This window comes from Microtus oregoni, unplaced genomic scaffold, assembly GCF_018167655.1.
Source record: "Microtus oregoni isolate MIOR12 unplaced genomic scaffold, Mior012 000054F_ref0000373, whole genome shotgun sequence".
NCBI classification, from domain to species: Eukaryota; Metazoa; Chordata; class Mammalia; order Rodentia; family Cricetidae; genus Microtus; species Microtus oregoni.
The window spans coordinates 1,930,760-1,991,707 of record NW_024543830.1 but is presented as its reverse complement, the minus strand read 5'-3'; the positions used below and the strand labels follow the sequence as shown (position 1 = coordinate 1,991,707).

General features: G+C 47.0%; 2 protein-coding genes across 6 annotated transcripts; one reads left to right on the top strand and one right to left on the bottom strand.

The window, feature by feature from the left end:
- Window positions 1–11,682: 11,682 nt before the first annotated feature.
- Window positions 11,683–20,220, top strand: LOC121438027 (zinc finger protein 687). 2 transcript variants are annotated; one of them, XM_041638209.1, is made up of 10 exons: window positions 11,777–11,812; window positions 13,187–13,282; window positions 14,627–16,758; window positions 16,903–17,081; window positions 17,408–17,584; window positions 17,694–17,856; window positions 18,019–18,345; window positions 18,436–18,548; window positions 18,732–18,876; window positions 18,987–20,220. In XM_041638209.1, exons 3-10 carry the CDS (start codon window positions 14,644–14,646, stop codon window positions 19,479–19,481), a joined length of 3,714 nt encoding a protein of 1,237 aa, XP_041494143.1. In that variant the 5' UTR covers window positions 11,777–11,812; window positions 13,187–13,282; window positions 14,627–14,643; the 3' UTR covers window positions 19,482–20,220. The 2 variants fall into 2 exon arrangements, with proteins under 2 accessions (XP_041494144.1, XP_041494143.1); XM_041638210.1 differs by lacking the exon at window positions 13,187–13,282 and having other exon boundaries at window positions 11,683–11,812.
- Window positions 20,221–20,308: 88 nt separating this feature from the next.
- LOC121437879 (phosphatidylinositol 4-kinase beta) lies at window positions 20,309–57,021 on the bottom strand. 4 transcript variants are annotated; one of them, XM_041637996.1, is made up of 13 exons: window positions 56,883–57,021; window positions 44,450–45,386; window positions 39,993–40,037; window positions 35,791–36,018; window positions 34,795–35,022; window positions 32,056–32,165; window positions 31,294–31,398; window positions 30,997–31,120; window positions 28,577–28,842; window positions 22,625–22,757; window positions 22,191–22,311; window positions 21,543–21,605; window positions 20,309–21,189 (listed from the first exon to the last, which is right to left on the bottom strand). In XM_041637996.1, exons 2-13 carry the CDS (start codon window positions 45,356–45,358, stop codon window positions 21,008–21,010), a joined length of 2,514 nt encoding a protein of 837 aa, XP_041493930.1. In that variant the 5' UTR covers window positions 45,359–45,386; window positions 56,883–57,021; the 3' UTR covers window positions 20,309–21,007. The 4 variants fall into 4 exon arrangements, with proteins under 4 accessions (XP_041493930.1, XP_041493928.1, XP_041493929.1 ...); XM_041637994.1 differs by lacking the exon at window positions 21,543–21,605; XM_041637995.1 differs by lacking the exons at window positions 21,543–21,605; window positions 39,993–40,037.
- Window positions 57,022–60,948: the final 3,927 nt, after the last annotated feature.

Sequence of the window (60,948 nt, the reverse complement as noted above, 5' to 3'; positions counted from 1 at the left end):
TGGGTCACAGCTGTAGGCCCACATGGCGTCTCTGGACGAGGGATGGCATTTGGGAGTTGAACCTTGGATCTGCTTCCTGGGGGGTCAGCTCTAATATGGAGACACGGGGCAAACTGAAATAGAAAAAATGTGCCTTCCTAACCGGATGGGCAGACAAACATGACAGGGAGCACAGAAGATGGAAAGGACGGGGATCTCACATTTACCTGCCGAAGGGACCAAGGGGCCTTCGCACTGACACCCCATCTTATTGGGGTGCTGTCCAGCACTGCGAGTGAGGAGAGGAAGCTGACCAGAACTGTTCCAGGCAACCCCCAAAAAGTTACAGCCGCAATGAAAAAAGGACTCTAACCAGGCCAGCTCAAAACCTATGCTAGATGTCTCTGTTCCAGCTGTGCCCTAAGGTCTTCCCCAGGGGAGGGGGGAGAAGGTGTACCGCCAGCAAACACAGCCTCCGCCAGCAAACACAGCCTCCGGGAGTCTGGTGAAAGGGAGAAGGCAGACTCCGGACTAATTTATTTAACAAGGAAGTGTGGTATGGGGGAGGTATGGAGGGGGCGAGGACTTATAAACCCTTCCAGCACCCAAGCATTCCAATCCATTGACATCTCATGGTTGCCCCTCGTTGGCTAGCACAATCAGGACCTTTAGCGCCTGTCTAGGCCCTCAGGCAGCATCAAGAGGTTGCCCCTCATTGGCTAGGTACGATCAGGACCTCCGACAGTGCCTGTTGCTGGCCCTAACAATCCAACAGGTGGTGGATGAGAACATGAAACATACTTGATATTGAAAGTGTAAAGTGAATGTGAGGCTTCAGAGAGTCCATTCTGAGTGCCAATTCGAATTCACTGAGTTCTACAGATGAGCTCTGGTTAATTTTGGTACATAGTGTTTTTCTTTATTTGCAACTTTTTTAAATAATAAACTTCATAAGATTAGAAAAGATAATAAAAACAAGGCTGGAGAGATGGCTCAGCAGTTAAGAACACTGGTTGCTCTTCCTGAGGACCCGGGTTCAATTCCCAGCACTCATGTGGCAGATCACAGATGTTTGTAACTTCAGTTGTGGGACCAGACACCATCACACAGACATACATGCAGGCAACACACACACACACAAATAAATAAAAAAAACCCCATTAAATAACAAAGTAATCAATTAAAGAAAGACCACCATGAAGATGTGATCCAGTTCTCTGATGAAGCCATATTCATCCTGTGGACTGCGTGGCCCCAGCTGACTAGACCATCACAGCTCTGGAGCATGGGGACTCATGCCTATACACCAAACACCCAGAAGACTAAAGCAGGAGGATTGCAATGAGTTCAGGGGGAACATGGGGTTCATGAAGGGTTCAAGGTCAGACTTTGCTAGAGTGAAACCATGGATTTAAAAAGAAAGGAAAAGACAAACAAAAATCAGTTGTAAAAAATGTGTCACCAAAATAATCTTGAGCTATCGTAGGTCCTTAGGCCAATCGCTTCACTTTCTGTCTGATCTAACCATCTCCTGACTAATAAACTTCTCACAATGTACCCACAGCGCTAGTCAATGTCCAGCTTCCACCAAACCTAAAGCTCAGAGTGGTGTAAATCACACTGTGAAAACCAAATAGAATCTGCCAGCAAATCCCACAGCACTTCTTTCCCCAGGACTCACAGAGTCTAGTAGCAGTGTTTAAAATGGGTCTGGGGGCTCAAGAAAATGGCCGCATGTTCAGCTTGCTTTCTGCTGCTGTGCAGGACACTCTGACCAAAAGCACCTTGGAGAGGAAAAGGGCTTATTTCATCTCACACTTTAGCTAACAATCTCTCCGATGAAAGCCTGGCCAGGAGCTTGGGGCAGGAGCAGAGCTGGAGCCATGCGGGGCAGGGGTGCACTTGCTGTGAGACTTTCTCTGTCCTGCCAGCTCCCAAGTAACTACACAGAGACTTCTTGTTATTATGAAAGGTCAGTTGATAGCTTTGACTTGTTCCTAACTAGATTTTATAACTTAAATTAACCCATTTCTCTTAATTTATGTCCTGCAATGACTGGTTACCTCATTTCTTACATGTTATGTTTTCTTCATGTCTCTTTGGGATGCTACCTCTTCCCAGCATCCCCTGCGTCTGGAAATTCTGCCTAACTATTGACTGTCCAGATTTTTATTAAACCAATCAGAGTGAAACATCTTCACAATGTACAAAAAGATTATTCTACAACATTCCCCCATTTGGTTTAAATAAAAAAGAAAAGGTTTTAACTCTAACATAAAAAACTATATATAGCCGGGCGATGGTGGCGCACGCCTTTAATCCCAGCACTCGGGAGGCAGAGGCAGGCGGATCTCTGTGAGTTCGAGACCAGCCTGGTCTACAGAGCTAGTTCCAGGACAGGCTCCAAAGCCACAGAGAAACCCTGTCTCGAAAAACCAAAAAAAAAAAAAAAAAAAAAAAAACTATATATAGCCGGGCGATGGTGGCGCACGCCTTTAATCCCAGTACTCGGGAGGCAGAGGTAGGCGGATCTCTGTGAGTTCGAGACCAACCTGGTCTAGAGAGCTAGTTCCAGGACAGGCTCCAAAGCCACAGAGAAACCCTGTCTCGAAAAACCAAAAAAAAAAAAAACCAAAACAAAACAAAACAAAAAACAAAAAAAAAACAAACTATATATATATATATATATATATATATATATATATATATAATAAGAACAATTATCAGGGGGCTGGAAAGATGACTCAGTGGTTAAGAGCATTGCCCACTCTTCCAAAGGTCCTGAATTCAATTCCCAGCAACCACATGGTGGCTCACAACCATCTGTAAAGAGGTCTGGCGCCCTCTTCTGGCCTTCAGGCATACAGGTAGAATATTGTATACATAATAAATAAATAAATAAATAAATAAACGAACAATTATCAGGTAAGAATTACATTCACCATGTTAATCTCATTTGTATTTGGCATACTCAGAGAAAATACTCTTATTATCTATCTTACCTTGATGAATTTAAAGTTTTACAACTAAACCATTTTTTAATATAACTTGTATTACCATCCTAAAACTATCTTTTTTAAACCTCAAAACATTTTTTTTTTTTTTGGTTTTTCGAGACAGGGTTTCTCTGTGGTTTTGGAGCCTGTCCTGGAACTAGCTCTTGTAGACCAGGCTGGTCTCGAACTCACAGAGATCCGCCTGCCTCTGCCTCCCGAGTGCTGGGATTAAAGGCGTGCGCCACCACCGCCCGGCTCCTCAAAACATTTTTCAGGCAAACAATTTAAGCTTTTATGTCTCCCAACCTTCTAAACTTTACACCGGAAGTTGAAGGCTAATCTTTTCTGTGTATAAGACCTTGTCTGAGAGCAAACCCCAGCCAAATTACTCATAATCAGTAAGAGCAATGAAGTCTGGGGGAAAGACTTTACAAACACTTTGGAAAACAGAAGAACCAAATGGTTAACATAATAAGAGTCAGGCATAGTTAATTAATAAAAAAATAAAACAGAAAAAAAAGTTATTCACATAACATTAAAATTTTAGGTTTATAGCTGGCAGTGGTGGCACACACACACCTTTAATTCACCACTTGGGAGGCAGAGGCAGCTGGATCTCTGAGTCTGAGGCCAGCCTGGTCTACAAAGTGAGTTCCAGGACAGCCAGAACTACACAGAAAAACTGTGATTCAAAAGAAACAAGCAAAAAATTACATTTACTGGTCCACTGGTGTGTGTGCGCACGTGCGTGTGTTCTAGTGGTACATGTGATGTCAGAGGTCAACATAAGGGAGTCAGTTCTCCCTCCATTATGTAGGTTCCATGGGTCAAACTCAACTTCCAGGTTTGGCCTTAAGCTCCTTTACTTGCCGAGCCATCTCCCTGGCCTTAACATAATTTTCTAATCAAGAACTATAAATAAAGCCAAATGAGATCCCCAAAATATCTACTAGAAGATCTAAGTTCAAGAGTTCTAGTGAAAGTGCCCAGTGTTGGTGTGGCTGCTGGAATTCATATAGGACACTGGTGGAGTGTTCACGGAAGCGCTAAAGCTAGTGCCATGTACTCGCTTTGACTCAGCTACCTACCCAAAGGAAAGGAATGCCTTTTTCCATCAAAATAGATGTCTCACTTGTTGCTTACTCATAAAATTAAATATCCCACAGCAGTAATAAACACATTATTGTCAAGGAATTGTTTTTTTTTTTTTTTTTTTCCGAGACAGGGTTTCTCTGTAGCTTTGGAGCCTGCCTGTCCTGGCACTAGCTCTTGTAGTCCAGGCTGGCCTCGAACTCACAGAGATCCGTCTGCCTCTGCCTCCCGAGTGCTGGGATTAAAGGCGTGCGCCACCACCGCCTGGCTTGTCAAGGAATTGGTAGCTCTCAGAAATGGCCAAAGGGGCTAGATACAAAAAACATCATACCTTGGGCTGGAGAGATGGCTCAGAGGTTAAAAGCATTGCCTGCTCTTCCAAAGGTCCTGAGTTCAATTCCCAGCAACCACATGGTGGCTCACAACCATCTGTAATGAGGTCTGGTGCCCTCTTCTGGCCTGCAAGCATACACACATTCAGAATATTGTATACATAATAAATAAATATTTAAAAAAAATCATACCTTTTATGATTCTTCATATGAAGCTCAAATGGTAAACAGTAAAGAGAGAATAGTAGCAACTACCTGAGGGAGGAAAAGGGACACACACACATACACACCCGTGCACATGCATGCACGCACGGGAGGGGGTGTCATGCACACATGGCTATCTGTATATTCCTCTTCTTCTTCGTGATGCTGGGTTTCAAACCCTAAGCATGAACTCTACCACAAAACTATACTTCCAACACTGTGTTCTTAAACCACTGAGATAATCCAAACAAACACACAGTGGGGAGGAGGGGGTGGACCCACAGCGTCCTTACCACACAGCCTTCACTCTGCCTTCTCTCTTGTTATTATTGTACATTTGTGAACTAGACCCATCCCTCACTTCCGCCCATCCTTATAAAAACAATTTATTTATTTTTATTTTATGTACATTGGTGCTTTGCCTGCATATGTGTCTGTGAGGGTGTTGGATCCCCTGGAGGTGGAGTTAGAGCTATCTGTCCATCCAGCCCAATCCTTTTTTCTTTTTAAAGAACAAGGCACCAGGATCCTTCTTTTTGAGACAAAGTCTCACTATGTAGACCAGAGTAATTTCAAAAATCACAGAGATCCACCTGCCTCTGCCTCCTGAGTTCTGGGATTAAAGGCATATGCCAGAGCTGGAGAGATGGCTCAGTGGTTGGGAGCATTGCCTGCTCTTCCAAGGGTCCTGAGTTCAGTTCCCAGCAACCACATGGTGGCTCACAATCATCTGTGGGGAGGTTTGGCGCCCTCTTCTGGCCTTCGGGCATACACACAGAATATTGTATACATAATAAATAAATAAACATTAAAAAAAATAAAGGCATATGCCACTTTTTCAGGGTCTTTTAAAGAATCATCTTCCTGCTGTACAAGACCTTTGCCTGTAGTATGCTAATAACATATTTTATCCATTCTACCACTATTATTATGTTGGTTTTAGAGACAGAGTCTAAAGCAGCACAGACTGCCTCAAACTTCCTATGTAACTATGAGGACGCCTTTAACTTCTGCTCTCCCTGTCTCTCTCTGAAATGCTGGGTTTACATACTGAGCCATCATGCCAGGCTATAGTGTTATAGTTTATAGTGCTCTAGGGCTCAAACCCATGGCTTCATGAATGCTCGGCAAGCATTCTGCCTATTAAGTGAGCTATAATCCCAGGCTCAGTTTCGTCGTCTTAAAAGTCCCTCTCTCCCAGGTATGCTGGTGCAAGTCTGCCTGTAATTTCTGTGTTTGTGAGGCAGAAGCAGGGAGGAGGCCAACTTGAGATTCACAGGAGTGGAGAACAACCTCGACCCCACCCCTCATCCCCCAACACACCAAACTAGGGGCTGGCTCAGCAGTTACTGGCTGTTCTTCCAGAGGATCTGGGTCCTAGTCCCAGCACCTGGTGGCTCACAACCATCTGTAACTCCAGTCCCAGGGGATCTGGTGCCCTCTCCTGGTTTCCCATGGCACTGCATGCATGTGTAGCACAGACACGTAGCACGTGCAGGCGAAATATTTAGCTTATCATGGCTGGCTCCTACATAAACAAAATATTAAAACAATTAAACAAAATAAAATGAAACAAGTTATTTCTGGTGCTTGGGAGACGGCCCAGTTGGCAGTGGTTACTGCTCTTCCCCAGGACCTGTTTGATTCCCAGCATACATCTCTCAACTGCCTGTAACTCCAGCCCCGGGGAATCCAACATTCTCTTCTGGCCCGAGAGGGTACTCTTACACACAGTACACACACACACACACACCTAACTTTTTTAAAGTTATATTTTAGGCTGTGGATGTAGCTCAGTGGTAAAGTGCATGCCTAATCTGTGGAGCTGAGCTCAGTCTCCAGCACTGCCAACAGCCCCACCCTCTCCGAAAGCTGCTTCTTCCCCGTTTTCTCCTTTGGAGACCTGTTCTCCCCTTTGAAATGGTTGCCTCGTCGATGTTCTCATCGGCTTCCTCCCTCCTCCTCCCTTTAAAAGTGTGTGTGAAGCACGCATGTGCCACAGAGCACATGTGGTCACAAGAGAATTCTTGGTTCTCTTCTGCCACCTTGTGGGATCACAGGGTCCATCCGAGTCATCTTGACAGCTCTTTCTCCATTTTTTGTGTTGTTTTGAGGAAGGGTCTCATGTACATCAGACTGGCTCAGCCTCACAAATACTGGGATTAAATGGTTACACTACCATGGCCCGGCATTCTCCCTACACACACACCCCGCCCCAAACCCACAACAGGGTTTCTTTGTGTGTAGCTCCGGCTGTCATGGAACTCACTCTCACTCTGTAGACCAGGCTGGCCTTGAATTCAAAGATCCACCTGCCTGTCTCCCAAGCGCTGGGATCAAAGGCAAGTGTCACCATTGCCCGGTCCCTTCTCCATTCTTTTTTCTTCTTCTTTTTCTATTAACATTTTCCCCTTTATTTTACATACCAACCAGTTTCCCCCTCCCTCCTCTCCCATTCCCTTCCCTCAACTCCCATCTACTGCTCTCCGCATTCACTCCACTCAGAAAGGGGCAGGTCTTCTATGGACTTGTACAAAGCATGGTACATCAAGTTTAGATAGGATCGAGCACCTCCCCCGTATAAAGGCTGGGCAAGGTAATTCAGCATGGGGAACAGGTTCCCAAAAGTCACCTAAGCACTAGGGATGGATCCTGATCTCACTGCTAGGAGCCTTATAAACAGACCGAGCCACACAACTGTGGCACACATATGCTGAGGGCCTAGGTCCCTCCTCCATTCTTATGAACTCATACTATGCAAGCTTTTGTCCCTGTTAACGTGCCATGTCTGTTCTCATCAAGATCACTGAAGACCTCTAATTTGCTTTATTGCATTGGGTCAACTCTTATCCCACTAATGTGAGTGGTACCTGTCAGTTACTACTTTCCTCCCCTCTCAGAACAGTGACTTTGGTTGTAAAGTTTCAGAACTCTCTTGGTTCTCTCTTGCTCTTTTTGCTCTTCTTCCCCAGTTTCCTGGAAAGCTTGGAGCTCCTCTGATGATCCATGGACTTTACCTTCTTCCAATCTTCACATACACCCAGATCTTCGTCTTCACCTTCTGAGACAAGGTCTCACGGAGACCAGGCTGTCCTGGACCACTTCTGATCCTCCCGCAGCCTCCTTCCATGTGCTGGGAAACTAGGTTACTATATTCAGCTCCCATTTCTTCTTGTGGTGCAGAATTGAAGCTAGGGCCTTACACGTGTTGCAAGTATTTCGGATGTGTGGGTTTATGCGGGATGGTGAAATGAAGACTCAGAGACACGTGAGACTGAACTTAGCCTCTGCGGCTACAGGGGGCTCAGTCGCGGTGAACTGAAGCGCCTTCCAGCATCTTTATTTTTTTCTATTCTTTTTCTATATTTTTCTGCACTTTAGATGGTAGATTTCTATATCTCAAAGCAAACTGATGGAAGTTTCTGACAATACAATGCCAGGTGCAAATACCTGATTCATGAGGTGCCCGTTTTTCAGGGTTTCTTCTAAACCAAGTTTTGCATAGGCTTTGTATCCATGGGAAACTCTCAGTCAAGATTCACATGGGACAACAAAAGGTATTTGTAAGACAAAGGAAGGCCTAGGGGCTGTGTGAAAACTCCGGAGTCAGGCCAGGTATAGCCCAGCGGGGTTTCTCGGCTAGTGCAGGTTGCTTTCTCTCCCTCTGGTGTCAGCCTAGAGACATTTTAACACACTTCTCAGGAAAGCTCCACTCCTGGGTTACATCCCCAGGTCAATCTGCCTCTGTGTCTCTTTTTTAGAATTTATTATTTTCGAGTTATGTCTGAATGTATGTAGGTGCACTGTGTGTGTGTCTGATGCATGAGGACAGAAGAGGGGGTTGGATCCATCGGAGCTGGAGTTACACAGTTGTGAGCTACTATGTGGGTGCTGGGAACCAAACCTGGGTCTTCTACAAAAGCAGCAAGTGCTCTTAACCACTGAGCCATCTCTCCAGCTTTGTTTTTAAACTTAGAGACAGGGTCTTACTGGATAGCCCAGGCTAGAATAAACTTGTGATCTGCCTTAGCCTTTCCAGTGGGATTACAGATGTAATTTTTTAAAATATACTTTAGACATATTTATATAGAAAATTTGGCAAAAAAAATAGATAGTGCCATATATTTGTCTCTTTCTTCTTTCCTTCCTTCCCTTTTTTTCCCCCCTAAGTTTTTCCAGACAGGGTTTCCCTGTGTAGCCCTGGCCATCCTGAAACTCTCCTTGTGGATCAGATTGGTCTCAAACTCACAGAGATTCCCCCCCTCCCCCCGCAAGCAGGAAAGGTCCTTTAAGCAGTCTTCAGATCACTCCATTCCCCCTAAGAACCTTTTACACCTCCCTCCTGGACGGCTCTTCTGGGACTACCAGAAAAGTCTTCGCTCATCCACCCTATCTAAAACCACAATCTTCACACACTTCCTGGCTTCCTTCCATGCTTTGAAATCTTGTTTGTGAATTTAAAAATATTCCTGGTTTTGAATTTTTTTAAAAAATGGTTTATTGAGAAAGGATTTCTCTGTTTAGCACTGGCCATCCAGGAACTTGCTCTGTAGACCAGGCTGGCTTCGAACTCAAGAGATTTATCTGTCTGTGCTTCTGGGATTAAAGGTGTGCGCCACCACTGCCTGGCTGAAATTTTGCTATTAAATATACTTTAGAGATGTTTATGTTTATAGAAAAATTGGGCAAAAAATAGTGCCCATATATTTCCTCTCACCAATTTCCCTTATTATCTTATATATATTTCATATATATATATCTTTCAGTTGATAAACTGATCAACCATATTGATGCATTATTATTATAACGAATTATCTATTATATTATGCACATTGGCATTTCGTCTGCATGAATGTGTGTCAAGGTGTCAGATCCCCTGGCACTGGATTTATAGACAGTTGTGAGCTGTCTTGCGGGTGCTGTGAATTGAACCTGGGTCCTCTGGAAGAGCTACTGAGTCATTTCTCCAGTCCCATATATCAATGCATTATTAACTAGAATTAACTAATTGATTTATATGATTTTTCACAAATACAGGATGTCATGTGCCTATTATTATAGTGTTTCACCTGGAAGTTTCAGTGCCATAAAGTCCCCTGTGCACTATCTACACTATCCATACTCCTACCTCCACCTTCCAAGTGCTGGATTCTAAGCATAAGCCACCATCGCAGGTTTATAAAATACAAGCACTTTGTATTTATAAAATACCAACTGAGCCACATCCTCAGCTCTCCAGTAAACTCTCAATTAGTTCTTCAGAGCAAGGAGCGTTGGGAGCTGTGGCACCTGCAGAGAAGGACGGCAGGTGAGGTGGAGGCTGCATTCATCCGCTTGCTATCATTTTATAAACAGCACTTCTGCACGCTAAGCTTTTCATTCATGCAAAACTAATCTTGGCAGGTGGATATTATGATTACCATTTTATTCATGAGACAATAGGTTCAGGGAGGTTGAACGACTTGCCTGACGCCATCATGTGGAATGTGGTGGTTCCAAGATTCCCATCTAGAGCTCGAATTCACACTTTGTCGTTGCAGCCTTAATAGTGAGTGACAAGTGGCTCCTAGACGGCGCCTGAGATTTTTGGGACCCAAGGGCAGGTAATAGTCTCTCTCCTTTTAAAAGCTTTACCAGACTCTGGTGGCGCAGCAGTGTAACTCCAGTCTCTAGGCAGGCAGGACAACCTTGGTGAAAACCCTGCCTCAGAAAGTGAAAGACAGGGTATGGATTTAGTGTTGGCGCACTTGCCTAGCATGTGAGACTCTCTAGGTTCATTTCTCGGTGTCGCTAAAACCCAAACCAAACAAAACAAAAATTCGACACGTTGTTAAGTTGGTGGGTTGCTTGCTTGGAATGGGTGAAGCCCCGGGTGCCACTCCCAACATCGCAAAGTGTGAAAATAACGCACAATCTTAAAAACAAAAACAAAGTAACCCCTTGTTCGGAACGGCTGCGTTCGCGGTGGGCGGCGGCGGCGCGCAGCCAGGCTGTAGCGTGTGCGCCAGGTGGCACACTGGGCTTGCAGATGGGTCCTGCGAAAGCGTGCAGATGGGTGAGTGTCAAGGCAATTCATCTCCCCAGCAACCCCTCCCTTGACCCCGCCTCCAGGGGGCGGGGCGTCAGAGCGCGGGAAAGCTCAACCTGAACCGAAACGCCAGCTCGTGCCGGGGGCGGGGAGAAAGAGCGCTCCGAACTGGGAAACAGGGCTGGCCTGCCTCCTCCGCTCGCAGAAGAGGCCTATCAGCAAACTACCTTGAGCTCTCTGGATGTGGCCCAGGCCACGCCAGCACTCCCGACATCACCTCCCCCACTTCCGGTCCGCAGCGCGTCTCAGGTCCCAGGTCCCGGGTTCCGGTTTCTTCTACACTGAATCCCCGCGGCCTGTCCTGCTCTCCCGCAGAGGGAGGAGCTGTGCGCTGTGCGTGGTGCGTACGTCCAGAGGCTGACCCACGCGAGGACCGCATCCCTCCGGATGGTAGAGCAGTTTAGACACTGCGAGGATCGCGAGGGAACGGTCACCCCGATGACGTAATGTTTGGGGGTGGCGCCCCGTTTTGTGACCCCTGCCCCGCATCCTTGCGACTGCGGCTTAGCCGGAGGAAACGGCACGAACACTTAAAACACGCAGATTACACGGAGCCGACGAGATTCCCTCCGGCGCGCGCCGCACGGCTCGAGTTCCTAAGTTTGCATACATGAGGCACAGCGTCCAGCTCCGAGCCACCAATAGCGAGGGGACGGCCACGCTTCGGGGCTCGACTCCCCTCGCGTCCCAGAGCGGAGACCGAGGCAGGCTTCCTGCTAAGCGACAGCGGCGCGGGCCAATGGCTATCGAGCTACGCAGATGGGGCAGGTGGACTCCGGAGCAGCCAATGAGGAGAGGCTTCTCCACAGGGTCCAGGCCCTTCGTCCAATCACGGTGAGAAGACGATGAGGGGCCAGTTCCGAGCGGGGTACGGAGGGCCAACCCCGTGCGGGGCTGGGTGGGGCTCAGGGCTGAACGACGGGGCCATTGGCCAATGGCGAGTATGAAAGCGGGCAGCCCGGACCAGGAGCGCGGAGGGAGCTGAGGGAGAGGGGAGGCCGAAGCGGAGAGAAGCAGGAAGTAGCGGCGGCCGCGGGGAGGGCGGCGGCGACGGCAGCAGCGGTTGCGGCTGGAACCGGGCGGAGGCCGCGGGGTCTCAGCCCGCACTAGGATCGGAACAAGTAAGCGTGCTCGCCACGAATACCCGCCCTTGGCTCCGCCCCCCGGGGGGGCGGGTAAATGCCCCTGCCCCTCCCCCACTTGGTCAACTACCCCCTTCTCCGCGCCGCCCCCTGGGGCGGCTGCTTGCCTGGCGGGGTCGCCGCCTCCGTGCTCGAGGACCGCTGGTGGGAACTCAAGACTGTTGAAAGCACTGCCCCTAGCCCGGTAACGTGGGAGGGGGGTCCGGGACCCCTAAGTCCTGGCTCTCCTACACCGAGAGGCAGTCGGAGTGCGGCCGGGGGACTGGAGGCTGCGGGATGTCGCGACCTAAAATGGTGTCCGTGCCGGGCGGTGGGGGCGGGGGAATTGGGCCCAGCCAGAGCGGAGCCTGCATCCCGACCGGGTGCGGGTCAGCGTCCGGGCCCCGGCAGGACTCGAGCTGGCGCCCCGAACCCGCTGCGCGCCTTGCAGTCACTCGAGTCTCGAGAGAGCCTCAGGGGATCGGAGCCGGGGCAGGCAGCGCGGGGCGCGGAGGAGAAGGGGGACCAGGTTCGAGTTGGGTCTGACCTGGCTGCAGAACCTCGAGTCACGCAGGGACCGCCCCCTCATGTGTCTCCACTCCCCTCGTGCCACTCCCCACTGCCGGGGAGTCCTGGCCCCCGATGTGCAGCGCCGCAGATCCTAAAGGGCTTGGCCTGGCCAAGGCCCTGCCTTGAGTTCTTAGCCGGTGAAAGTGAAAGAAGCACCACTCGCCTCAGTTTACCCTCCAGTTTTTTTTAATGTACTTCTCGTCCCCTACTCGAAACCCCGGGCTTGCTTCCCACTCCAGTCCCTGGCAGATGGCAGGGACTTAATGCTGCCCAGCTTGGCCGCAACCTAATCGCCCCCGGCCGGGCCCTGGCCCCTTGGCTTTGCTCTGCGCAGCAGGCCTTGGGCAAAGGGCAGTGGAGCCCCCCCACCCGACGTGGGTCTGTTCACCCTCTTCCTATTAGGCCCCTTCTTTCTGCTTTTGGGGGACAGAGGGAAAAGGGGGTAAGGAGATGGCAGCTCCAGAGGCCTGGTGGCTGAGTGGAGGATCTTCATCGGCCCTAAGCCTCTCCGCTTGGCCCACTGTCTGCTCCAGGTGGCTATCGGATGACCTCCAAGTCACTTGCACGTCAGAGGGAGGTGGTTGGGAGAGGCCACTTAGCAGGTGTTTTCTTAGTTGGCTTTGTACTCCACCGACCCTCTCTGGGAGCTTGAGTGGGAAGGTAGCCCAGGTCTCCCCACCTGAGAGAGCTGAACTGAAGAGGGACCTAGCGAGTCATCTGGGCAGAACTAAGGGCTTTGTTAAACCGTGCGCGGAATTAAGTAAGGGGGTACGGTGCAAGGAGGACTCCCCTTTCTTCCTCTAGTTGGTACCCTTGCCCCCCACCCCCACCTTGGTCCGTGCAATGCCAGCCGCCACCTGCTGGGACTATCTCCAGTTACAGTCTGAAGGCTGGAAAGAGGTGAGAGAATTGGCCCTGGGAAATGGCTTGCATCCTGGGCAGGGAACATATAAGGGGAGCGAATTATCCTTTCTCCATTTCCTACAGAAATACTTATGGTAAAGAACCGATGGAGGATAGCGCTCGGGTCTCCCATAGTCTCCGAGCTGGCCTCCTTGTTGCTTTAGTGACATAAATCTTGTGGGACCTAACCCCCCATCCCTATTGGATCTGGTTAAGGTTGGGGGAGACTTCTTAGGCTATTGTTGCCTGAGAAGATGGAGTTTCAGTTAGGAGATAGACTAGGTGAGTCGCTCAGAGTAGCAATGACAGAGGGAAGGAGGAGCTTCCCCATTGTGGCAACTGTGTGGATCAGCTCATACCCTGGAGTTTTAACCCTGAGAGTTTTAAGGTGGAGGAGGGAGGAGGAAAGACTCTCTGGGGAAGGTAGGTGAGCAAGCAGCAGGTGTTTGTGACAAGAAAGGACACGGTTGGGGCCTGTATGACTATGCCTCTCCCTTGCTTTGCCTCTTTCTGTGTCCTTTCCTCTCTTGGATCTGTTTCTCCCTGCTGACCATGCTAGAGCTCCAGGTGCCAGGAGTGGCTCCAGATATTTCACAGATGACTTTAGATGACCCTTATCTCTGACCCTAGCCCTAGGGGGCCAGGGTATACTCCTTCCAGTGCAGCCAGCTTCTCTTTGACCTCACATGTCCTTAATTTGGCCCAGCTGCAGTAATAAATTGTGTTCTGGACTCGACACTCAAGCATCCAATCTTTTGCTTCTAGAAGAACTTTGATAAGTGGGTTACTTGTCCCCTCTTTGAAACAGCAAAAGTAAGGCAATGAAGTAACTTGTTGAACCACAGTGATAAAGCTAAAGGAAGAGCAATTTCAGTCTTAACTTTAATCTCTGCTCCTTTGTGTATTGGTCTTCAGATCTCTATGGACCCCCAGTTCATATTCCATGAAGAATATGAATTGATCCCAAGCTGACACAAATAAGCCCAGAAACCTAGAACATTTTGTCTGTCGTCCTCCTTAATATTCCTGTTGGTTAATTGGTCCTGTGCCTGGCACGGATCTGGTTTCTGTGGAGGTGTCTCTGAGAACCATTAACTTCTATTACTCTTTGTATTTCTGAGACTCTCTTTCTGGTTTCCTCTGGGTTTTTATGCTGGCACTACCTGGTGTTTTCCCACTAACCTGACTTTAGTTACCTCCAACAGTTTTCCAGGATTCGCCATTCAGTGTGGTGGAAATTACCAAGTTGGAGGGGATAAATACAGAGTTACTGAGGAAGGGAGGTTCAAGGTCTCTATTTCAGACATCCCAGTTTCTCCTCAATCTTACTCTTTTTATTAGGTCTGGGACCTGTCGCTATGGGGGACATGAAGACACCTGATTTTGATGACCTCCTTGCTGCTTTTGACATCCCTGACATTGATGCAAATGAAGCCATTCACTCTGGGCCAGAAGAAAACGAGGGACCAGGAGGCCAAGGGAAGCCAGAACCTAGTGTAGGAGGTGATTCTGAAGAGAGAGCGGTGGCAGCAGCTACTGTGGATGACCCTAAGAATATAGCTGAGGCCTCTGATCATGGCCTTCCACAGCCACCAGATACCTCCACTGTCAGTGTCATTGTCAAAAACACAGTATGTCCAGAGCAGCCTGAGACCCTGCCTGGGACTTCAGGAGAGGAGACCAAGGCTGGGGATGTAACTAAGGAAGGACCTGTGGGGTCTTGTCTGATGCAGAATGGATTTGGGGATCCTGAGCCATCCCTCTCAGAAACCCCCCATTCTCCAGCTGCTACCAATGGGAATGCCTGGAAAGAAAAAGCTGTGGAAGGCAAAACACCCCTGGACCTCTTTGCTCATTTTGGGTCTGAACCAGGGGACCACCCAGATCCCCGACCTCCTGAATCTTCCCCACCTCAGGATGGTGACATGATCCCACCTCCTTTCTCCACTCCTTTTGTGCTGGCCCCAGAAAATGGCTCAGCCCTGCTGCCTCCTAGTTCTCTCCTGCCAGAAGGGGCCTTGAAACAGGAAAGCTGCAGTCCCCACCATTCCCAGGGCCAAACTACTACAAGAAGCTCAGGTTCCAGCCCTGAGGCAGCAGGCATCCCTGCCAGCGCCTCACCTCAGCAGGTGGCTGGAATGTCCTTCAAGCAGTCTCCAGGACACCAGAGCCCTCCTGCTTCCCCTGAAAAGGCGTCTAGCTGTAAACCTCTGAAGGAAGAAGATGAGGGAACAATGGAGAAGTCTCCTCCAAGAAGTCCCCAGAGCCCCTCTAGTGGAGCTGAGGCTGCAGACGAGGACAGCAATGATTCCCCTACCTCTTCCAGCTCTTCTAGACCCCTCAAGGTGCGGATCAAGACTATTAAAACATCCTGTGGGAATATCACAAGAACTGTAACCCGGGTTCCCTCAGAACCTGATCCCCCTGCCCCTTTGACTGAGGGAGCTTTCCTGGCTGAGGCTAGCTTCCTGAAACTGTCTCCTGTAACTCCAGCCCCTGAGGGTCCAAAGGTGGTGAGTGTCCAGCTGGGTGATGGCACGAGGCTGAAAGGCACAGTGCTGCCTGTGGCTACCATCCAGAATGCTAGCACTGCCATGTTAATGGCAGCTAGTGTTGCCCGCAAGGCTGTGGTTCTGCCAGGGGGGAATGCCACCAGCCCTAAGACTATGACTAAGAGTGTATTAGGGCTGGTACCCCAAACTCTGCCCAAGGCTGAGGTGCGGACAGGGTTAGGCCTTGGGGGGCAGAAGGTGAATGGTGCCTCAGTGGTGATGGTACAGCCTTCTAAGTCTGCTACGGGGCCAAGCATAGCAGGTGGCTCGGTGATCTCTCGGACCCAGTCCAGCCTGGTAGAGGCCTTCAACAAGATCCTCAACAGCAAGAATCTCCTGCCTGCTTATAGACCGAACCTGAGTCCACCAGCTGAGGCTGGGCTGGCCCTGCCTCCAACAGGCTACCGCTGCCTTGAGTGTGGGGATGCCTTCTCGCTGGAGAAGAGCCTGGCACGGCACTATGATCGCAGAAGCATGCGTATAGAGGTCACCTGTAACCACTGTGTCCGTCGCCTTGTCTTCTTCAACAAGTGTAGCCTACTCCTGCATGCCCGTGAACACAAGGACAAGGGGCTGGTCATGCAGTGCTCACATTTGGTCATGAGGCCTGTAGCCCTTGACCAGATGGTGGGCCAGCCAGACATCACACCCTTGCTGCCTGTGGCTGTCCCACCTATTCCTGGACCTCTGGCCTTGCCTGTTTTGGGCAAGGGGGAGGGGGCTGTCACCTCCTCAACCATTACTACAGTTGCCATTGAAGCCCCTGTGCTCCCACTCCCGACAGAACCACCTGCTCCCCCAGCTGCCTCTGTTTACACGTGCTTTCGCTGTCTGGAGTGCAAGGAGCAATGCCGAGACAAGGCTGGCATGGCAGCCCACTTCCAGCAGCTGGGCCCTCCTGCACTTGGGTCTACCAGCAATGTGAGTTGTCTATCATTTCTCTTGGGGAAGGGACAGCCAGAAACTATGGAGGTAAAATCCAGGAAGGTACTAAGAGCTTGCTTAGGCAAAGTAATGGAGTACAGGGCACCCCTCATCAATTAACCTTGTTTAACCTCTTGACAGGTGTGCCCATCCTGCCCCATGATGCTCCCCAATCGTTGCAGCTACAGTGCCCACCAGCGCACACATAAGAATCGCCCCCCGCACGTCTGTCCTGAGTGTGGGGGCAACTTTCTTCAAGCCAATTTTCAGACCCATCTTCGAGAGGCCTGCCTGCATTTCTCTCGCCGTGTAGGATACAGGTGCCTCACACTCATCTCCCCATAGGACTTTAGCATCTCCTTCTTACAGCACCCTTTTAGATGGGTTCTCAAGGAGAGCCGTCGTTTTTCCTGTCTCTCAGCTCTGTTGTGTCATATTCTGCCTTCAAGTCATGCACCATGAGAGCAGTGGAGAGCAGGGCTCCTGCTGGGGCTCCAGCTCTGCCGCCTCAGGCCTCTGGGGACAGTTGACCTCCTTCCTTTCTCTGCCTTGCTTATGTCCTTCTGCAGTCCACCTCATCCTCAGCAACAAGTGAGGTGCTGGAGATGCCCCTGCCTCACTGCACTTTCTCCCCTTCCTCTCTAAGGTGCCCCAGCTGTGCAGTGGTGTTTGGGGGTGTGAACTCCATCAAGTCCCACATACAGGCATCACACTGCGAAGTTTTCCACAAGTGCCCCATCTGCCCCATGGCCTTCAAGTCTGCACCCAGCGCCCATGCCCACCTCTACTCCCAGCATCCCAGCTTCCTCACCCAGCAAGCCAAGTGAGACCTGGGGAAGGAGCTTGAAAAGGAGGGGTGGGCGGAGGGTGGGGCGCAGGGCAGGGCTGCTGCCCCATCACGATGTCTGACACTGCCTTTTCTGCTTCCGCAGGCTGATCTATAAGTGTGCCATGTGTGACACGGTCTTCACTCACAAACCGCTTCTCTCCTCCCACTTTGACCAGCACTTGTTGCCCCAGCGTGTCAGTGTCTTTAAGTGTCCATCTTGTCCTCTGCTTTTTGCCCAAAAAAGGACCATGCTGGAACATCTCAAGGTACAGGAGGAGCAAAGGGCTAGGGACTGGCTCCGTAGCTAGCTGTGCTGACCTGAACTAGAGCCGCATCACCCTCTGGAAGTGGGGGGTAGGGAGAAGCGAGGACTTTGGCAAAGCCAGGCTCTCCTCCACATAGCCACTCCTCTTGTCTTCCTCTTATAGAATACTCACCAGTCTGGATGCTTGGGGGAGGAGGCAGTTGGGAAAGGGGCTGGAGATGCCCTTCTGACCCCCAAGACTGAGCCTGAGGAGCTGGCTGTGTCTCGGGCAGAGGCAGCCCCTGCTACTGAGGAATCCTCATCTTCTGAAGAGGAACTGCCCAGCTCCCCTGAGCCTCCTCGCCCAACCAAACGACCCCGTCGGGACCTGGGAAGCAAAGGCATCAAAGGTGGGGGTGGTGGGCCTGGGGGCTGGACCTGTGGCCTTTGTCACTCCTGGTTTCCCGAGCGTGATGAGTATGTGACTCACATGAAGAAGGAACATGGCAAGGTGAGTTGGGTTTCCTCTGGGAAAGGTAGGCTGGAAGGTAACCTTGGGGTTGACCTGTGTGATTGAAATTTCCCACCCCTTGTTCTTCAGGCAGTGAAAAAGTTCCCCTGTCGCCTGTGCGAGCGCTCCTTCTGCTCTGCCCCCAGCCTGAGGCGCCATGTCAGGGTCAATCATGAGGGAATCAAGAGAGTTTACCCATGCAGGTAACCCTTACCATTCCCTTTTCCTACCTGGTAGATGACCCTTACTCCCAGAGTACCTGTTCACCTGCCTCCTGCTTGAGGGAGCCAAAGGTCGAGGCCTCTGTCTGCTCTGGCAGCCTTCCTTCTCTCAGGAGCTCTGGGTTTTTGCCTCTGGTGCTAAGCTGCCCACTGTCCCTGTGCTAGGTACTGCACAGAGGGAAAGCGCACGTTCAGTAGTCGTCTGATCCTGGAGAAGCATGTCCAAGTCCGACATGGCTTGCCCCTTGGTACCCAGTCTCCTCCTAACAGAGGAGGCACCCTGGTGCGAGGCTCTGGTGGCAGAGCTCAGGTAAGGCAAGGTCCTCCTTACGGTATGTCGTGGGAGTGAGAAACTGGTGAGGCTCTGGTCTCAGGAAGCCAGGGTGATGGTGAGGCCCAGTTTCTTCCACTTTTCTCCAGGGCCCTGGACGGAAACGCCGCCAGTCTTCTGACTCATGCAGTGAGGAACCTGACAGTACAACACCACCAGCCAAGTCCCTGCGGGGTGGCCCTGGGTCAGGAGGCCATGGGCCTCTGCGCTATAGGAGCAGTGGCTCAGCGGAACAGAGCGTTATGGTGGGGCTGAGGGTGGATGGTGGCACGCAGCAGTGCCTTGACTGTGGCTTGTGCTTTGCTTCCCCAGGCTCCTTGAGCCGCCACCGATTCATTAGCCACAAGAAGAGACGGGCGGGGGGTAAAGCCAGTGCCCTGGGGGTAGGGGATGGGGAAGAAGAGGCCCCGCCATTACGCTCTGACCCAGAGGGTGGAGATTCACCTTTGCCTGCTTCTGGAGGCCCTCTGACTTGTAAGGTCTGTGGCAAGAGCTGTGATAGCCCTCTGAATCTCAAGACCCATTTTCGCACTCATGGCATGGCATTCATCAGGGCCCGGCAGGGGGGCAGTGGGGACAACTAGGTCCCAGGCCTAGGATTGGCCTCTCCTCTTCCCTGGAACTTTGGTTTCACTGCTGCTGTCTCCTCCCTGGGCTGGGAAGTTTAACATGTATTTTGTTTGACTCTTTTCGCCCCCGAGGGAAAGGCTTTTTGAGGATTCTATCAACTTGCACCCCCCTGCTCTTGGGTTTGGTCCCTGGGTCCTACTTAAGTGGACTCCCCTTTCTTCCTTTCTGAAGCCAACACTAATGTTCTGCTGCAGACCCCCAGTGTATAACTGGGTGGGAGGACAGGACCTTGGGAAGCCTGCTAGACAGGCAGGGGAAACTGAAGGATGTACAGGGTCTAGCTTCTACCCCTCCGCTAGATTTCTTCCTCTGTGCTGGGTTCTGCCCTAGTATCCCCTCCTTTAACACTCATTGGCACTAACCCCGCCCCAATCCCTGCAGTGCCTTCCATTTGTCTTTTCCCCCAGAAATCTAGGGGTGGGGGGGTTGGTGGGGATGAGTCCTGTCAAATGGGGTCCAGGGAGAGGAGAGGACAGGCTCTCAGGAATCCTTTATTCTTGTAGTAATAATACTAACTGGGAGAAACAAGAGGGAGAGAACCAGACTATTAAAACTGCTTGTGGTTTAATCCCCATCCAGGCTTTTCTTTTTATGTGAGTTGGACAGTGTGTACTGATAGGAGGGGTGAGTCCAAACTGGGGCAGCCCTTTTCAGGGAAGAGGCGGTATTGATCAAGACAGATGGAAAAAGTAATCATCTTGTGTGTTTGGTGCTTTTTGTATGCTGGATTTAGCCCCTTCCACCAACCCCACCCCCAGAGGTCACTCAGACAAGACACAGATGGCTAACTAAGGACTTTATTTCAAACAAAAATTAAAAATAAAAAATTGAGAGCTATTTCCCTGGGTGTGAGGAAAGGATCAGGGTAAGAAATTCCCTGTGGCTAGGCCAATACCCTCAGTACATTAGAGGGATTATGACAATTCCCTTCCTTAATCCCATGATGGGGAACCTCAGCAAGTGCAGGACCCTATGGTTAGAACCCACCTGCCAGGGGGAATGTGGGCTAGGGGTCAGCCCCTGGGAGGGGATAGAGTTGGGCAGCAGCATGGTCAAACATAGGATTACATCCTAGGTACCAAGAACCCACTCCTCCTCCCATCTTGATGGGACCCAGGGAAAATAAAAGACAGTTTGTAGAAAGAACCTCCGAGACTCCGGAGAGGGGAAGAAGGCCCCCATCCTCTTCATCTTCATCACCTCTGTTCTCTGGAGGGCAGTGAGTCCTGGAATCTGTCAGGTGATAATACTGACAACAGCAGGAGGTGGGGAAGCCCCAGCAAGTCTGGACCCCGTGGTTGGCTCTCCTACCCTTTAGCAAGCTCTCATGGTTACCACATGATCCTTTGTATTTCTTGCCTTCCATTTCCCTTGGGTAGTTGGTTAGGTAGGTGGGGTTTTGTGATTTGGGGCTTCTTAGGCAAGGGTCCTCCTAGGAAGGGTGCCTTCGATCCCACTACTTCTGGGCCTGAGAAGGGTATCACATGATGCCATTGGTGAGGTACTGGAAGCCGTCGTAGAGTTTGGTGGTGATGGACCTCATGCTGCCATCCACCATCTGCTCCACCAGCAGCTGGAGCTGCTCCTCAGTCATGCTCATGTGGAATCTCTCTTTGAGATTGCGAATGGTGCTGGAGCCATGGAAGCAAGGAAGCTGTGAACCTGGTGGGAAAGCAGTGACAATTAGGAAGGCAGGCTAGTAGTTAGTAGACAGAGGGAACAGAGCTACAAGTATAATAAAGTACTCCTTCCCTCCCCGCCACAGGGATTCCTGGTGGTATAGAACAGTTCTGCTTGTGCAGAGAAAAGCAGTTGGGAGGCCCTCAGTCCATTCTCATCCCATAGGCCTTAGTTCCTCTATGTGGGCAGACCAGGGAAAGGCAAGCCCACAGTATCCCCCAATAAGCATTGGAGAGAAGTCTTAGGGCCCAGGGGGAGGCTGGGGAAAATCTCTGGGAATGGGCCGTGCACTTATCTGGTTGCAGGCCTCTGCCTATGCTAGGTCTGACACTCACAGATGACCTGGGCCACCGTCACCACGGGGCCAGACAGAGATGTTCCTGAGCAACGGCGGCAACCTGTGGGTTATGGGCAAGGATGGGGAGGAGACTGGCAGCTTAGGTGGGGTAAATATCTGAAAGGGTTTTTATGGGGGGGGGATAAGAGGGGGCCCAGAGGAATTGGGATAAGGGATCCTATGCAAATGACTGAGGGACTGGGGAAGCAGCAGAGTGAACTGTAAAAGACGAGAATCAGGAGGAACTCAGTTCAGAGCAGGATAGGTTATTAAGAAAAGGAAGGTAGCTTGAAGTGGTGGCTGAGGCCAGGGCAGTGTGAAGGGAGGACAGTGGGTAGAAGCACCAGATTTAGCAGAGAAGGAGACAGAGAAATACAGTTGAATGAGGAAGACTGGAAATACCAGGAGGCCGAAGATGGGTGTTTTCTCTATGAGGGTACCTAAGAGCTTTCTGCTGTTCCTTTCCTCTTGCATCCCCCTCCCCCACCCTTCTGCTAGGGTGAAGAAGAGTGTTCTAAAGGGGAAATGGAACCCCCTGAGAAGTCCTCCCCCACCTGAGTCTTGAGGTGGGATCAACTTCCTAAAATTCTAAGTTCCAGGCAACTCAACCTGAGGGCAGTCCAGGCCCTGGGCTCCCCAGCCGCACCTTGCTGCATGATCTCCACAATCTGCACCACCTTGTCCATATGCTTCCGAGCAGCAATCAGCCCCTGCAGCATGAGCATCTTGTAGTAGTTGAACATGTCTCCGTTGAGGCCGCCCATTACCTGGAAGTGGGATGAGTGTGTGCACAGAGGAATCCTGGTGGATCCTTTCCCATGGGCTTCCCACAGCTTCCTTAAGGATGAGTGTGTGTACAGAGGAATCCTGGTGGGTCCTTTCCCATGGGCCTCCCACAGCTTCCTTAAGGCAATCATGGTAGATTTCACTATTTTCACAAAAAAGCTCCCAGGAAATACTGCCTCATCCTGACTTACTGCCATTTCTGTTCTGTTCCTTCCTGATTTGGGGGAGCCCATCAGCTCATCCTCACAGGAAGAACACAGTGAGCCCTGGAGGCACCTCTCTTTTTTGACTCACATCCACAAACTCAGTGGTTAGCTTAAAGGCTGATGTCTCGAAGCCCAGGTTTCGGGGTGAGCTGGAGAGGATGAAGCCAAAGTCGATGTGGATGATGTGACCTTCTGCGTCGAGAAGAATGTTCCCATTGTGCCTGAGGAAGGGGAGGAGGAAGAGGCAACAGTAAGTTTGGCTGCGGTGGATCTTAGGCTGCACAATGGCCTCACCATATCAGACGGCCATGTTTCTGGTTCCTGTTGCTTACAAGTCTAGGTCAATTTCTCAGGACCTAAAACTAGCAATGAAAAGAAGTCTGAAAACTACAAAGACTAGGGTATAAATTTCAATTATCAGCTTAATAAAAATAGTTTTAAGATTGTCACAGGGCTGAGGATGTAGCTCGGTTAGTGGAGTGTTTGCCTACCGTGTAGGAAGCCCTGGGTTTCTAGCTTTGTGCCCTAACACAGCATAAACGGAATGTAAATAATGGCACTTGCCTATAATTCTAGCACTTGGGAGGTAGAGGCTAGAAGACCTAAATTAATGGTCATTCTCAAATACAAAGAGTTTGAAGCCAGACTGCAATACATGCTAATTTCCCAAAAATTGCACTTCTAGTAGCCAAATTTGAGCTAGATTTAGTAGTAAACACGGATGTAAGGGAAGAAGGCCTCTGAGTATCCAATTGTCTAAATGAGAGGCCCTCATTCATCAATTTACCTCTTTTATTTTTTTAGGTAGGGTCTCGCTATGTAGCTCCAGCTGATCTGGTGGTACTTATTATGTAGACCAAATTGGCCTCAAACTCAGAGTCACCTGCCTCTGCCGCCTGAGTGCATGGATTTTAATTTTTAATCATCCGACTGTAGAACAAAAGTCCCATCAGTACAGAACAATTAGAAGCAAGCAGACTGAAGACAATTTATTATTTTGTATTTGTGTGTGTCCATGTTCATGTGGGTCTACATTCATGCACTCGTGTGGAAGCCAGAGTTCACCTTAAGGCACTGTTCCTAAGAAGCCATCTACAATTTTTTTTTTTTTTTGAGAGACAGGGTCTTACTATGTAGCCCTGCCTGGCTGGTCTGCACTCACTAAATTGGCCTCAAACTTTTCAGAGATCCATCTACCTCGGCCTCTTGAATACTGGGTTCCTAGAGCAGCTTGCCCAGGGCATCACTTGGTTTCTGCTTGTGCCACCACATCTGGCTTTTTAATGTGGGTTCTGGGTATTGAACTCAGGTCCTCATGATTTTATAGCAATAACTTCATGGACTGAACTACCTCCCCAACTTCCCCTCCCCCCTTTCTTTTAAAGATATGTTACACTGTAGCTTAGGCTAGCCTGGAACTTAATGTGGCCCAAGTCAGCCTCAAAGTCATGCAGTCCTTCTGCCTTAGCCTCTCAAGTGCTAAGATTATACAAATGAGCCATCATGTCTGTTTGAGAAGAGTTAAAGTCTATCTACAACAGTGTAGGGCAAATCACTTACATACAAACCTTAGGAGAGGTAGACTACAGGCCAGCTGTAGTGGAAGAAGAGTTAAAGGGAGATAAATCCCAGGTGTTGGCGAGTGCTGCATTATGGCCAGGAAGAACAATTAACACGCTAAGCATGTGAGACCTGGCCTTTTCAGCACAGCCAGCTTTCTCACTCATGCTCCATCTGAGGGCCACCTTGTCTGAGCCAGCTGGAAACCCACCTGAGTCCTTCCAGCTGTGGAGAAGCACTAACAAAGTAACAGTACCCACACAATCTAGAGAGCCAGAGCAAACAAACGACACCCCCCCCCCTCCCGAAGCCAGCACAGGCACTTTCTCTTATTCTGTTAACTACCAGAGACAGCTTCTACCTGCAAAGTTGCCTTAAGACTCTCTTTTAAAAGAAGGATTTTGTTTTGTTTTTATTTGTCCTAATTTACTGTTTTCTTGTTTGTCTTGACAGTGACATTTTTGGGGATACATTTTAAAAATGTATTCATATTTCACCTTTTAAAACTCAGAACATAACAAATTCCACTTACTGGAAATTCATACTATTAGAAATCCCTGAAGTACACTTAATAAAAGGAGGTAAGTTTCTTGGTTGCACCAGAGCAATGGACATGCTTTTTCCCCCACAAGTGACAATTTTGTCAACTTTCCCTCCAAACCTACTAAGATTTTAATGCAAAGATAACAGAGTGAACATTTTCTAGAAATAAAAGGAAGAAGTGAATTTTAACACTGGATCTGTCCAAGTAATGATATATAAAAATTACTGTTTTGGTCCACCGTTGTTGAGCTAACTTTTCCCTGATACACAGAGAAAACCCACAACAGTGCACAGGCACCAAAAACTGGTTACCCTTTTGTAGCCTTAGTTTTGAACAAGAAATACTTTCCATGTTCAGACTGTGAATATGGAACATGTGACATGAAAAACGAGTCCATATGCCTTTGATGTTATTTTTTATTCTAAGACAGTCTCGTGTACCCCAAGCTGGCCTGGAACATATGAGGATGACCCTGACCTTCTGGTATTCCTCCAAGTGTGTGCCAGTATGCCTGATCCTAAGAGACACTGGAGACTAAACCCTGGCCTTTGTGCATTCTAGATAAACTCCACCCACTGAGCTACATTCTCGGCCTTCCCCACCCACCCCCTTTTTAAAAAGCAGCATTGGGGGAGATGGAGAGATGAATAGTAAAGAACACTGGCTGCTCTTCCAAAGAACAAAGGTTTGGTTCTCAGCACCCACATGGCAGTTTACTGTAACTCCAATTTTAGGGTATCAGTCACTCTCTTCTGGCCTTCGTGGACACCGGGCACAAACATACATGGAAATAGAAATGCAGTAGAAAGTAAGCTCTGGCAAATTCCATGTGAACATCTGAATGGTTTGCTCTCCCTGGGTTGTGTTGATGACAAACCACCTGACTGATGACAGTGCATACTCTAGCATATTCTGCATACTAGGTCCAATGTGAAGTGTCGGGCAACAGTTTTGGCCAACATGGCATACTTCTTTATTTCAGACTTGCTTAAAGCAGGATAGTTGTTAGTGAGGATGACCAATTTTGGTTTGCTTTATGTGACCATGTTGAGTATGTGTTACCTGTTTGGTTTTCGAGACAGGGTTTCTCTGTGTAACAGCTCTAGCTGTCCCGGAACTCCCTTTGTGAACCAGGCTAGCCTCCAATTCACAGAGATCCGCTTACTTCTGCCTCCCAAGTGCTGGCATTACTGGTGTGCGACACCACCACCTGGGAAGTGTGTGTGATTTTATAACAAGTTGAAGCCTAGACCTACAGTTTATCAACACTAATAACTTCCTTTTCTTTGTAGCCACTATCTTGTGAGATGCTTCCCAGAAATTTTAAAAATGCTAGGATAATGTTGCACTTACTGCCTCTACCTCCCAGTGTTAATGGGGATCAAATCCAGAGCATTGTGCATGCTAAGCAAAGCACTCTTCAACCTGAACTACATCACCAACTCACATCTATTTTTTAGGTTATTAGGAATAATTCATCAGGGGCTGGAGAGATGGTTCGGCAGTAAAAAGCACTGGCTGCTCTTCCAGAGGACCCAGGTTCAATTCCCAGCATCCACATAGTGGCTAAGAACCATCTGTAACTCTATTCCCAAGGGACCTGATGCTATCTGGCTCTGTTGGGCATACTATGCAGGTGGTGCACCGAAATACATGCAAGTAAAAACTCATACATTAATAAAAAAAAAAATGGGGTTATGAGCTCCCTGCTACACCAAAGGGAAAGACTTTCACATCTTCCAAAAGTTTTCTTTTGGTGGTTTTATTATCTATTTTATTATTTTTACATATCAGTCTCTAAAATGAAATTCCTGAGGTCTAACTAGTGCTAGCTTCTGCTGTAGGAAATCCTACAGTTAGTTACCTGCCCACTTGGGCATGGCCTCATACACTATTTATGCTGATGTAAAGTGTGCGTCTGCTCTCTATCTCTGGCGGCGGATCCATGGCATCTCTCCAACTCTACCCTTCTTTTTCCCAGCATTCACTTGAGAACCTTAGGCAGAACTTAGGTAGGTAAGTTCTGCCTTGCTATAGGTCCAAAGCAGTTCTTTATTCATTAACCAATAAAAGCAACACATAGACCTCCCACAGCAAGCTTCCCTGTTCTCACTTATCAATCTTATAGCTGAGCCCTGGGCTTCAAAATCCTGGGTTCAAAATCCCAAAGCTCATGGATAGTCTAAAACTTGCAATCCAGATCCTACAGCTCACCCCGACCCTTTACTTGCTTGGTAGGCTCGCAGGGTGGAATGACTATAGTCTCCCAAAGCTACTACTGACCCTTAGCTTACTCATGAGGGAGCACTCACTTGAGGTTCTCAGCTGACGTAATGAGGCCATGGTCATATGTGGTATACAGTCACCAAATAGATGGTGCTAGTTTCTGAGAAGCTTCTCGGCTGACTAATGTCAATTGGGTGCCATGTCACTGGGAGCCCTGGAAGCATAGGCTATCATTTCTTTTTAAAATTTATTTTTTTAGTGTTACTATGTGTGTATATGTCTATGTGTGTATATGCTAAAGCTCCTGCCAGGGTGTGTGTGTGGAGGGCAGATGACAACTCTGGAATTGGTTCTAGGGACTGAGCAATAGCTTTAATCCACTGAGCCAACATACCAGGCCCCAGCCATGGTATTCTTAGGGAGAGGTACAACCAAAAGGAGCATTTAGGCCACAAACCTCAAATCACTTGAAGATATTCTTAAGACTGCAGAGCATAGGTTTCATCAATGCTTCACCTATGTGAAGTTAGGCCTCATAAAAATCATGTGATATTGAGAGAAGTGACAGTTCAGGCAAAACAAAAGATGCTTAAAACTGTGGAAATTGGGGACTAGAGAGAGGACTCACTATTAAGAGTACATGTACTTCTTCAGAGGATGAGGAGTTACTTTTTAGCATACATGGAGGCCAGTCCCAGAAGAGCCAATGCCCTCTTATGGCCTCCACTGGCACTAGGCATACACAGATATACATGCAGGAAAAACACCCATATATATAAAAGTTTGGGAAATCATGTTGGAATGAGAAGAAAGGAAAGCTTTGACTAGGAATTTCAAGCTTATCTCCATGGTATTCCCCATCCATTTCCTTTCTGTTTTCAGTCACTGACACTACCTTTGTGCCAGGTTCTAGTATCTTTTGCTTTCTTTTCTTTTAAACTTTATTTATTTATTTATTTATTTATTTATTTTACATATTCTGTCTGTGTGTATGCCTGCAGGCCAGAAGAGGGCACCAGACCCCATTACAGATGGTTGTGAGCCACCATGTGGTTGCTGGGAATTGAACTCAGGTCCTTTGGAAGAGCAGGCAATGCTCTTAACCTCTGAGCCATCTTACCAGCCCATCTTTTGCTTTCTTGCTAAGGACCCTGACTTTCACCCTACAGCATCATATGGCATCTACAGATCAGAACATATCATTCCTCTCCTGCAAAATAAAATTCTTGCTGATTGTGGTGACAAAGGCCTTTAATCCCAACACTCGGGAAGCAGAGGCAGGAAGATCTCTGTGAGTTCAAGACCAGCCTGGTTTACATATCAAGTTCCAGGACAGCTAAGGTCACATAGTAAGACCCTCTCTCAGAAAACAAGAACAGAATTCCCCAAACTCTTTAGTCGCATAATGAAAGACAAATGTCACTCCTTGCTACCCAAGGCTTGATCCCAATGAACATTCCTCATCTTGTCTCCACAGCCCTCTATCCTCGTTCTCCCTTACCCTCCGCTCTACCCACTCAAATCTTCACCCTTGCGTCCTCTTGTTTCTTTTCTCCCTTCCTCCAGCACTTGTCAGTTTGCCTTTATGGCTTAATGTCACACAAACAAATCTTTCCTAAAAATATGTTTTGCTTCATCAACTGAGGACTATATGTGAAGGGACAGAGAAGACCCTTGTGAAAGATTAGGATGAGGGCACAAGTCACTTACCTGTCCTTGACTTGCAATAGATAGCAGACCAAGCAGTAGCCAGCACAACTTTGCACAAAATTGCGCTGGGCACTGAGGAATGCCTCAGTGGTATAACTGCCATGTTCCTGTAGGAAGTAATCGAGCAAGGAGAGCTGTGACTGTTTCTTCACCTGATGGATGGACACAGCGTTGACTACTGGTTCAATCATGCCACTGTCGGCTGAAATCACAAGAATCTTATATGGCTTGATCCAAAGAGGCACTCGTTCCTGCTCCCAAATCGACTGTGAAGAGACACAAAGGTACCAAGAGTGGTTCATCTTTCTCCAAACTAGAGAATAATAATGTTTTCTTCTCCTCAACCTCTCTCCCTTAATATCTTGGATTGAAGGGCATTAAATAAGCAAGACTCACTGACCTACTAAGAACCAGCAAGTTTTTTGTTTGAGATAGGGACTTATGTAGCCCAGGCTAGTCTTGGATTCATGATCCCTGTCTCCACTTTACACATTCTAAAATTACAAGTATACACTACCACAAATAACAGAACCAGGAAGTTTGAAAAGGAAGTCCAGGGCCTGGCAAAGGGAGGAGACTACACACAGAGGTAGAAAACACAGAACAGGAAATCTCACTGTTGCCTGCTAAATAAGAGTAGGAGCTATTAATATAAGTTTGAATAATAAAATATGGGATTTAAGGGCAGAGAAAGCATCTCTAGGAAATGAAAATATGGGGCTGGAGACATGGCTCAGTGGTTGAGAGCACTGTCTGCTCTCCCAGAGGACCTGGGTTCAATTCCCAGCACCCACATGACAGCTCACACCTGTCTGTAACTCCATTTCCAGGGCTTCTGACACCCTCACACAGACATATATGCAGGCAAAACACCAATGTACATAAAATAAAAATAAATTATAAAAATGAAAATACTACTGGATGTGGTTGGTGGCATAAGCCTGTGTTCCAAGCATGTGGAAGGCAGAGGCAGGAGGCTCAGGCGTTTGAGGTCAACATTGTTTATAAGTGAGAGTCAGAGGTCAGCCTGAGCTACACAAGATCCTGTCTCAAAAGCAAAACAAAATGCAAGCACTTAAGCCATGTGTCACATACTATAACCTAGTACTTGGGAAGCTGAGGTAGGAGGTAGGAGGGCGCGGCACAAGGACACACTGACATTTGCTGAGCGTACAGAGGGTACAAAGCAAGTAACACTGGGCTGAGGCTACAGTGAGATCCTTTCTAAAAACAAAACCAAAAACCAGGAGAAAGTTCAGGCCACCTCCACTACTCAAAAAACCTGCAAACAAGTCGGTCAGTGTTGTCACATGCCTTTGATCCCAGCACTCGGGAGTCAGAGGCAGGTGGATCTCTGAGTTTGAGGCCAGCCTGGTCTACAGAGTGAGTTCCAGGACAGCCAGGGCTACACTGAGAAACCCTGTCTGGAAAAAGAAAAACAAAAACACACAAAAACCAAAGAAAAACTACAAACAAGTATTATAAAGCATTGGATTGAACAGGTGAAGCCTTTTGCAGGTCACTGACCCAGGAGACCCGGTGATCTCAACAGTGTACCAGGCACAGCAGTTTACACCTGTGATCCTAGTACTCAAGCTAAGGCACGAGGATTGTCATGAATTCAAGGCCAGCCTGAACTACTTAATGAGTTCCAGGTAAACCTGAACTACAGAGTAAGACCCTGTCTCAAAAAGATAAAGCAAAGGCTAGAGAGATGGTTCAGGGGTTAAGAGCACTTCCTACTCTTACACAGGATTTGGGTTCCGTTCCTAGCACCCACTTGGCTTCTCACAACTGTAACTCCAATTCCAGGGGGATCTGATACCTGCTCTGGCCTCTATGGACACTATACACATACATGTATAGAAAACATCCATACACATAAATAAAAATGAATAGATCTTCAAAAAAGACAAAACAAAACAGAAATACCTCAGCACACAGTAAATCCATCCATCCCAGATAGATCATTTGGGAAGTTCTGATTTTAAAGACAAACCCAAAGCCTGGTGGTGCACACATATAATCCTAGCACTTGGGAGGTGAGGGCAGAAGAATTAAGAGTGCAAGGCTGCCTTTGGCTATAACTGGGTTCGAGGCTAGCTTGAACTACATAAGTCCCTATGTGAAATCACACTCTCAATCAAAAAAAAGATAAACTTGGCACATTCAGTGGTCAGACGAGGGCAGATGTAGTTCTAGAAAAAAACAGCAGAGGTCACCATAGAGCTGTTCATCATGTGGCTGTGCTCTGGAGAAAGACAAGCCAGTTTCAGTTTGATCTTCCCATTCAGCCTGGGTAGAAGCAAGTACTGAGCAGAGCTCCCAGAGAAAGCCTGTGTGGTCCTCAAGAGTGCTGGAGTCGCACTGAGCCTTTCCTTTCATTGCCCCTTCCCTGTGTGTTTGTTTCCTTTCCTCACCTGCAGTTGCTTCAACACCTGGAAAGCCAGCAGCTCCTGCCGAAGGTCATCTCCACACTTGACAATGACTGACAGGAGCCGCCAATTGGGAAGATGACCATACGGGGAGCCTTCTCTGATCCTCCTATGAAGACAGAAGTCACAGGGTGATGCCAGGGTAAGGACTCAGCCGGCAGTAAAGTCTGATGGAGTGTTTAGAGGTGGAAAGGCACTGGAGAGGATGACGTGAGCACCTGAAGATGCCTTGGAGCACTGGGAGGAGTACCAAGACCACCTTCCACCCTCTACCCTCCTCACCGCACTTTCTCCTGCCAGGGCTCTTTGAGGGCAACTGCAGAAGGGTCTTCAGGGTCTCGTTTAAAGGCTGTGGGAGTGTGAGCCAGTTGTTCTGAAAGGCGCCGTCTAGTAGGAAGAAAATACACAATTTATTTGGAAGAGTTATCTCAGAGCTGCAATGCCTTTGCCCCTGTTTTCTTGCCACTGTTCCTAGATTCTGGACACAGATGGGAACCTTGGCACTAGGAAACCCAGAAGAAGCATAATCAATAGCATTATTTTGCTAACCTGGTGGCTTATGATCATGCAAAGAATCTGAGTTTCCTCATTACTCTATCCCAATATTGATTCAGAATGGATGTGACTCCAGAATCTGAACCTTAAACAAGGTATCCTCTCTACCCTCAAAGTGAAGGATACAATTTTGAGATCTCACTTTGATTCTTGGTTTTGGGTTTTCTCCTGGTGCTGGGAACTGAACCCAGGGTCTGCACATGCTAGTCAAGAGCAACTTCGAGAGTGATGCTCAAATGCCCTCTGAGGCACTCGCTTCTTTTTGGAACTCTCTTAAAATGTCATTTCTTTTTGTAGTAGCTAAAGCAATGCCACTATTGCACCTTCACTGACTCAAGTATAGAGGCTTCAGGACAAGGACAGAATAATGAGACAAAGGAGAAAGACACAGGCTGACAGCCGGTGAGTAGACACAGGAAAGGGATAGAGAGACAAGCGGAGTCTGGGAAAAAAAAGATGAAAATGAGGGATGATGGGATCTGGCCATACCGGATGTCCCCTGCTGCAATGAACACAGGCTCCTTGCTCTCCTGGCTGGTGATGCTGTCCACAGAGAACTGGGAGATGTTGTCACAGCTGTTGGTGTGGACTTCAGGGAGCTGGGAAGAGCAGGTTAGAGATGCTAAACACAGATCTCCCTCTTGCCCCCTGCTCATTTGCCACTACCTGTGCCACTACCACACCATTCCAGACTGCTCCCAAAGCCACCATGGTTCACACCATTATGGCCTTCTTGAGTTATGGATCCCACAGTGATGTTCTCAAAGTGTGAACTAGCCGGGCGGTGGTGGCGCACGCCTTTAATCCCAGCACTCGGGAGGCAGAGGCAGGCGGATCTCTGTGAGTTCGAGGCCAGCCTGGTCTACAAGAGCTAGTTCCAGGACAGGAACCAAAAGCTACGGAGAAACCCTGTCTCGAAAAATCAAAAAAAAAAAAAAAAAAGAAAAATCAAAGTGTGAACTACTCCATCAGAGTTCATGGAGATGCATAGGAAATGCAGCTTCTCAGACCCCAACAGCAGTCTAAACTGGAACGCTGGGAATGAAATCTAGAAACTAGATTTTAGCAAATTCTCCAGACTACCCTCACACCGTCAAGTTTGTATACCACTGCCACAACTTTTGCAGAAATCTGAATCTACAACCTCATACTGAAATGAAAGACCCTATGATTAGGGATGTATAATTCTCTCCTAGATCCTTCCAGACTAGATTTCTTTGACTAGTCTTTAACTTTTTGTTTTGTTTGAGAAAGGGTTTCTCTGTGTGTAACCCTGGCTGTCCTGGTATTTGCTCTGTGAATCAGGCTGGCCTGTAACTCTGATGTAGACTAGGCAAGCCTCAAACTCACAGATTTGCCTGTCTCTGCTTCCCAAGTGCTGGGATTAACCACCATAACCACCTGGCTTCTTTCTTTTCTTTTTGAGACAGGAACTCGTGTATCTTAAGCCTGGCCTCAAGCTTACTATGTAACTGAGAATGGCCACAAATTCCTGCTCTCCCAGCTTCCACTATAGTGCTGGGACATAGGTGAGCTGCCACACCTAGCTTCATCTCTTCAGTCTAACCTCCCATTCTAACCTCACTTGTTACTATAACGTACCCTGTCAGGCCCCAAGAGGTCTCCTGTCCTCCCTTGTAGCAGAGCGATCTCAGCTCCAGCCAATGTACAGTGACTTGTGCATCTTCACTTTTCTTCCTAAATGGCTATGTCTAACCTCAGCTTAACTGTAAAAAAGACAGAGATCTGTTTTTGTTACCAAATGTGCTACATAAAACGCTGCCCTGCTTGCCTTCCTATAGCCCCAAACTAAAGCTTGAGTTTCTTCCCGTAGCTACCAGGACTGAATGAGTACATAGCTTGTCAGGTTGTGCTAACCTCTCCAGCCTCATTTGTCACTGCCTCTTACCTCATACTATATATGCAACGCTTACTGGTTTCTTCCAGTTCCTATCATGGCCATGCTCCATTTTCTCCTCCAGTCTCTGTTCACACTCCTCTATCTGAAGGTTCTTTGTTCTGCCATTCCAAACATGCTTCAGGCCCCAGCTGAAAGGCTGCTGCCTCCAGGAAATCCTTTGACTCCCACCCCAAGTCTGGAGTAAGTACCAGCTCTGGGTGCTTCCATGATGTCTCATGCTCCTCACTACAGTGCAGGCCACACCACACTGCAACTACCAGTTGTCTGGTCTGATTCTGTGAGGTCATAAATTCCTTGCAGGTATAAGCTAACTCTTGTTCACTAGTATACAGTACTCAGGTGTGGCACACAGAAAGCCCTCCATAAACTTTTTTTCCGTTTTTCTTTCTTTTCTTTTTTCTTTCTTTTTTTTTTTTTTTGCTTTTTCGAGACAGGGTTTCTCTGTGGTTTTGGAGCCTGTCCTGGAACTAGCTCTTGTAGACCAGGCTGGTCTCGAACTCACAGAGATCCGCCTGCCTCTGCCTCCCAAGTGCTGGAATTAAAGGTGTGCGCCACCACCGCCCGGCTTTTTTTTTTTTTTTTTCAGTTTTTCAAGAAAGGTACAGACTGACCTCAAATTCTCTATGTAGCAGAGGCTGGCCTTGTGGCCTTGAACACCAAATCCTTTCAGAACACTCAACCTTTCAGCTGGGATTATAGCTGTGGGACACTACATGCAAATATTAATATTTCTCTTTTTAAAATATTGATTTTATGCATATGAGTGCCTGCATGTGCGTCTCATGGATGTGCAATGTCCACAGAGGCCAGAAGAGGGCAGCAGGTCTCTCTGGAACTAGAGTTAGACAGCTGTGAGCCACAGCAAAGGTGCTGGGGACTGAACCCGTTTCTATAAGAGCAGCAATGCTCTTACTGCTCACACAGATCCCTTGGCTCTGCCCTGAGTGCTGGGATTAAAGCCCTGCACCACCACGGCCCAGCTCCCTTTATATATTTAACTGAATGCAGGTATGGCTTGTCAGTCTCTGCTATCCTAAATCAACTTTATATAGTGGGTGTTCCATGAATATTTTATTATATTTCCCTCCTCCCTTTTTATTTCCAATCTGAATTCCTGCTGCAGGAGAACAAGCGTGAGCCTATTCCAACCAGCTGTTCAGTGCTTTTCCTTCTCACACCCTTACTACCTGCAACATTCCTCTGGGCGCTTGTACCATCTGCTAACAGGTGTGTTATTCCAAATGTATTAAAAGCTCCTAGAAAACAGGTGTTGTGCCCCCAGTATTGTCTCCTTGGTTCTCCCTCACCTCCACCTGTAGCTCGCCTATATCATCCACCGACCAGGCTTCGTCATCATTGTCATAATTGGGCACCATGCTGAAGCTGCCGGCTCGCTGCTCATGAGTGATACCACATTCAGGCAAGTTCTCTACGGATCGTGTGCTCCGAATTCGGTTCTCAGGAATCCGAGCAGGAACACTAGTTGTGTCGAAGTTTTCACATTCAAGAACTTCCACGTAGATCAGGTAGGGAGCCTGGGGGGTGGGGAGGGGAGGACAGCATTTGCCACTACCTCTCATCTCAGTTCCATTGACACAGTTCTTTCTGTCCCAACCCTCAGCAGCAGTCCCTTGTGACTGTGAGCATCATGCACAGGTAGGAACTTGTGCTATCACCTGCATAAAACATTGGGGAAAGGGCGCGAGGGCTCAAATGTATGTGTGCAGTCGGGAAAAACTGTGCCAACTATCAATGGCAGTTGAAGCTCTATGGGCTTATGATAAAGTCAGGGCCCAGGGAAGTAGACAGAAAAACTGGATAAAGCAACATGTGTCCCAAGGAGAATCCTAATTTTCAATCCTTCCTCTGAGAGGAGCCTCTGAACCATGAGGACCATCATTCCTATAAGTAGACAAACACAGCTTGTTTTCTCTGGTATGAATGGGCATATTTCTTTCCTTTCTGCCCACTTTGATAAAAAAAAAAATTCTTATACATATGTCCCTTTACCCACATGATGGTTGTACCTGGATAGCCTGAGAGTTAGAGGAAGATGAAAGAGTGCTCAAGGAGGATGAGGAGTGCGTGGAAGGCATGAGGTAATGAGAACATTACACTGCTCTGGCCTATAAAACCAAAACCCAACAAGTCAGGCAGGAGGGATCTGAGGTTCTGGGCATCACAAGAGCAATGAGGGAGAGTCACCATACATTACAAGGTCTCCAGCATGCAGGTAGGGAACAAAGCCTGAGTAGTCATGGATGGTCGGATGAGGGGAAGGGTCCAGGCCAGAGCCCACTTACCTTGTCCTTGGAATTGAGGACAACAGCTTGTGTATGGGGCACACGGACCACGTGGTGGTCAAAGCCAGCAGTGGGCAGCCAGACTCGGGCAGGGAGTTTGTGGTTCAACAGAGAGAGCTCTGAGATCAGCCTTTGTGTTTTCTGCTCTTTAGTGGGGAGTGTGGCCAGCCGTTTGCCGATCGCCATCAAGGATTTGATGAATTCTCGTTCAGGGGCCAGCCGGACAGGCTATAGATGGTTGGGATGAAACAAAAGATGGTGAAGAAGACATTGAAAAAAGTAGCCTTATTTGCTCCTGGCTAGGGCCCCGATATTTAAAGAATCCCAGGAAAGGGGCTACCTTTGGCCATGGTAGGAATTTTCACCCTACTCCAGCTTGAACGGGGGAGAACACATCCCTTCTCTGAAAGCTACTTGCAGGGGACTCAAGATGGCCTGAGCTCAGCTCACTGAGAAAGAATCCTTTTTTTTTCCCCCTTGGACTTGAGTTCCTCAAAGACTGCCCCAAGCCTTTAATACAGGCAAGGGGACAAGGTCTAGAAAGGCCATCCAGGACCTCAGACAGAAGAGTTCATACTTGAAGTGCTTTACTCATCTCAAGAACAGGGTCATCCCTTCTCCCATCTGGGACCTCGGGCTGGCTCTGTGCCAAGGGGCTCTGGCCAGGCCTCACAGGACTAGGGAAAGGGGCCTGAATCAGTATTTCCCCTTTCAAAGAAGGAGATGCTCTTCATCCCGAAACTTTTGTTGTTCTCCATGGCGCAAACGCCAGCTACCCCTCATTCTCGTAAGGGCTAAGTACACAAGCAGGGATGAGAAGAGAATGCGCAAACTGTATTAATGAGGGCATAACCATTGGGAAAGAAAAGGCGGGTGGAGGGTGGTGATCATAGGTGGACGGAATAAGCAATAGCTCCTGTTCGCCCTTGGTGGCCCTTCTGAAGGCCTGTCTCTAGCAACTCCTCCCTGGGTTCTCTTTGCATGCCTTTCACAGACTTGATCCCCAATTTTAGTTCCCTGTGGTAAGCTTGGTTCCTCATGCCAGGTATTTCAGCAGTTCCCAGAAAGGGCAAGGTAGAGTGGGGAGAAAGATGGAATCAGATAGACATGATGATGAGCTCTACTGGTCTAAGCCTGTCTACCACAAGGATCCTTTCTCAAGACAGCCACAAAGCTTGGCAGAGAGGATCACGACTCTAATCCGAGCACCTTGAAAGTCACGGCAAGGACGATCACAAGATGGAGGCCAGCTTGGGCTATAACAAAGAATCTGACTCAAACAAACAAAACCCCATATGCTGGACATGGTGAGTCACATTCTAGCACTTGGAAGACTGAGGTAGGAGGATTGCCACAAATTTCAGGTCAGCCTAGATTAGTGATTACTAGGTCAGTTAGAACTATATACCAAGACCATGAAAAACAGGTATTTACTATACAATTCCATATCTTATCATGTCTCCCCAGCTACATAGAACAATCTCTCTTCTTATTCTTTCTGCTCTTCTGATTGGAATAGCATTTCATTTACCAGACTTTTCTCTACACCCCCACCCCCTTTTCTTTTTTTGGTTTTTCGAGACAGGGTGTAACAACTGACCTTAAACTCCGCCGCTGACTTCTAAGTGCTGGGACTAAAGGTGACCACCACTACCTGGCTTCTCCCCCCGCCCCCCGCCTTTTTTTTTTTTTTTTTTTTGAGACAGGGTCTTTCTATGTAGACTGTTTGGCCTGGAGCTCAAGCTATATAGATCAAGCTAGCTAGCCTTTAGCTCATGAAAATCCTCCTGCTTCTACCTTCCCAGTGCTGGGATTAAAGATGTGCACCACTGCACCAAGTCTGCTTATTTTTCTGATTGAGAATTTCTACCCTTACTGCTCATACATACTACATGAAAAAACAAAGAAGAACATCTTTTGTTTCCTTTTTTGTTTTTGAGATTAAGAACAAACTTTATTCAAGACTTTTGTTAATGAAAAAATTTGTTTTGAAAATTTCATATATGAGTATACTGTATTTATATCATTTCCACCCTTCCCATATCCCCCCTACTCCCTTTTGAATTCATGATCTATAATAAAAATTATTTTTTTTAAAGTATTCAGAGTTTGGATATACTGGAAGCAGAAAGAGCCACTTTCTTTCCACCTTTTCTGTAATAGTGTTACAACATTATAAAAAAGATGAAGCGCCGGGCGGTGGTGGCACACGCCTTTAATCCCAGCACTCGGGAGGCAGAGGCAGGCGGATCTCTGGGAGTTCGAGGTCAGCCTGGTCTACAAGAGCTAGTTCTGGGACGGGCACCAAAGCTACAGAGAAACCCTGTCTCGAAAAACCAAAAAAAAAAAAAAAAAAAAAAAAAAAAAAAAGATGAAGCTACTGAGCATGGATTTTTTTTTTTTTTTTGAGACAGGGTCTGTGTAGCTTTAGCTGGCCTAGAGCTTGCTATGTAGTCCAGGCTGGTCTCAAAATCAGAGATCTGCCTGTATTTGCCTCCCAAATGCTGGGATTGAAGGCACATACCACCAAACATAATTTTTTTAAAAAATTATTTTATGCGTACGTATGTTCTAGCTACATATCTTTGTACCTATGTGTGTAGTGCCCATGGAGTTACAGGTGGTTGTGAGCCATCATGTGAGTGTTGGGAATCAAAACCAAGCCCTCTGGAAGAGCAACCAGTAAGCTGTTTTTCCAGGCTCTTATTTTGTTTTATACATCTTTTACTAAGTCCAACTAGTGCTGTGCATATGCGAAAGTTTTTATGGCTGATCATTTAGAATTGGGAAACCTATCATGGGGGGGGGGGGATTCATTCCTGGAGAAAACTGATTCTCTCTCCCCCAGCAGCTACTGATGGCTGTGGCATTTCATCTAGGGGTGGACCTTGGTAAGTGTTCCCCATCCAGAAGCTTCTCCTGAGAACTGGGTAATACTGTGTTCACCTGCACATGTGAGATAAGAGTCAGTATGCAAAAGAACCACATAGCCTCTCCTCCGTGATGGGAGGAGGTATGTTGGTTTAGAGCCCTGCACAGCAGCAAAGAAGGGAAACTTTAGGGACGGGGTTGAAGGAAAAAAGAAAAGAAAATGGAATTGGACCTCAAGGATCCTAGAAATATCCTGGGGGCCTAACACAGAAAAAAAAAAAAAAAGGGAATGAGGCCCTGGGCTCCACCCCAGAAAGACGGGGTGGGGGGGGGCTGAGATCTGAAGACTCATGCCTTTATCCTGATCCCTGAATCCATCCACTCAGTGGCAAAGAGTTACTGTGACAGGACCCTCCACCCCAACCAATTCAGTCATCTCATTAGAAAAGGCAGAATGCTTCTCCATCCTCAAGCCAGCCTTTGAGCTGTAGACCCTTGTGTTACCTAACCATACTGGATATGACCCCAGGCCTCCAAAAAAGAGGCTCTGCCACATGAGAGGAGATGGGATCATGATTAAAAGGGGATCAGCACAGAAAATAGAAAACAGTGGGTAGACAAAGAATAAAATGTAAAAAAAATATATATATATATATCCAAACTCCCAGAGGGTCCAGCATTTCCTCTCACGTCTTTGCCCAGGAACAAGGTCCAAGACCCTGTAGGACCAGAGGGTCATGGGTTAGTTCAGAGAGAGTAAGAAAGGAGAACAGGGATTAAGGGACATCCTGGGCAATGGGCTGGGGAAAGGGAAGAACTCAGACCTGGAAGAAATGAAGTTAAAAAGGAAAACCAGTTATGGGAAGGTAAAACTTTCCCTCAGGCCAGTTTGTTTTTGGAGCTGGCTCGGATAGCACAGAGCCTAACATTTAGAAAACTGAATAAATATTTGATGGGCTGATGACAGAAGTCATGGGGAAAGGGTTCTTGGTGGGAGAAATGGGATCCTGGAGGTTTCTGCCAAGCAGTCCATGGCTCTAATCCAGGAATAAATTCTACCTGTCCCAGCTGTTTGCTCCAGAGACCTAGGAGCAGCACAACATTCCAGCTGCAGTCTTGGAGCAAAGGATCAGCTGAGCCTGTCTGGGCCTGGGCTCAAGGCATTGGCAGCAAAGCTCAGGAGGAATGCCTCCAGGTCTGGTAAGCCTGGCAGGGAGATGCTAATCTCCTGGAATTAAAGGGGCCTTCACTGGTCATAGACAACATGGGACGGAGAGGAAATGCGGCCACGTTGGGAGCCTGCCACCCAGTCCCAGCCTGGCCCCACTTACGGAACTGAATGAATTATCAACACTCTCGGTGCTGGAGGAGAGCTCCTGGGAAAGGACCAGAGGGCAAGGGAAGAAGGGGTGAGGTTGGGGGAGGGAGAGAGACAAAGGCAAAGAATTTAGCTCCAACTTGGATCATAACTGCTTCTTCTGTGCAGCTATATCTTTCTGCTTTAGTGAAAGGCGGTCAGCCTGGAAACACTACTAGCCCAGCATCTAGATATTTGTGGAATGTTGAAAGGCTAGCTCAGACCTTGAGATCAAGAGCTGAAGGCCAAAATACCTTATTTTCTATTTTATCTTCCATTCTTTCCTGAACATACCTTCCTTTTAGATCAGAACCCTAGAGCTGGATCCCTAGTGCAATGACTGCCTGCCCAAGGCTTATTTCTTTCATATAACCCACTCACATGCTTTCAACCAACCCCTTCTCCACCGGGACAGCCACCAACTGCACGACCCTATACTAGAAAGTTGATGTTCCTCTACCTTCCTGGCTTACGTTTCAGTACATATCGCCTCTTAGTCAGCCTCATGATCACCTTAGGAAGCCTAATCCCAACCTTGAACCTATGACAAAGGGCGCCCCAGATCCATGGACCGGAAACCTGTGGCTGGATGATCATATATGTGTCAGCCTCATACCCGCCCAGCTTCCTGTCAGGTATTGCACATGACACTGAGTACTTTACAGTTTTGAACTGATGTTGGACAATGAGGTCCTAGCTAAAACCACCCGAGAAAGCTAATTAGCAGGGCGGTAGTCATCTGAATCCCAGTCCAAAGTCTAGACCTTAATAATCTAAACATCACCACAGCTGAATGGAGTGGCACACACCTGTAATTTCAGTACTTGGGAGGCCGAGGCAGAAGGATCAAGAGTTCAAGGTTAGCCCAGGCTACATACTGAGAGTCTTTCTTAGGAAACAAACAAAAAATTGAAAAAATAAACACCTTCCCCCTCCTTTGTTCAGCTGGAATCTGGGAACAAAGTGAGGAGCAGCTCACTCAGTAGTTGTAGAGCAGTACTCATGCCCTGGGCCATCCTGGGTTCTGCCCACCGCTTTCTACCAGGACAGGCAGCAGGCACAGAATGCGTGCATAAAGGCAGGAGGGGAGGGGACTGGACTAAGAGGCAGAGTCTTTGGAGTTCCCAGAGCAAGAAGGCAGTAGGCAGAGTACTTCTCTACGGTCAACATTGCAAGCATCTGCTTAACTCAATTTTATGGCTGAAGTTCTCGATTGAGATACTAGGCTTTGGTTTTCCTTTGTGAAACTGGGCAGGAGAGCATTTACAGGGTGTAGCCACTCTTGGAAACACCCTGCTAAGGCTGCAACTCGTCTACTTTGGGAAGAAGTGGGAGGAAGGACTGAGACAGTGAGGATGGCAGAATGTGTTAGAACCTACGGGTTCAATTTCTACACCTAAGCTAGTTGGGAAATAGTAACAGGCAGGAGATGCTCTAGCTGATACTCTCCCAGACGGGGCCCAGTGGACTCACTAATGTCCAGAGCGGACAGGAGGATATCATGATCTGTTCCTCTCCCACTTCCAAGGCCTGAGTCACTTGTACTGAGTCAGCTTCAGGGAGTAAAGCTGAAGCCAAGAGCTGACATCACACCCTTATCAAGCTGGAAGGATTTCCAGTGTGACGTGCAGCAGATTTCTCTGTACAAAGGTCCTGAAAAGACAAAGCTATCTAATTGGAGTGTCCTTATGCAGGAAGGATGGAACTAGGGGGTGGTACCTAACCACTCTGATCATTGTGCAGCCCCCACCCCCAGCTCTATGCCAAAATATTTATCATTTGGCTACAAATAGAAAGGAAAATTGAGGCTGATTAAGAACTGCTTTGAAGGTTGGGCTTGGGTGTGTGTGTAGCAGATAGATGTGAGAAACCAATGCTAGAACTCTCTGTGGGGAGCATGAAGGAATCCTCTGAAGATAATGGAAACTTCTGAGATCTGGCCAGTGAAAAAGAGCTCTGGAGGGAGCCCTAGGCCTCTTCCCTGAGGCCCCACCTCACTTCTCTGGAGCTTCTCCACAGTGGGAGAAACATGGGATTAGCCAATACCCAAAGGAAAACTAACACTGCTATCAGAGAGTGTCAGCCCCACGCAGAAAGACTCCTTAGAAGATCTTGCTTGGCTCATTTTAATAAGATACAGATTGACCTACTGCTTCTGGAAACGTTTCAAGACAGACACACACTGACTAGCTTCTCATTCTGGGGCTTTGGTATTAGACTTTATGGGTTCTAGTCCAAGAGCAGAATTTTATCCTCCATCCTCTGCTGCCTTTGGGACAGAACTTTGCCCACTGTACAAGCAACTAGTTGTTTAGTGGATCAGTGTTTCATGACAAGGAAGGAAGAAATGGAAGACCACTTCCCTTGGTACCTCAAGCACAAAACTTTGATAGACATATCCTCAAAATGTCAAAAAGGACTGGCAGAAACCCCCGAGTATTGGCTCCGTGCCTATAAACCTAGTGGCATTTATGTTTGTGTTCTGTTTCTCTTTCATGCTCTCAAGTTTCCCAAGGAGCCTCAGTGGATTCAAGTGTCTCACTCTGCCAGCATCAGATAGATAACCCAGGGGGACATAGGGAAGTGCTACCTTCTTCCGTCCCTGGATCCAGTAACTCATGAAGAGTCAGGTGGGGAAGAATGGCAACTGGAAAACCCACCCTAGAGATTTAAACACTCATAGAGTACCTGCCTCTCAGAGCCATCCACAATCCTGGAGCATAGAAGTTAGATGCATAGAAGAGGGACCCCAGACCAGCACAGGGTAAGAAAAACTCTAAGGCCTCTGCTTTTCTGGTCCTAAGATGCAGACTAAAAAATAGATACAGGGAAAAGTCAAGCTAGAGAAGAGGCACCAATGAATTCCCTCCCAGATACACACACTCACTCCAACCAGATCTGATCTTAGAGGAGGCAGCTCTCTCAGATAATCTCAAACCCTTCAGGATCTCAGTTCCACCAAAATCTGGAGGATTCTTCTTGCTCTGCAATAACCTCCCTTCCTAGACCATCAACTGCTGCGACGCTCAAACAGAAATGAAAACCGTCCACTCTAGTTCCCATGGATGTGGAAGTGTGAACTGTCACATCCTCGGTTCTTCTTCCCCAATGGCCTCTTACAGCTGGGATCTGGGGAAGTAGATGCTGAGGAATAACCATGGCAGCTCAACTGAGTGACTATGAGCATGAACTATGGACTGGGTTCCTGGGTTCTTCACTAATGAAGCCATTTAACTTCTCTGAGCCCTGTTCCTCACTGGTAAAATAACAGCAGTTTCAGCTGTGAGGATCCCACATACATCATCTGGCATGCTGCCTAGCATTCAGTGATCAGTAAACACTAGCACATTTGGCTTCAGTATTATTAAAATATCATAATGAAGTACATTGCTAGGGAAAGCAGGCTATGAATTTCCTTTGCCAACTGCCTTTCTTTCTCTAACTACCCTGACTTCCCTCTACTTGGAAGAAACTTTACTGTATCAAAACTGTGGGTGGTTTACACCCCACAGAGACAGATGCCAGGACCATAGGCATATGCATTCCAACAGTGTGTATTCTTCATTTTTTCTTTTTTAAAATTCCTTCTTTTCTAGACTCATCTGGCAGCCAAGATGGGAGCCTGCCAACAGAGATGAAGCCTGGAGCACCAATAGTCTAGCTGGGACACCTGGCCATTGAACTTGGCTATCCACTGGGCATCTTTCCCCACTATCTGTCCAGATATATAGTAGATGGTGGTGCTAAGCTGCCAACCGCTTACCTCCTGCTCTGTCAACATGAGATAGCCTGCTGCTGCCAAGCTTCCTATTCTCAACCTCAGCTCCTCAACCAGCATTACACTTACTTTGCCAATTTGCCAAGGTTATGTCTCTCTTCCCTTTTTGTTTATCTCAAATGAAGGCAGGACATACTGTTGAGGCCCCACTGGTAGAGAATAAACTTTACCCTATGTTAATAAAAAGTAGAGTCTTTGGGGAGCGAGGAAAAGGAATTATGAGGAATGGAGAAGCTGATGGGCTAGTTAGCAAGCATCTTTTCCTTTTCCTTCCTTGTGTGCTGCTGTGATCTCAGGTAGGCCAGGTTCCAACAGGTTCCATCAGGCCTGCGTCACAGTTCTTAGTATCTGGTTAATGGAGTGACATCTCAGTTTAGTGAAAGCCAACTCTGGACAATGTCAAGAGTATCAGCCTTGCCATTAGCTAGACGATCTGAGGCAAGTCACTTTATCTCTCTAGTCTCCCAATTGTTCCTCTGTAAAATGAGGCCATTGGAATACATGAATTCCAAGGTCTTTTTCCATTCTAACATTCCATGCTTCTATCAGTGAAATGAAACAGAAGGGAGGACAGAAACAGTAACCCCATGTAAGACATCCTGTCTCCATGCAACCTTCAAATACTTTGCCCATCAGTCGCTCCCCCAATTTACCTCATCCTCATTCTCCACTTTAGGGTTGCTGGCTGTTCGCTTCAGGTTGCTGCTGAGACTTATGCTGGCTGTAGCATCTGACTTAGAGCGCTGGTGAGTCCTTTTAGAGGGAGACAGCCCTGTGTCAGGGGCTGGGCTCAAAGATGGCAGCTCCCTCTTTCGGTGAGCTGGCTTCAGCTCATCTGAGAGGATCAGCTTCCGTAACTTGGTCCCTCGGGAGTGTCGCTGAGTGGAAATGTGCATGTCTGAAGAGTAGGCCCCAAGCAACAGGGCACACTGCAGGGAAAAGTTGATGCTCTGCCGACATCGGTGGACTATGTAGGGTTTAATGGCATCGCCCACATCCTCATCCATGTGAATATACATGTTAAGCAACTGGGGCAAATAGAAGTCCACATCCTCATTGCGAAAGCAGAAGAGGCGGTTGCCAATGTAGGCTTGCACTCCAGGCTCCTTGGAGTTATACAAGTATGAAATGGCCATAGAGATGTCAAATAGTTTTGACTCAAACAGTCTCAGGAGCCAAGACTGTTTGGCTGAGTTGTTCTGTCGTCGTCTTCTTGCTCCTTTGGCTGTGCCAGAGGCCACAGTGGCCCCCATCTCATCTTCTTCTTCCCTGATCTGGGCAGGTGGATCATCTAGGCAACATATCTCATTGTCCACACCATCCCCATTAACCAACTCCAGCGGGGTCCCTTTGCTAGAGACAGCTACACCTCCACGCAAAAGCTTGACTTTTTCCAGCACCTCCTGGCAGGCCTTCTGGGCTACCTCAGGGTCAATCACTGACAGTTCCCCGACCCCCTCTGTGATGACGCTTAGCAAGGAGCCCCCGTTATTCCCTGATGGGCTAGGAGTAGACTCAGAAGTTGGCTTCAGGGTAGCAGGCTCCACTACCATGTCTCCCATGGCTACAGCCAGACTTGGAGCGTCCAAGCTAGAGAAGGAAGGGAGACAAGAACAGAAAGAGACATACACACGCTTGTTAGTAGTGTCTCAGTCAGGGCTTTCCTTTACCATGAAGCTTGCCCAAGTACCTCCTCCTCTGTCTTCCTGCATCCTTCAACATCAGAGAAGTCATCTCAACAGAAATCTGTCCTCACTACCTCTACTTCTGACCACTCATACCCTTCATTCCTTCTGTACTTACCTGGGTTCTTTGCTTGGATGTGCGAAATGCTCTTTACATGTCGTATGGTCTTACAAATTGTTCAGTATGCTGGGGAGCAACTCAGGTCTTATTCTCTTTTCTTTAAGTCTTGTTCTTCCTGTGTCACCTTCAAATGCCTATGGTGACACTTTTCCTACCTAAACTATTATCTCCTTATTCATAACATATTTCACACACAAGTTCTCTGCCTCTCTCTTTATTTAGTATCAAAGCTGTTACTGTCTTCTGAGACTATTATACTATAACCCAGACTAGCCTAAAACCTACAGCAATTCTCCTGCCTCAGTCTTCTAAGCACTGGACTTACAGGTACTAGCTACCACTCTTGACTTTGTTTGCAGAAACTTTTCCTTCCCAACACATTAGTGCCAGGGAATAAGAGCCAGCAACTACTACTCTAAGCTTCACATAGTGGAGAGCGTCTCTCAAACAGCCACTGTCAACCTTGCAGAAGCTGTACCATTTTTCTGTGTGGCTTCCTGATACCATACCCTTGCTCTGTGTTTGTAAGCCATAAAAACCTAAACACAACATGTATCTTCTGTTTCAGTTTCTTCAACTGCAAATTGAGAAAAAAAAATTACTTCACATTGATGCTATATAGAAGACATAAACTTATGTGGATGAAATGATTTAACATAGTTCCTGGCACGAGGTAGTATTCAATAATGCTAGCTAAATTCTAACCCTGTAAAAGGTTAATAAACAGTGTGTGCATATATACTATTATTTTTATAAGGGGTTTGAACTGCCTTAGTTATTTATGATCCTTTAAAAATTTATGGCCACATTTCCCTACCCCTTACTACCTTCCCCACTATTATGTACTTACTCTAGGAACTGGAAGGGTTGTAAGAAAACAAAAAGAAATCAGGACTCATGGGTCTATAACTTCTAAAAAAACAAAAAACCAAAAAAACAGGGATACACGAGAGGTGAAACTCGGATCTCTCTGGATGGTTTGTAGAAGTGGTCAGAGAACACTGCTGGTGGAAGCCACAGCTTCCAAGAGCATCATCAAGTCAGCCTTCAGAGCATCATCAAACCAGATCGGGAAAGTCAGAGTGGTCCAGAGCAGAAGAATAAGTCTAGACTATTTTGTCAGATGATTATAACTTCAGAATCTGGATATTGGCCTCTTCCCAAATAAAGAGAGCATCTAATGTACACTTTAGAAAAAGGGAGAGGCTTCTGCAGAGCTAGACAGTAAGTAATTTCTAGCTGGGTATGGTGGCACACACCTTTGATCCCAGCACTCCCAGAGGCAGGAGGATCTTTCTGAGTTCAAGGCCAGTTTAGTCTACAGAGGGAGTTCCAAATAGCAGGGCTACACAGAGAAACCCTGTCTCCAAAAAAAAACAAAAAAAAAACAAAAAAAAAACAAAAAACAAAAAAACAAACAAACAAACAAAACAAAACAAAACAAAAAACAAAAAATAAAATAATTTCTTGTGTTTAGAACATTATTCTTTTTTCTAATGAGGCTGGGGTACTGACACCTTGGATGAATAGAAAAGAGATGCTCAGTGTATGGTTTTCTGGTCACTCTGAAGAACTTTTATTTATTTTTTCCCCAGACAGGAGTCTCATGAATTTCAGGCTGGCCTTGAACTCACTATATAGCTAAGGATGATCTTAAACTTCTGATATTTTTGCCTTCATTTCCCAGGTGCTAGCGTTAGAGACATGGACTACTATGCCTGGCTTGATTGAACCCAGGCTTCATACATGTTAGGCATGCACTCTACCAACTAAGCTCATCTCCAGCTGCAGAAGCCCTACTTTCTAACACCTTCCTTCCATTGATGCTTCTTTTACCTCTCAAGTGTTAAGTGGCAAGGTTACTTTCATTTGCCCAATATCACACAGTACAGTTCTCTGCCTCCCAGCAGTTAGTACCAAAGCTTTCCAGAAAGACTGTTGGGGGTGCTGGAGAGATGGCTCAGTGGTTAAGAGCACTGGCTGCTCTTCCAGAGGTTCTGAGTTCAATTCCCAGCAACCACATGGTGGCTCACAACCATCTGTAATGAAATCTGGCGCCCTCTTTTGGCGTGTGGGCATACATGCAGGCAGAATGTTGTATACATAAATACATAAATAAATAAATCTTTTTTTTTAAAAAAAAGAAAGACTGAAGACTGATGAGAAACTCTTCAACTCTCAGATACCAACAAAAAGGCATACTTTAGTTCATCTTTCTTCCAACTCTGTCAAGCAAGAAAAGTATCCCTGTCAAGGAACATACCTAAACATAATAAAGGCAATATACAGCAAGCCGATAGCCAGTATCAAACTAAATGGAGAGAAACTCATAGTGATCCCACTGAAATCAGGAACAAGACAAGGTTGTCTACTCTCTCCTTATCTATTCAATACAGTTCTTGAGGTCCTAGCTAGAGAAATAAGACACCAAAGGGAGATCAAGGGGATACAAATAGGAAAATAAGAAGTCAAACTCTCACTATTTGCTGCTGATATGATAGTTTACATAAGTGACCCCAAAAGTTCTACCAAAGAACTTCTACAACTCATAAACACTTTATGTAATGTAGCAGGATACAAGATTAGCTCAAAAAAAAAAATCAGTAGCCCTCCTGTACACAGATGATAAATAGGCTGAGAAAGAAATCAGAGAAAAATCACCCTTCACAATAACGACAAATAGCATAAAATATCTTAGAGTAACTCTAACCAAACAAGAGAAAGATTTGTATGACAAGAACTTTAAATCTTTGAGGAAAAAAATTGAAGACACCAGAAAGTGGAAAGATCGCCCATGCTCTTGGGTAGGTAGAATTAACATAGTAAAAATGGCAATCTTACCAAAAGCAATCTACAGATTCAATGCAATGCCCATCAAAATCCCAGAAAAATTCTTCACAGACCTCGAAAGAATGGTACTCAACTTCATATGGAAAAGCAAAAAACCCAGGATAGCCAAAACAATCCTGGGCAATAAAAGAACTTCTGGAGGCATCACAATCCCTGACTTCAAACTCTACTACAGAGCTTCAGTAGTGAAAACAGCCTGGTATTGGCATAAAAACAAACAGGAGAACCAATGGAACTGAATCGAAGATGCCGGTATTAATCAACACACCCGATTTTTGGCAAAGAAGCAAAAAATATAAAATGGAAAAAAGAAAGCATATTTAACAAATGATGCTGGCATAACTAGATATCAACATGCAGAAGAATGAAAATAGACCCATATCTATCACCATGCACAAAACTCAAGTCCAAATGGATCAAAGACCTCAACATAAAGCCAGCCACACTGAACCTTATAGAAGAGAAAGTGGGAAATACACTTGAACTCATTGATACAGGAGACCACTTCCTAAATATAACCCCAGCAGCACAGACACTGAGAGAAATAATTAATAAATGGGACCTCCTGAAACTGAGAAACTTCTGTAAAGCAAAGGACATGGTCAAACAAAACGCCAGCCTACATAGAATGGGAAAAGATCTTCACCAACCCCTCATCAGACAGAGGTCTGATCTCCAAAATATACAAAGAACTCAAGAAATTGGTAATCAAAAGAACAAATAATCTAATAAAAAATGGAGTACAGACCTAAACAGAGAACTCTCAACAGAGGAATCTAAAATGGCTGAAAGACACTTAAGTCTTAGTCATCAGAGAAATGCAAATCAAAACAACTCTGAGATTCCATCTTACCCCGTAAGAATGGCCAAGATCAAAAACACTGATGACAAGTTATGCCGAGAGGATGTGGGGAGGGGGACAACGACACTTCTGCATTGCTGGTGGGAGTGCAAGCTGGTACAACCCCTTTGGATGTCAGTGTGGCGATTTCTCAGAAAATTCAGAAACAACCTTCCTCAAGACCCAGCAATACCACTTTTGGGTATATATCCAAAGGATGCTCAATTGTGCCACAAGGCCATGTGCTCAACTATGTTCACAGCAGCATTGTTTGTCATAGCCAGAACCTAGAAACAACCTAAATATCCTTCGACTGAAGAATGGATAAGAAAAATGTGGTACATTTACACAATGGAGTACTACACAGCAGAAAAAAAATAACAATATCTTGAAATTTACAGGCAAATGGATAGAGTTAGAAAACATCGTTTTGAGTGAGGTAACCCAGGCAAAGAAAGACAATTACCACATGTACTCACTCATAAGTCGTTTTCAAACATAAAGCAAAGAAAACCAGCCCACAAATCACAATCCCAGAGAACCTAGACAACAATGACTACTCTAAGAGACATACATGGATCTAATCTACATGGGAAGTAGAAAAAAACAAGATCTGAGTAAATTGGGAGCATGGGGACCTTGGGAGTGGGTTGATGGGGAGGGGAGAGGCGGGGAGGGGAGCAGAGAAAAATGTAGAGCTCAATAAAAATCAATTTAAAAAAGTATTACTGTACTTCCTGATGAAGTCTGGACTTGGTATGAAGCAGAGTTAGGCAGTGCCTCTGAGCAGTAGAACCAGCACGGCTGCCTATGTGGATCTGCCTCTAAGCCAACTGTGGGTTGCACAGGAATAATAAGGCAGTTTGCATCACTCCCTGCCACACCTTTGTAGGACACTCTCATGATTGGGACCTTCACCTTCTAGGTCTTCTACCTTGATCAGCCCTGTTCAACTAACTCTATTGCAGTATCTGTATCCTTGGCTCATCCTTTTCTATTCCAGAGACTTCTAAATCACAAAGCTCCTAAAAGTCTGTTTCTCAAAACCTTAAAGGGGATCTGGCATGGGGTGCAGAACTGTAATTCCTGAGAGTCAGAAGCAGGATGATCAAGAACACAAAGTCATCCTCACTTATACAGCAAGCAAGTTCAAGGCCCAGATTACATGGGATAATCTAAAAACATAGCAAAACATTTTAAAGGGGTATTGGGAGTAAAATTTAGAAGCAGAGTGCTTGCCTAACATGTACAAAGCCCTGTGTTTGATCCCCAGCACCATAAAAACAAAAGCAACCACCAGGCTATGGTGGCTCACACCCTTAATCCCAGCACTCCAGAGGTAGGCAGATCTGTGAGTTCAAGGCCAGCCTGGTCTACAAAGCAAGTTTCAGGACAGTCAGAGCTGTTACACAGAGAAATCCTGTCTCAAAAAACAAAGTAACACAAAACAAAAACAACAAACAAAAACAACCACCCCCAAACTTCCAAGGGAAATGAAGTTCAGTCATCCTCACACACAAGAGTGTCTTAAACTTCATATGAAATTAATTTTCCTGTCCCAATTAATTAGAATTTTGCTTATTACTGGCACCAGGAAGGCAGGGAAAGATACCATTATCCTTTTATCCTGTAGGCAAAAGAAGACTATCTCCCAGGGTTCAGCCCAGGATCCACAGTGAACAGACTTCCCAACCTGCCCAAGAACCGGATGATATCAACAGGTGCAGAAAAGCCGGGCACAGGGCAGGTGACATAGGCTGAGTAATGCAAGCACTTGTAATGCAAGCTTGGTGGCCCAGCTTCCATCTCTTGGGCCCAAGGCAGAAGGAAACAATCAAATCATGAAAGGTTTCTTCTCACCTTCACAAGCATGGTGTGGCATCTGTGAACCTGTGTGTGCACACGCATGCACACACATACATGAGATACATAATTTTTTTTAAAAAGCAGGGCATGGTAGTAAATGCCTGTAATCTTAGCATTTGAATAGTAGAGGCAAGAGGATCAAGAGTTCAAGGTCATCTTCAGCTACTTAGTGAGTAGAGCCTAGCATGGGTTACAAGAGACTACTGTCAAAACAAAACTAAAACTAAAATCAAAACATATAAAAAAACAACAACAACAAAAAACCCAAAACCAAACCAAACCAAAAGAGTAGGGCACATAAGCCCAACTTCTCTTTTATATAAGCATCTCTAACTGGCTATACAAGCATACCACTAGGCTCTTGGGGACTCAGGGACCACAAGTCAGAGAGAAGGATTATGGGAGAGAATACGGTTAGATCACATTGGCAATTAGGATAATAGAAACAGGGACTGAAAAGATTATTAAGATAGGAAAATGCTTGCTATGCAAGCACAAGGACCTGAGTTTAATCTTCAGAACCCATGTCAAAAAAGCCTAGCATGGCAGCATACACTGCGATCGCTGGTGCTGGGGAAACAGAGACAAGCAGATCTGTAGGACTTACCAGTCTATTGTACTTAGCCAGCGGCAAGCTAAGGAACTCCTGTCTTTTAGAAAAAGTTGACAGTCAGCATCTGATGAACAACCTGGAGTTGGGTTCTGCCCTCCACATGTATGCATGCAGACACTAATTAACATATATGGGCAGACACACATATACACGAATAACAGAAATAAGGAATTCTTCAAAATCTAATTCAAATATGGTCTTCAGTAATTTCTTCATCTTTAAATGCGATGAGAAATAACCCTTGGAAGCACAAACTATTCTAAAGAGAATAAAAGGATTAAAATGCAGTGACTAGAATAGGAGGGAACAAGCCTTGCATTTGTCACTCTTCCTCCTACAAACCGTGGCGTCCACACAGCTGAGGATCAACACCACACTGGGAGTCTAAACTCTCCTTAAGACAGACTGGAGGGAAAAAGAAGAGGCCTCCTTGTTTGAGCCTGGCAGCTTGACTACCAAGAAAGGAGCTGGGAAAAGATCAGAACTTAAAGTGTTGATAATTGTGCTCCATGAAACCAGGCAAGGCAGGCATGATCTTAAATCAACTTTATAGAATTTAGAGTCACCATGGAAACAAACCTCTGTATGTATGTCTGTGAGGGATTGTCTAGACTAGGTTAACTGAGGTAAGAAAACCCAAAATACTGGAGGCTCCAATCCATGGGGCGGGGGCCCAGACTGAATCAAAAGGAGACAGTAAGGTATGACCATTCATGGCTCTCTCAGTCCTTACTGCAGAAGCAAAGTAACCAGCTGCCTCACTCCTGACATCACGTTCCGCCCACTGCAATGGACTGTAAGCTGAAACACTCTCTTTAAGTTGCTCTTGTCTGGTGTTTTGTGGTAGCAATGAGAAAAACACCTAATATAGCAAAGAAAGTCTGTGAATCAGGGGTGATCCAGGTTATGGTAGTACAGAGCAGTTTCTGCAGAGCAGAGAAGGCGGCCACATGTGTTCGTGGGCCTAAGCAGTTATGGCTACAGAGAACTCTGGAGGGAATGCTATCTCTTTAACCAGGCTCTCTTCAACTGGGCACCTCAAAAATTCTGTGCAAGCAAAGTTACCTGCACAGAATTTTATGAAAACAGCCTTCATGAAAAGACTTACTAGACTGGACTGGACTTTCAGGAAAGACAGTAGCGTCCCAAATCAATGCCATTACCCAATCACCATTATTACTTCTCCAAATCTTTTACCATGCGTGGTAAATATGAACTGTTTCACACCAATCCTGATGCTTTAACATGCTCCTTTATTTTCACAGAACGAATTGTTTTATTTTGTTTTGTTTGAGACAGTGTTTCTTCCCTGTGTAACAGCTTTGGCTGTCCTGGAACTTGCTCTTGTAGACCAGGCTAGTCACAGAGATCCACCTGCCTCTGCCTCCCAAGTGCTGGGATTAAAGGTGTGTGCCACCACGCCTGGCACACAGATTGATGTCTTAGGAATCATCTGACCTAGGGCTCTTCCAAGCAGGCAGGCCAGGTCACTTTCCTTTCTTTAAAGGATCCTGTGAGATGAGTCACAAGAAGTGGAAACAAAGATAAAGGAGCCAGCATCTCACAGTATGAGGTGCAGCTGAAGTTTATGGAAAAGGAGGTCAAGGGTGTTGTGCACCAAGCGTCCAGTGCAGTGGTGGAGGATTTATCTAACATGAGCAAGGCTCTGACTTTCAATCCCCAGCAAACCCAATCCACGTTAATGGAAAAGAAAGGCTCAGATAGAAACAAGAATAATGTCATAATTACCTAAACAAGTATGAATCCTCTATACGCAAACCCTCTTTTGCAACAAAGGGTCAAGAAACAAGCATTTAAGAGAAGCTACGATACTAAGCTTTGGATAGAACTTTATACTGAGATAATTAAAGAGGCTAGCTCTGATTTGAGGGAGTATAAGTACAGATGAAGGGAAAGGGGCTGTTAGTTTTGATCATGAATTCCTACAATACTATTGAATATTACCAAAGTCTGGAGAGATGGCTCAGTGTTAAGAGCATTGCCTGCTCTTCCAAAGGTCCTGAGTTCCCAGCAACCACATGGTGGCTCACAACCATCTGTAATGAGATCTGGTGCCCTCTTGAGGAAGAGACCTGGTCTGCTGCCCTCATCAACTCAGACCATGAAACCCAATATGGACAAGTTCAACAGAACCGCCATATACGGGCTGCCCACGCATGCTTCAGCAATGCAGGGCACACACACTCATTCATTTCAATTTCAAGTACATGTATTTTAACAACAATTTTTAAAAATAAGCTCTTCATAAGAGACTCTCTACCATCCTAGACTGCTTGTTTGGCTGTTTAAGTTCCTTGCTGGGGCTGGAGAGAGGGCTCAGCAGTCATGAGCACTACCTGCTTTTCCACAGGACCTGGGTTCAATTCCCAGCACCCACCTGGTGGCTCACAAACATCTTTAACCCCACTTCCAAGGGAACAAACATCCTCTTCTGGTCTTTGCAGGCATAGGCACATCTGTGACCCATGGACATACAGGCAGGCAACACATCCATACACATAAAATTTTTCCTTAAAAAAGAAGTTCCTTTTCATGTTTTAAGGTCTATTATAAATCTTTAAGAACTCAACTCATCTTTCCCCTTTGACCTTAATGGTAAAGGAAGAATGATTTCTACATTTTCCCTGTAGAGACTCTGGACTGAGCAGTCTAGCAAGCTCAAGCTCCACCAGGAACCAAGTGGGCTTGCCCAAGGTCTCAAAGGATGGTGGCATCAGGGAAGAGGGCATTCTCAGCTACAGCCTTGGGGGAAGGGCAGTGGTCTCACAGTACTTAGGTCAATATTGATCAAGCTGAGAACTCTGTGCAAGGCCATGTAGCAGGTATAAGCTGGTTCCAGCCAGACAGCCCAAGCCTGCTTGCAGGAGCCTGACAAGACCAGCAGATGGCAAAGACAGCAACCTGTACTGCTCCCCTTTCTCTAAACTAGTCTTCCTTGCTCAAGTCTAGCTATGCTTAGACTAGGCTCTCTTTGTCCCACGCTGATTACTGAAGGGATCCTCCCAAACCTCTTCCCCACACCAAGCATCTCAGTTTGCTATCTTAGTGTTCAGCAGGCGTTCGTACGCAGTGTGGCCCCATATGAGAAGCAAGGACAACTAAGGGTATCATTTTTGGTTAAGGGAGCATCTAAGGAGGGAAGGTCTCTCATAAACGGATTACTAGATTGTACTCTGAGTAACTTCGAAGTAAGAAGTGGGCCAAATTGGTATAACTATTTTCTTTCTTTCTTTTTTTTGGTGGTGGAGGGACAATTTGAGACAGGGCTTCTCTGTGTAACAGTTCTGGCTGTCCTAGAACTCTATGCATTTGTAGACCAGGCTGACCTTGAACTCAGAGATCCAAATTCTGCCTCCCCAGTGCTGGGATTAAAGACGTTCACCACTACCGCCCCACTTGTGTAACTAACGCCACTTGTGCGCCTTCCTCACTGTCTCAGGCCGAGAGAAGTGTGGAAGACAAAGCAGCATCTAGTTAGCTGCTGAGTCCAGCATGCCCCCGCTTCCCCAAGAGCTCTTCCAGAAACACACTTTCTGACCATAGAATCTGGAATTACGGATCAGGTGGTGGAAGGCAGGCCAGGAGTCTCTGTGTCAAACTGACTTTATGCTCACGGTTAGAAACCAGAGAAATCAAAATATCAAGATAGAGGGAAATTCCCAAGATGATAAAATCACTAACAGTAAATTCCTTTTGCCTGAGAACCTGCAGTGTTTTATAAATTAAAAAAGTATAATTCTTCCCCCAGCAGACATCCTGCTACTAGCTTATTACTGCAACACTGCTTACAGAATGAGCGATTTTTCTCACAAGAGCATTCTTAGGTTCAGGGGAGGAAGTTGCACGCTGAACCGAGGGTCCTGATTCTGAATATACCAGCTCTTCACATCATCTCATGTGCCTTTTCCCCGTCATACAACTTCACCCCTTAGGCCCAAGCGCTTGTGAAACTAGCCAACATTATTCCACCGTGCTTCCGTCTGGCCGGGAGTAGGAGGCCCTATCCTGTGATGTAATGAAGTCCCAAATAACCTGAAGCACAATTTTCTCACGACCGCATTCAGTTTCCACGCAGGCCTGCTCATCCCTCCTAGTGGTTGCCTCCGAACAGTCAACGAAATGTAATGTGATGGACCAGGACTTCTTTAAAGGTTGCTCCATCCTTCAGAAACACACATCTGTCCAGAAAAGCCAGAGACAGCCGAGGCTCCCCTCCTCCCAACACATTTTCTTCTTTGTTCAAGGTTTAACAGATCTGAAATAGTGATGTGTGGGAGATAAAGTGTGACAGAGAACACTTAAAGTTACCACAGGGAAGACAACCGAGGGAGACAAAGATCGGCAAAATCCTGGAAACGGGGGCCGTGTGTATGTGTGTGTGAAAAGTTGGAAATCACTAATCCGAAGAGGTGTTCAGAGCAGACCTTTCTTTCGGGGACAGTCCAGGTATCGTCAGGCACCCCAGACAAGGGTTAAGCACTAAGGTCAAAGTAGATGGGATCTTGCGCATGATAACAACGGTCTGAGATCCTTTAAGAAGGAAATAGGCAATTCTTGGAAGCCAGGAGCTGGAGGAGTGGGTTAGGTGAGGTAATGGAATCAGAGCCGAAGAGAGGGATACGATCTTTAGCTGAGGGAAATGGGAACTCTGTGCTGAGGTTGCACAGACTTACGGAGGAGTTGGGCGAAATAGAAAAAGGGATAAAGGCGGAGTCCATGGAAAAGGTTAGGGAGCAGAAACACAAACGGCGAGGAAGGGCAAACAAGGATGGACATTGTAGAAGGGGTCTAATGTGGAAAAGGTTCACGGCTTAGAGGGACAGAGGCAACAGGGATAGTAAGTGTGTGGTGTGGGGGGAGGTGGAATCCACGGGGCAGAGGGAGGGGCTAAACAGAAGAGGAAATCAGAAAGCAGAGAAAACGACCCTGGGCCCGAGGGAAAAGGGTGAAGGACCTCAGGGTGCAGCTCCCACCAGGAAGGCAGTTTTGTAGTCGAACCCGGTCGCGGTAGGCAGTGCGGGACAGGGTGGCAGACGGACCCCCACACACACACACGGCAAAGGCGACTCATGCGGGAGGAGCCGCTTACCTCCGGGGGACCCTCGCGGAGGGGGTGCAGGCGGTCGGGGTCGGACTGCCGACACCGCCGCCTCAGCAGCAGCGGCCGCTCCCGGGTTCCATTGGCCGCCCGTGCTTCCCTGACAGCGGCCGCGGCGGCTGCACCAGGCCCCGGCTACGGGGCTGCCCGCGGCGCCGCCTGAAGGGGCCTTCACGCTGCCTCAAGTTGGCCCGGACCTCACACGCAGGACCCGAAATAACAATTCCTCTGCGGGCTTCGATGTCAGAGTCTCCTGGGCCAGAGCCCTTCTTCCCGGGATCTGCCTTCCTGCTTCCCGGGCTGTCAGGACACTACCGATCCCATAGTAATCGGAGAGCGGTGAGCTGCCCGAGTCACGCCTGTTCAGAAATAAAAAGGGGGCGGGGAAGAGCTATTTGGAAGCTGGGGAAGGGGCGGGGGAGCAGGGAGGAGCTTACCCTGGAAGGCGGGCCCTGTGCTTGAAGGCGGACCTAAGAGGCAGGCTTTACTAAGGAAGCCGAGAGGGAAATACTGAAGGCTGGATTCACGGCGGGATGGGGTTGTTACTGAAGTTTTATGTACTTCCACAAGTACACCAACATGCAAATTATATGCAAATAATTCCTTTGTATAAGCCACTGAGTTACTGTAATTGCCATCAGTGGTTTTTTCCCTCCTTCTCCTTATCCTACAGGATTCCCTTCGTAAATCAGCCGGCGGGACCCATGCTGGATGAGAAAGAGAAGGGACCAGAGAGGAGGACAGTCACCCTCACTTTCCTTTTCCTACTCATCTTTAAGGACGATGACAAGAGTATGCCCCTGTAGCTTCAGGAATGGCGCAGTCCAACCGCCTCAATCTTTCACCGTTAGCAGCACTACTCTGGCCCAAGGTTCTGCTCCCGAGGTCACCCCCAGCAGGCCCTGGAGACAGGCTTCTGGTGTTGGGTTTGTGATATTTGTGGTTACATTATTGAAAGTCCTCCCCTTCCTCCGAACAACTGCCCAGTGCCTTTCTAGGACTTTTCTTAGTATCTCAGGCCCCTTGTAGGGGAGGGATCTTAATATCCTGCTGGAAGCTGGTTGAACTAGATCTTGGATGCCATCTTCATTGTACTTACTAGCTGATTTGAGATCATTCAGTTTTCTTTTTCTTTCCCTTTCCCCTTTTCTTTCTTTACCGCCCCCCCCCCAACACCTTTTCCCATTTTAGAGACGGTCTATTTTTCCCAGGCTGCTATTTTATTCCTTGGTTTAAGCCACTGGCCTGTGGAGTAGCTAGGAATATATCCACATGTCCCCATTCTAGACTAAACTTCAGCTTCTGTATAATAATGACAATATTATTATAACAATATAGAAACAACAATATATGATGTAATAACATTTTCCAAGGTTGGGAGATTGGAGAATATGAAGAAAGAACTGTTACTGGAACATTAATACAAGTGATGAATGCCCCAGCTTCAGTATTTAATTGGGAGGCAGATAAAGAGCTATAGCTTGAACGGGCTGAAAAGATGGCTCATGGTTTAGACCTCTTGTTACTCTTCAGAGGACCAACCCGGGCTCAATTCTCAGCACCCACAGGGTGGCTCACAACCATCTGTAACCCCACTTCTGATCCCTGTGGGCACCAGATACATACATACATACATACATACATACATGGAGGCAAAACATTCATACAGATAAAATTAGAGCTGTAGCTTGAAATGCCTGCTCAACCTGCAGCAGGTACAAAAGTGGAACAAATGAAGTTGTTACTTGCTGTAGACCAAGGGAAGAACCTTGTTAAGCTGGCACGAAGGCCTGGCCGCATAGGGCATGGCAGAACTTAGGAGAGATAGTAGATAGTATCCAGTGGGATTAAAAAGGAAAGAACATTCTGAGCGTAAAAAATTATGTGCTGAACAATAGAGATGGGAATTTTTTCAGGTCATGAGAACAGGACAAACAGATGAAGGAGGCTAAAGGGGGAGCTAATGGAAGGGAATCAAGGAGCAGCAAGGTGCCAGAGACACTTTACAGCTGTCACCGTGGTGGGTTAGGACCCACAGTGCTCGGTGAGCTTCTAATCATCAGCTCAAGAGGTTGGTGAGCCTGTGGTGGCCTAGAGTTTAAACTGTTACACATTCCTTAAAGACTAGGATTCCAGGCCAGGCAATGGTGGCGCACGCCTTTAATCCCAGCACTTGGGAGGCAGAGGCAGACGGATCTCTGTGAGTTCGAGGCCAGCCTGGTCTACAAGAGCTAGTTCCAGGACAGGAACCAAAAAGCTATGTAGAAACCCCGTCTCGAAAATAAAAATAAATAAATAAATGAAAAGACTGGGACTCCACGGGGCCGCAAAACTAGTCTTTATTTTATTTGGCTTTTGGAGACATAGCCCTGGCTATCCTGGGACTATGTAGACCAGGCTGGCCCCAAACTCAGAGATTTGCCAGTTTTGGCCACCTACCTGCTTGGATTAAAGGATGTGCCATCAGGCCAGGCTAAAACTAGTCTTTAAATATTGTACAAAGAGACATGACAGGCCGGACATATTAAAACAAACAATACAAAATGGGGATGAAAGCCCCTTTTGGTTTTTGTTGTTTTTCAAGACAGGGTTTCTCTGTGTATCTGTAGCTGTCCTGGAACTCGATTTGTAGACCAGTCTGGCCACAAACTCATAGACATCCACCTGCCTCTGCCTCCCGAATGCTGGGATTAAAGGTGTGCAATATCACTGCCTGGCTGAAAGCCCTTTTAATAGTAGGGCTTGTGTTCATTTGTGCTTACTTTCTGAAATGGGGTCTCACTATAGCCCAGGTTAGTCTTTATGTAACCCAGGTTGACTCTAAACTTTCACCAACTCAGCCTTCCAAATAAATGCTAGTATTATAGGCCTGAGCTAGTACTTTTGGCAAGAGAAAAAAAAATAAAGATAGGTCTCACTATGTAGCACTACATGGCCTGGAACTCACCATGTAGACCAGGACAGTCTCAGCTCACAGAAGTTGATCTTCATCTGCCTCCCAAATGCTGGCATTAAAGGTGTGCACCACCCTGCATAGGTGAGCTGTGTTTGCTTTTGGTAATATATTTGTTACATCTTAGTATACAGAATAATGGGTTTTATTTATGACATTTTAGTTTTGTTGCTTTTTTGTTTCTTTGAGATAGGGTTTCTCTATGTAGCCCTGGCTGTCCTGGAACTTGCACCGTAGACCAGGCTGGCCTCGAACTCACAGAGTACCGACTCTGCCTCCCAAGTACTGGAACTAAAGGTGTACACCACCACCGCCCGGCCCAGGCTACATATATACTGATGCCCCCTCCTCAACCTCCTGGGATTTTTTTTCCATTGGCAGAAAAACAAGACTTTAGGGATAGAATATCTCTGTTCAAACTGAGGATTTTATTTCAAAGGTAGCAACTTTTTGGAGCTGGTGAGATGGCTCAGTGGGTAAAGGGCTTGCTACCAACAATGACTGAGGGTGATCCCCGACCTATATAGTGGAAGGACAGAACCAACTCCTGTAAACTGTTCTCGGACATCCGTATGCACTCCGTAGCAGATGTGTATGTTTGTATGCGCACACACACACACACAAATGTAAAAAGAGGTAGCACTTTTTATAGCTATAGTCAGTGGTAAATTCTTAGCCAAATAAGGCCATTCCTTAATGTACATAATCACATAGAATTAAGTCATGAGTAGAAAGTATATTTCACGTTTTCTGTTTAGCTCTATGGCTCAGAGGTGTAAATGCTTTTGCATGTATAGCTTTGTCTTTCTGCTTTTATGTGGAGAGTTTGGGGTTTTTGTTTTGTTTACTCTCTGCTACACACATTCCAACCTTGTTCCTACCTATATTTTGACATTTTAATTTATTTATACGGTACTGGAGATTGAATCTAGAGCCTTTTGCCTGCTAAGCAAGTGCTCTGCCACTGGGCTGTCTCCCTTTTTGAGCTAGTTTTTCAATAAGTTGCCCAGGCAGGCACTGAACCTGCAACTGCATTTCAGCCACCCAGCAGCTAGGATTACAGTCTTAGTCCTGTCAGGTCTGCCCTCCCATGGCTGTGACCCT

Bases quoted from the DNA above. Each gene is read 5' to 3' on its own strand.
- LOC121438027 (XM_041638210.1), top strand. From the start codon at position 14,644: ATGGGGGACATGAAGACACCTGATTTTGATGACCTCCTTGCTGCTTTT. The intron at 17,585-17,693 runs GTGAGACCTGGG...CTGCTTCCGCAG, and splicing joins TTCCTCACCCAGCAAGCCAA to GCTGATCTATAAGTGTGCCA. The intron at 17,857-18,018 runs GTACAGGAGGAG...TTCCTCTTATAG, and splicing joins CCATGCTGGAACATCTCAAG to AATACTCACCAGTCTGGATG.
- LOC121437879 (XM_041637996.1), bottom strand. From the start codon at position 45,358: ATGGGAGACATGGTAGTGGAGCCTGCTACCCTGAAGCCAACTTCTGAG. The intron at 31,399-32,055 runs GTATGGCCAGAT...TCTTCCTACTAG, and splicing joins ATTGCAGCAGGGGACATCCG to ACGGCGCCTTTCAGAACAAC. The intron at 21,606-22,190 runs GTGCGGCTGGGG...CATAACCCACAG, and splicing joins TGTGGAGATCATGCAGCAAG to GTTGCCGCCGTTGCTCAGGA.